The sequence below is a fragment of the Nicotiana tomentosiformis genome, chromosome 1 (assembly GCF_000390325.3).
Source record: "Nicotiana tomentosiformis chromosome 1, ASM39032v3, whole genome shotgun sequence".
Lineage (NCBI taxonomy): Eukaryota > Viridiplantae > Streptophyta > Magnoliopsida > Solanales > Solanaceae > Nicotiana > Nicotiana tomentosiformis.
This window is the reverse complement of record NC_090812.1, coordinates 101,192,557-101,264,645: the sequence shown is the minus strand read 5'-3', so window position 1 is coordinate 101,264,645 and position 72,089 is coordinate 101,192,557. Positions and strand designations below refer to the sequence as shown.

Here is a 72,089-nt window from a genome sequence, read left to right as displayed (position 1 = left end):
GAACCTCGCCCTGCTTCTCGATAATAGGATCCTCTACTAGATCCACTGGTGGCATAGCTGGAGAAACTCTGGGACGTCCATGTTCCTTACCACAGGCTGTAGCCCTCTCTCGGCCTCTGCCTCGGCCTCTAGCAATAGGGGGAGCAGCTCCTCCATGGTCTGGAGCATCCGTTACGCGCGTTCTCACCATCTGTGAGAGAATAAGAGAACGATACTTAGTACCACATCAACTGCACGATAGGAGATGAAGAAAGAGTAGTTTCCTAACACCATATAGCCTCTCGAAGATAAGTACGGATGTCTCTGCACCGATCCGCAAGACTCTATTAGGACTGCTCATAACTTGTGAGACCTACGTGAACCTAGTGCTCTGATACCATCTTGTCACGGCCAAATTCCTCCTATAGGCTGTGATGGCGCCCAGCGTTACCGCTAGGCAAGCCAATAGTGAACTAACTACGTGATTGTTTCTTTTAACAATTTGGAAATAGTTGGTTTTTAATTATAGAACAAATAGGAAGTGAAAAATTTCATAAAAGTGAGTAATGGACAATTTAAGAGTAAATTAGAGGAAGTAAATAATCAAAATCAACATGTGTCTACTAGCATAATTTTCAAGACCTGGTGTCACAAGTGTATGAGCTACTAGTAGAATATACGAAACATACTACATTATTGTCTAAAATGAAGTAGACAGAATATAAATACAAAAGACAGACTCTAGAGGCTGCATAACGGCTCGGGAAGTAGCTCACCACTAGGCCTCAGGATATCTGGGACGCGCGCCGGTAGGACCGCCAGATGCACCTGCCTCAGATCCTGCACGGTCAGTATAGAAGTGTAGCGTGAGTACATAAACAACATGTACCCAGTAAGTATCAAGTCTAACCTCGAAGAAGTAATGACGAGGGGTCGACTTCAACACTTACTATGGGCTAGCAATATGAATAAAGAAATTTCTAAATAACATGAGTAATGTAAATAATAATAATAACTTATCAACAAGCAGGAGAAAATAGTTCTCCCACGATTCTTACTAAATCCCGGATAGATCACTTTCTTTACAAATCGTAACCTTTAAAACCACAACATAATATCAGGTATGATTAGACCCCAAGTATTATTAAGCACGATTTATGTCGAGTTCGTACGGCCCGATCCAAAATAATGTGTACACTGCCGAGGGCCAAGCGGCACGAACCATAGATGCATTTATCTACTGCCGAGGCGTTCGGCCCGCTCCACAAGAAGAGAGGATAATTTATAAGCATTTGTCTCAACTGTTATTAAAGGCTACTACACAAGGTACCACAAATTCCATTAATGGCCTTCCACATTTTAATCAACAAGTTCTAAGTAATTTAGACACTTAAAATTAACAAGTAGGGTGCCAACATTTCAAATAACCCATAATTTGGGTCCTAGACTATCCAGATAATAGCATGAATAGTAGCTACGCACGGACTCTCGTCACCTCATGCTACGTAGCCTCCACAATTAGAAGCAAATAATAATAATTTAAATCACCTATGGGGAGAATTCCCTCTTACAAGGTTAGACATGAGACTTACCTTGTCTCAAAGCCTACTTTCCGATCCACAATTGTGCTTTAAACCTTCAACTCGGTGCCAAACGACTCGAAACTAGTCAAACGTTATATAAAATAATCAATACGAGCTCAAAGGTTCATATTCTAGCTATTAAAGTGGTTACTCGATCCCAATTGAAGAATTTCCTAAACTTCATCCCCGCACCAACATACCCGGATTTCAGAAATTTTTGAAGAAAGTTGTTACCCATAACCTCACGAACTCAAATATATAATTTTTACTAAATTTCATAACCATTTCCGTGGTTAAATCCCATTTTTATCACAAATCTAGGTTTTTCATCTAAACCCATGATTTTCCAAATTTTTTTATGTTAAATCTACCCATAATCTATGTATTTAACTCACATTATGTAGAAATTACTTACCTCAAAGTGTTAGGTGAAAAAACCCCTCTCTAAGAGCTCCAAAATCGCCCAAGGATTGAAATAAACGACCTCAAAATGCCTAAGTCCCGTCTTAAATGAGGTTCTGCCTTCTACGATTTTCGCACCTACAGAAGGTTGGCCACTTCTGCAAATCCGCATCTGCGGAAAGGTCCTCGCAGATGCGGCCCTTGCCCAGTGGCCTACTTCCTCTTCTGCGGTCCTCTGTCCCGCTTCTGCGGTTTTGCTCCTGCGATTCACACGCTGCACCTGCGGTTTAGGCCGCTCCTGCGGTTTCGTCCATCGCACCTGCGCGTTCGCAAGTGCGCACGCCCACCCGCATCTGCGGTTCCTGGGCTGCTCTTCTTGGGTCACTTCTGCGTCTTCTTACTCATTTCTGTGAGCTCGCATGTGCGGTTACACCAGAAGTCTGATGCTTCAGCTGCTGCTCCCAAGTCCAAACTTGGTCCGTGCCAAGTCCGATTGACACCCGGGGCACCCGGGGCCCCGCCCAAACATACCAACAAGTTTGAAATCATAAAACGAATTCGCTCGAATCCTCGGAACGCATAAAACAATATCAAAACTAAGAACCACACCTCAAACCAAATTGAATCAACTTAGGAACTTCATGTTCTTCAACTTACTCTAAGCGCGCCGAAATATACTTAAACTACTCGGAATGACACCAAATTTTACGTGCAAGTCTTCTCGGGCTCGGAATTCCAAACGGACCTCAATAACACCAAAACCTACTCCAAACCAAACTTAAAAAACTTTAAAACCTTCAAATAGTCGACTTTCACTATTAAGCACCGAAACGCTCCCGGGTCGTCCAAAACCCGATTCAAACATACGCCCAAGTCCAAAATCATCATACGAACCTATTGGAACTATCAAAATCCGATTCTGAGGTCGTTTACTCAAAATGTTGATCAAAGTCAAACTTAGCCCTTTTTACCAACCTTAAGGAATCAAGTGTTCCAGTTTCAACTCGAACCCTTCCAAATCCCGAACTAACCATCCCTGCAAGTCATAAAACAGTAAAAGTACATACGAGGAGTCTTATTTAGGGAAACGGGATTCTAGAAAGCAAAGCGACCAGTCGGGTCGTTATAATTCACATGTTTATAAATCACGTTACAAATTCAACTGTACCATTTTACGGATAACGACAAACACTAAAAAATATTTTGCATGAGGAGAGATTCCCAACAAGACATTTTAGTATTGGTATAATTAGTGATTGATAGAATGCAAGTTTAAATTTACTAGTGTTAGAACCTGCGCGATGCGCGGATAATTTGACAGAATATTAATCTTATAAGATTATGATTTAATATATCATATTATTTTAATAAATATTAGTTATATTTTATTATTTGATATATTGTACAGAAATATAATAAACTCTATACAAACTCAAAGGATACACATCATATAGTAACAAATAAATTGTTTGTTCCTTATTTATTCGTATTGTCAAATTAGCAAGTAGTTAATACTATATATTTACTAATGTGACTTTTTATTAACGTGTCAATTGCCTTAATATTTTGATAGTACTTCTCTTTTAATATAACATAGATATATATATTTTCTTACTCTTGAGATAAAATTATTTTTTTAACTTATGTTAGAATGTTCAGAATTCTTCAATTATCTAAATTTATTGATAATTCTTTTGAGTGTTATTTGTTTATCTTTTATTTTTTAATCAATTCAAAATATAAATATCATAAAATTATATTTATCCCCATCTTTTCATACATTCTTTTATACTGTAATATTTGATTAGTTTTCTCATTTATTTATTTATTAGTATTCTTCCTTTATAACTATTTGTTTATTATGATTTTAGTTATGTGTATATGTACGACTTTTCTCATCATAATTCTAATTATAAGTGTTATATTTTTATATTTTTTCACAAATTTTTATTTTATTTTATTTTTTGTTCCTTGCTTATCTAATTGCATTATCAATTACTTGTCAATTGGCTTAATATTTTGATACTACTTCTATTTTAATATAACATAGATATATATTTTTTTACTCTTGAAATAAAATTATTTTTTAAAACTTATGTTATACTGTTCAAAATTCTTCAATTAACTAAATTTATTGATATTTTTTTGAATGTTATTTGTTTATATTTTATTTTAATCAATTCAAAATATAAATATCATAAAATTATCTTTATCCCCCTCTTTTCATACATTCTTTTCTACTGTAATATTTGATTAGATTTCTCATTTGTCGTTTACTAAAAATTTAAATAATGTAATATTTTTTTATTAAATTATAATTTTGAATTTATCAAAAGTATAAAGAGATAAGCATTTTATTATTTTTATAAAAAATCTACCAATATTTTAATAATTATTAATTTGTGTTATATATAAGATGCTTATCTTATATATAACATCATGATAGTATATTTATATTTTTCATTATGAGATTATGAGTTTTATTTATTAACTAAATTTCCTAGATGAGAAATTTAATTAGTATATACATTTTACGCTATCGTTTGAATATTATTTTTTTTAGTATTCTTCCTTTATAACTATTTGTTTATTATGATTTTAGTTATGTGTATATGTACGACTTTTCTCATCATAATTCTAATTATAAGTGTTATATTTTTATATTTTTCCACAAATTTTTATTTTATTTCTCTTTTTTTTCCTTGCTTATCTAATTGCATTATCAATTACTTGTCAATTGGCTTAATATTTTGATACTACTTCTGTTTTAATATAACATAGATATATTTTTTTTTACTCTTGAAATAAAATTATTTTTTAAAACTTATGTTATACTGTTCAAAATTCTTCAATTAACTAAATTTATTGATATTATTTTGAATGTTATTTGTTTATATTTTATTTTAATCAATTCAAAATATAAATATCATAAAATTATCTTTATCCCCCTTTTTCCATACATTCTTTTCTACTGTAATATTTGATTAGATTTCTCATTTGTAGTTTACTAAAAATTTAAATAATGTAATATTTTTTTATTAAATTATAATTTTGAATTCATCAAAAATATAAAGAGATAAGCATTTTATTATTTTTATAAAATACCTACTAATATTTTAATAATTATTAAATTATGTTATATATCTAATATGCTTATCTTATATATAATATCATAATAGTATCTTTATATTTTTCATTATGAAATTATGAGTTCTATTTATGAACTATTTGTTTATTACGATTTTAGTTATGTGCATACATTTTACGCTATCGCTAAAATATTTTTTTTAGTATTTTTCCCTTATAACTATTTGTTTATTATGGTTTTAGTTATGTGTATATGTACGACTTTTTTCATCATAATTCTAATAAATAAGTGTTATATTTTTATATTTTCCCACAAATTTATATTTTATTTCTTTTTTTTGTTCCTTGCTTATCTAATTGCATTATCAATTACTTAATATTTTTAAATTGTCATATGAATTATTAATAAATTAGCAGTTTAATAGAATACAATGTATATAATTTTGTATTACCCTTGAAATTGAACTTGACTTTATCCTATATGACTTTCTCATAGTTATTTCGATATTTAAATTTATCAATAATATTTTTGAGTATTATTTATTTACTTCATTTTATCAAGTAATTTTAATGTGAGGATAGAATCACATATATCTATTATCCTCTTTATACATTAATTGTTGCTCTACAATATTTTGATTTTTTTTCGTTATGTTTATCTATAATACGAATATTATTGTATTATATTTTTAAATGGATGGTGTTGAATTAGTTCAAAGGTTAAACAAAGAAGTTCTTTTAATATATGTCATAAATCTTAAACTTTTATTCTATTGGTCAGAATTATTTTATTATTTGAAATTATCAATAATATTCTTGAGTATTATTTTGATAGTTTATTCTATTTCTTAAGTTAATTTACAGTATAATTAGCCTCACACTATCTCTATTTTCCTCTCTTTGTATATTATTGTGCATTTTATGATATTGTAAATTGCTTTTTTCAGATCGTATTTTACTATAACTCAAAGAGTGATATATTTTATTCTAAATTTTAAGGACTGATACTTCAAGAATCTGCATGATTAGTAGATTTAATTCAGCCGCTCCTTCAATTTTCTATCGAACTCTAACTTTTTTCTATCTCATTCACACAACCATCTCCTCGTATTTTCTATCCATTTCTTTGCTACTTCAATATACCAATTCTTTGACCTTTAATTCCCTTTTCTTTCTTAACCGTATATAATTATTTTACCTCTCTCTCTCTCTCTCTCTCTCTCTCTCTCTCTCTCTCTCTCTCTATATATATATATATATATATATATATATATATATATATATATATATATATATATATATATATATTAGGAAGAAACTACTATTCATTCAATTTGAATTTTTATTTTTTATTTTTTTATTTTTTTTATTTTTATTTTAATATAGTTTAAAACTTCAACTGTACTCCATAATTTGAATGGGTAATTTTTTTTATATTTTTGTTTTTTATTATAGATAATTATAAGATATTTATATTTATATTTATTAAATCAAATAGAGTAACTAATTAATTCAAAATTTAAAATTCAAAATATTTTTTAGTTAGAAAAGTAGTTTATTTTGTCTTAATAATGCTATTTGGCTTTTTATAATTATGCCACTTGGCTTAATGAGATTGCTTTTTCTTCTACTTTTAATTATAGATAGATGCTCAGAATTATTTTATTATTTAAAATTATCAATAATATTCTTGAGTATTATTTTGATAGTTTATTCTATTTCTTAAGTTAATTTACAGTATAATTAGCCTCACACTATCTCTATTTTCCTCTCTTTGTATATTATTGTGCATTTTATGATATTGTAAATTGCTTTTTTCAGATCGTATTTTACTATAACTCAAAGAGTGATATATTTTATTCTAAATTTTAAGGACTAATACTTCAAGTATCTGCATGATTAGTAGATCTAATTCAGCCGCTCCTTCAATTTTCTATCAAGCTCTAACTTTTTTCTATCCCATTCGCTACTTCAATGTACCAATTCTTTGACCTTTAATTCCCACTTCTTTCTTAACCGTATATAATTATTTTACTTTTCTATCTCTCTCTCTCTCTCTCTCTCTCTTATATATATATATATTAGGAAGAAACCACTATTCATTCAATTTGAATTTTTAGTTTTTTATTTTAAAATAGTTTTAAAACTTCAGCTTGAAAGTACTCCATAATTTGAATGGGCAATTTTTTTTATATTTTTGTTTTTTATTATAGATAATTATAAGATATTTATATTTATTAAATCAAATAGAGTAACCAATTAATTCAAAATTTAAAATTCAAAATATTTTTTAATTAGAAAGGTAGTTTATTTTGTCTTAACAATGCTATTTAATTTTTTGTAGTTATGCCACTTGACTTAATGAGATTGCCTTTTCTTCTACTTTTAATTATAGATAGAAGATAAGGTGATTGTTGGAAGTATGTGTTCAGAAAGATGCATAGACTGGTTTTAAAGACTTTTATGGTATTATAAGTACTTTTTAGTTTTCATACACGAATATACACAATCAGAACAAACATAGTGGTGCTAAATTCCGCAAGGACAAAAATTACTCTATCAAAGACATCAATGTTTTATCCACAAAAGTCTATTTTTCCTAAAACTTACATCATTCCAACTACAGCCTCAAGGTTTTTATGTATTGTGTGTGTGTGTGTGACGTTATACCTTAGTACGTATACCTATTTCACCTGTTAATCAATTTTTCGTCTCAGTACACAAAAATAAGTAGGCTCAAATAGTTTATTTTCTAGGATTATAGGTTAACAACAGTCTAATCATATTGTATGAGCAATATGAGAAACGAGGGAAGAATTATAATAAAGCTAGCTGTCCCATCAATGGATAAACCATTGTTTGAAAGTAATTACGTGTCTAAGCCACATAATATAATTAAAACAATTTCCACAAGTGAGTTTAGGTGACCAAAATTACTACGATAATAACAAGAATCACAAGTAAGCAGTTAAAAATTTGCTAAAACGCCCCTTCTGCTCCATATTCTACTTTGACACGCAATTGTAATTAAAATTTGCGTAAATTTTTTGACTATGACAATTGATTGAACGACTTTGAAATCTAGTAAGTACTCATTAGAATATATAATTCCTAAGAATTTATCTATCAACAACCGAAATTAATTTAAAAAGGGAAAATAAAAATTCAGCGGCTTTCTTTGGAAGGGTCAAACTCGAAGGGAGACTTTTCGGGTTGAGAACTCTGATCATCAGCATCATCCGGGTCACGAGAAGGGGCAGATTTGTTCAAAGCGGCGCGAGCTTTCTCGAGCCATGGCTTGAATGCGAACTCTATGGCTAGCCAGCCAAAAGCTAGGGCACTGACTACCACTGCTGTTGATTTCAACGAACTTGTCTTCGCCATTGTTGATAGACTATATAGAAAAGGATTTGATTGCTTTTTCTGAGGTTTACAGACGAGGGTTTTGGGTCGTCATTCTCGAGAATACTTATAAGGAGAGCATAAACTTGGTTGCGTGGGCTTTAAGACAAGGGGGGCGGGTGGCTTACGGCCTAAGAAAAGAAAATTGGGCTCCATTAATTAGGGCCTCCAACTCCTATTCTGTCTCGTCCGATGTAAATCTTTAATCTGTACCACCTTACTGTGAGGGGGGGGTTATGGATATTCTCCTTCTAAGAGATATTACCGGATTACATTAATGATTAATTTATGGCTTAATGCTGGCTTAATGCTTAACTTAAAACACTAATTTGTAGTAGAAATCCGCTAGTTGAACCGATCGTATAGTTTCACAATAACAGAACTATGTGAGTTAAAGTTTCATTCTTCCTTTTTTCGTTCCATAATTATGTATTTCTAAGGTTTTAAATTTGCTAAAAAAAATTGTATATTTATGAACAATGCATGGTACCACCCAGTAGCTGCATCCACTGAGAGCAAAATCTCACAAATTGTATCACAATGATAATGACAACAGTATAGATAAAATTATTCTTAGAGTATTTCTGCTTTCACCCAGTAGCTGCGCTTTGATCTTACATCGTATAACCCTTCTATGGACTAGCAGCATTCTTTTCAAGGAATTATCTATGACATTGACATAACATCAATTAACAATCTTTCCCCTTTAATACACACGCTAACAGAGGTTTGACAGCACCACCTGATTAAAATGATAAATGATTCAAAGCTTAAACCTAGTTGAAAAAATGGACGCGAAGCTAAGATGGTTGAGTGACTCGACCAGGGGGGATCAAGACTGAATGCAGTAGAAAGAGCTACAAGTAACTACCACAGTTGCATTAGAATAACGCCTCTAAGTCTCATGTTAAGCGCTCAGAGACTACTACTTGCATGAGATCAATATACTTGCGCTGAAAAACTAATAGTAAATATCTTCATCCGTACAAACATGTTTACATAGACAACATCACAAAAAATTAGAAGAGCTAGAATGCATTTAGCGGCCTCGACCACGCCCACGTCCACGCCCGCGCCCACGCCCACGCCCCAAAGGTTTTCCTGAGGGAGGAGATTGGTAATTAAAAAGTCAGCGAAGGTATGTAACAACAAAGAAGAATGTCATGGAGCCAGAAAAGATGATAAAGGCTTTTAAATGCAGAATAAGATTATAATTATACCGGCAGTTGGCTTCTTAGGCTTGACCCTAGGTGTTTCTTCCACCAGCAGCGTCTCAAGATTCAAGCTGTCAGGGAGGATATAATAGCGGATGTTGTTACCCCTCACACTCAGGTGATCCAATGTCACTGGATTCTTTCCTTTTAGCGTAATTTTGACAGCTTTCAAGTGTGTGTTCATGCTGACATCCACACCTGTAAAATTCAAAAGTACCTTCAGCACCTCACTCTCAGCCATAACAAATCCGAAGATGTACTAATCGAATTGCCCAAGTAGCCACTGCTCTTAGCTAATAAGGCACGATGTGCTTAGAAACAGTTTGTATACGCATATCAGACCTAGCAATATTCATCAACAGTCGTACACGACAAAGAAAGGTAAAGTGATCCACATACTGAGCAAGAGCAGAAAGCACAAAGGTCTTCTAGTACACCTTAAGAAAGCAACACAAACAGTTCGTAGCCTGCAGCAGAGAGTTCTCTACTATAGATATAGCCCTTGTCCCCCAAGTGTTGGTATTACCTCATGGTTCAGGTTCTCCTCTTCCTCCTCTGTAAATTGCATTCTATTCAAAGTAAATCCTGATTGAGAAAAAGAACTGTGTAGCCTATTCACATTGTTCCCATAGAGATTATACAACCAAAGCAATCTGGATGTTACATAAAAAGTGACAGGGTAAATTCTTATAGTAGATGAGAAGCTGACTCAAGAAACTGCAACTTTCCACCTAGGATCTAGAGACGGCCAAGGAACCACATTTGGCTGGAGCTTACTTTCCTAAGTTAGAATAAGTGGAAGAGAACCGAACTCAAAGAACAAGATGACTTAACAAATTTCAACGACTAAATGAATCACACTACGCTACTAGAGTATTATTACAATTAGTTAGTCATTCAGACTTATAAAGACCCTCTTGTTCCTATTTAGTCTCCTTCAAACGATAAAACAGATAATTTCATTGAGGATAAAACTAGAAATGTGGAATTATTGCCTATCTTCCTTCTCCTATCATCCTATCAAAAGTTTAGATGGAAGAGGAAAAGAACCCTATATTCCCACATCCTGCTCCGAGTTACAAACTAACCTTCTGCTCCTTTCTCAATTCTCTGTATATTGTCCAAAAAAGACAGTGGTTTCGTTCCCAAGCTATTTCTTTCCCTCCAAATTCGATCAACTCTCCATCTTGAAACTGCTTCCCCCAACATTAGTGGAAACACCTAAAACAAGATATTACAGACAATCCTTATCCTCCTCGCTCTCTTTGCACATATACACCAATCACCATAAGTCTCCTCCTATTCCGCAAACATCAGCTTTAATAATTGCAGTCTGTGCTGCACATTAGGTGACTAGAGCAACTTTCTCTGGCCCCTTGGTGCTCTATATTGCCTTTCATGCTTCTGAATGTTGCCTACAGTCAGCTTCATACTGTAGGGGTTCATGATAAAACATCCTGATTCCTTCCAAACCACCCTATCCTTGTTTCCTTTATGCTAAATGTAAGAACACAGTCCATTATGCATTTTGAGCCTAGGTTTTGTACAACTTTAAAATTCGTCACTAGGGTCTAAAACTTGATTTTGTAGATACCTAACATCTCTCCCGTGTAGTGCCGATGTGGGATTTGCTTAAAATGTTACAAACTCTTTCCCTAAAGGCTTAGTGTCCTTGCTGAAGTTTGTCTCATCATTGCCATTGCCTAAGGTTGCACGTGGAGCACCTCTAATACAATATGTAGCAGCCCAGTCCACTAGTGCTAATATCCACCTTAGGTCTAGGCTCGTATGACTTGGTACCAAGGTCTAAGACTTGCTTTGGAAAATACTCAATACATGTGTTTTGCCGTTGTGAGATTTACTTAGGGTGTTGCATTGAAACTACATCTCGGTCCTTGGGGTTGCCAAATGCCACTTGCAATAAATCCCATAAAGGCACAACTTTAGCCTAACATAAAAAGTCAATTTAAGATTTAAAAGAAGGCACAATTTCATTTAAAAAATCCTAGACTAGACTAATCAGAGGGAAAAAGAATTTGACAAGCTGCTTTCGGGGTCAAGGAATAGAGCTTAATGCATCCGATAAAATAGTGATTCCTAGTCCAAAATTAATTCCACACTTTTCTTTTCTTCGCAAGGTTTGGTCCGTGAAAATGAGATCAGTTCGCAACTGCTAGTCAAAAAAGTGACAATGCATTTGCATAGCAAATACAACACGCTGACGGCTGACAACAGCATAAATAATACCAAATGCAACAGTGAAGAGTACTCTTTTAATATCACAACCTGCATACACGGAACAACTAGTAAGAAAAACTTTCATATCCGCTTATTAAGCTCACAGACTGACAGACTTCAGCTCATGGTCGTCTTCCAACCAAGCTTGGTAAACATCGGATTCCAGAAGGGGCACCCAGTACATGACATTACCATACTATAGATTACTTAATGCCAATTTGATGTACCTATCTAAACTTCATCTTCCAGGAGCCAAGTTCATGACAGGAGTATTATTGAATGCAATTTCTAAGTGACTGAGCCTAACACTTTAAGCTTGAGATTAGGAAAGAACTCAATGTTTGGAAAAGGTCAAGATTACTATTGGTCGACGCGTAACACATATTATTTATAATAAAATCATTCCACATCCAAGCACTTAGGTACAGAAGATACTGACATATCAAGAAAGGTATAAAAGATATTGCTGATTATCTTGAACGTGCTGTTTTTAATGATCGGATGAACTTGCACCAGTTTAATTCTGGTCCTCAGAAGATTCAGATTCATAGAATATTCTAGGGGAACAAGAAACTTGTGCACATCTAGAGCAATAAGGTGAAGATTACAGTACTCTGTATTCCACATGGAAAATAAGAAGTATTTATAACCCAACGTTTTACCTTCCAATATTGCATGTTGAATCATCTCATACTCATTCATGGGTAAGCACAGAACATCAATTCAACTCAAACCACTTAAGCATCACTTCATTCACATGTGTAGAATAAACATTATTTTCAGTGGTGTGCATATATTAATTCAACTGAAATCACTAGAAATTCCAAGAAGCGTTACTATGTACAGATCGTATAAAAGAAAAAGAAATATTATTACCTAGACACCTATTGGGCACCTCCGTAAATAAATACTACAATTAGCAATTGTATCTGAAAAGCCAATCGTATATGTCAGCTGCTAACATTGTCAAGTAACTAACGTATGGAAAGCATCAAATAAAACCCTAGTAACGAAATGAAAACCGTACAATAACTAAAACTTGAAAAAACGATGTCGTTTAAGCTCAGTGGAGAGACTGAGAGGGATAAAAAAAAGAGATACCTGTAATAGTTCCATGAACAACGGTGCCGTTCTTGAGCTCAATGGAGACCGTCTCATTATTCAACTTCATTAGGAATCTGCACAGACATAAGTAAATTTAAATCCATAACTAAATTTGACGGAAAAATTAACTCCGTAGAACAAAATTCGAAGATTGAAATGTACCTCACTAGCTTCATTGTCGTCGACGAAGATGTACAGACGCTTAGGGTTTTACAGAAGCAGAGAGCAAATTGCTTTCTTTCCAATTGTGGGTTTTAGGGCACGTATATATCTGCAGGGGTTAAGCTTCGACACAATAAATACCGCTCTTCCCTATCTCAACGACGTCGTCCTCATTTTCCATGGGCTGTTATGCACTGCAAGGCCCAAATAGAGTTTTCCAAGGACGATTTCACAAATAGCCATTTAAAAGGAAAAATAACACAATATGGCCACTCTCAAAAATAATAGATGACAAAATATATATATATATATATATATATATATATATATATATATATATATATATATATATATATATATATATATATATGTGTGTGTGTGTGTGTGTGTGTGTGTGTGTGTATACATACACAAAATCAGTGTATATTTTTTTTATACTTGGGTTAAGTATTTTTGGTTGATCGATTAAATGTGTAACTTATAAGCAAATTCCGAAACTAATTGAAAATTAGCCATTTTATAATTAGTTGAACAAAAATATTCTTAAACTAAACCTTCTTCTTCTACGCTATAGCAATGACCGGGATGAGCTCGGAAATCTTTTCTTTTTTCTCCAATTTCAAGTTTTGACCATCTCAAATAAACTCCAAATTTCGTTCTTCAATTCAGTTAATAAAAAGCAATAATAGAATCTAAAACACAAAGAAGATACAAAGTACGTGGAGTAACAATGAATTTCATAAAATTATAGGCAACAAAATATATGTCACGATCATTGAACTTTGAGTTTAGGTGTAATCTACAAGTACCAACTTGACGGAAAGCTAAAGAGAAAGCGATATGTGAAATGAACCCATAAAGCATAGATACTAGTCTGAAAATCAACGTTTAGCGCATAAGAAAAAATATGGGTTAAAATGCTGAAATTTGAACTACATCCAGTTCAAACTCCAGGGAAAAATGTCAGAGTTCACGAAAAAAATGCTAGAGTTCAGAAAAATATTGGAGTTTGAACTAATATAATTTTATGTCAAACTCCGAAAAAATCCTATTGGAATTTAAAAAAAGCGTTTGAGTTTGAACTAATATAATTTTATATCAAACTCTGAAAAAACTGTTGGAATTAAAATAAAATATTGGAGTTTGAACTAATATTAATATTTCAACCTCCAACATAACATTTTCATATTTTGATTGAGTTTTTTTCAAATTTTATTTCCGCATTGAAAATAATATTTTTATCTACTTTATAGATGTTAGCTATTTTTTCAATTACTAGGCCGAAATGTGGCCAAATTGTGCTATTTTTATAGATGCTAGATTTGTCCAGTATGTTGTAGCTTCTACCTGTTTTTTCAGCTCAACCGAGCTCGTAAATCTCAAGGGATCCAATACAAATCTATAGGGATCGTCATAAACCAGAATCAATAAAGAATTTATAACATGAGAGTGGCTCTTCTAATGTGGAAAAAAAAGAGCCTTGAAATAAGAAAACTAGTGTTTGCGGTCCAAGGCAAAAAATAATAATAATCAATATTAACCATATTTACGAAATGCTATCAATATTGTCTCTTATTTTTTTCCTATTACAAAGTGACTGAGCTTCCTTCTTTACTTCTCTTCTCTGTTTCTCGGCTAATTATTATGTAAACTATGACCAAATTGCTATGGCGATGGTCCTTTTCTAGATCAAGGATACCTCAATCAATCCCTCTATCTCTCTAATCTCATTTCTTCATATAATATACCAATTCATTGTGTTGGTTTTAGTACAAAAACTAGCCAAGTTAAGGATGAATCCACAATTGTAATTTAGCAGTTGCTACTATTTACGTTCACTTCCTATAATTCTCAACCTCGCCTTCTTATATGGCCCCTCCTAATTGTTCTAAAATAATGTAAACACTTATAGGCTTATAGCATATGTTCTGAATGCATCTTTAACATTGTATGAGCACATTAGTATAGTTACACGATGTTTTCCTCAAATGTCTTGAAAGAGCGACGTAAGACTAAGCAATCGATATTTGTGCGGTTACTATCCGCCAATTAAAGTCCCCTCTGTACGCTAGATGGGACTGTTAGTGTCGTACGGGAAAACCGATGTCAAGAGTAATTGAGAGAACATAAAAGAGAATAAGAATGAAAGAAAGCTTGATTGCATTAATGAAAGTTATATAGAAAGACAACGTGGGGTCGAGGGGAAGAGACACAAATACAGAGAATTATTTGTTTGCTTGAAAGTTTGACTACTTCAATGTTTAAAAAATAAATCAAAATTATAATACTTGACATAAATAAGCTAGAGAATCATAATGAAAATACAGAAAGTAAAACTATTATATATTAACAATAAAAAGGACTTAGATTCTTACAAGGTAAAAGCATGTCAGTTTGCAACAACCTTGTCTTTAGCATCAGGATCTGTGTGCGCACGCTGGCCGCAGGGCATGGGTCGATTGCGCTGACAATGGGCGCGCGCTAGGGAGCAGCCTCCCGGGGGGCGCTGTTGGCATCTGCCTATGGCTGGGCGCTGGCGAGGGCTATTGATGGGGCGACATAGGCACATGCATGCTTGTCATTTGGCGTAAACCAAGGCCACAGGAACGTCCATGGTGCTAGGCATTGGGAGGCTCGTCAGGATGTCATGGGCACGTCAAAGGGGTCATGGACATGGCTGGAAAGCCGCTTATGACATTCTCCCCTACCTGAGTTGGCGACTCCTCGGTGCCTTACTTGCAACATAATCATCAATCAGGATCTTGTAGGCTTTGGGGTTTGTTCCACTCTCCCAAGTATTCTCCTATGTATCACAACCCTCCCATTTTACAAATAATTGTTAGTGATCTTTCCTTGAAGCATAAATCACTCGATCATCGAGAATAAATTCTGCACGTTTTTTTCCGATGAATTGGGGCCTCGAATATTGGGTATTGTGAGTTGGCTCTACGAAGAATCCTCTATATCTTCCTGAAAAGGTTTTAGAAGGCTGACATGGAAGATTGGATGAATCTTCCACTAGGCTGGGGTATCAACCCAATATGCAACTTTCCTAGTGTGATTCTCAATAGACAAGGGCCCAATGTACTTTTGCAATAAGCGAGGATCATGGACCCCTACAAACAAATATCATTTTGTGATTGTCACCATGACTTTGTCCCCCAATTGGTATTAAATAAGCGGCGATTTTGGTCAGCATACTTTTCATCCGCTTTTGGGCTTTCACAAGATAGCTCCGCGCTATCTCTAAATTTTGCTTTCATTCTTTCGAGAAGATAGAGGCTCGAGGAGATTTTGACATGTTTGGGGCATGCATAGTGTGTGGAGAAACAGTTATTGTCGGATAATAATTTCAAAAGTGCTTATGCTTATACTATAGTTCTTTTGTGAATTGAAACATAATTGAGCAGCATCCAGAAGATTAACCTAATTCTTCTGCAATCCGGTAACAAAATGGCGAAGATATTCCTCCAGCATGCCATCTAACCACTCCTTCTGGATATCAGACTGCGAATGGAAACTTGAATTGTGGCTCAACTTAGACCCTAGGCATTTAAAGAGCAGAGTTCAAAAGTTTCTACTGAAGCGAGAGTCGCTATCACTAACGATGTCTTTAGGCAGGCCCCAATATTTGACAACATGAGCGAAGAAGAGTTGAGTTGTATCTTCTACTGATATATATTTTGGGGATGCTTTAAATGTTTCGTATTTAAAAATCGATCTACCACAACCGAGATAGTTGTAAGATCTCCAACCTTGGTCAATCCGGTGATGAAATCCAATGACACGCTTTCCCAAGGTCTCTTTGGAACATGCAATGGCTCCAAAAGTCTTGTTTGTGTCAAGCGGTGAGACTTGTCTTTCTGGAATACTAGGCAAGTCTTCACATACTAAGGAACATCATCTGACGTTTTAGGCCAATAACAAGCACGACGCAATAACGCCATGGTACGTTCTTCACCTGGGTGGCCGACCCACAAAGTATCATGGCATTCCATCAGAAGAGTCATTTGCAGATCTGCTTCTTTAGGAACATAAAGTCGGTTCCCTTTCACCTTCAAAAACTCATATTCCATGTAGAACTAGCGAGTCTTACCATGTCCTACCAGTTCGACCAAATACTGTGCAGAGGGATCCTTGGTGAAAAGATCCTATACATGGTAGTTTATAGTGGTGGCCACTTCGCTCCCCCTTAAGATGGCGAGTAGGCACATCAATGTTAGGTTAACCCTCCGACTAAGCGCATCAACAACTTAGTTAGTCTTCCCACTCCAGTATTCCAAGTTGAAGTGGAATTTCGCTAGGAATTCCTGACACCTCGCATGTTGGCCATTCGGTTTTGGCTAGGTCATGAAATGACTAACAGGCGTGTTGTATGTATTGACCACGCACGGGGTTCCCATCAGATAGTTCCTTCAAATGTGTAAGTAGTGGACGATAACCAATAATTTTTTTCGTGGGCGACGTAGAATCATTCTATATCCATCAACTTTCGGCTCTCGTACGCAACTGGATGCCCCTCTTGTAGCAAGACTCCGCCCAGAGCATAGTCAGACGCATCCGTTTGTACTTCGATCGGCTTGGCCAAATCAGGAAGAGCCAAGATGAGGCTACTAGACACAGTCGCTTTCAATGTGTTGAAGGCTTCCACCCATTTGGGACCACAATCCTAAGGCGTGAATTTATTTAGGAGTTATGTCAACGACACTGCAATGAGAGAGTAATTTTTCATAAATCACCGATAAAAGTTGCACAGGCCAAGGAACGCTTTCAAGGTATGGATATCCTTAGGCAATGGCCAATATGTGACATCTTGAATCTTCTGTTGGTCCATCTTGATACGCCATTCCTCGATGACATGTCCTAGGAAGTCGATATGCTTTTGGGCGAAGGAGAACTTAGATAGCTTCACATATAATTCGTGCTCCCGCAATCGAGCTAGGACCTTCCGCATGTGCTCCAAGCGTTCCTCCAATATTTTGTGATATACCATAATGTCATCCAAGTAGACCACTACAAATTCATCCATGTACTCTCTGAAGACTTGGTACATCAGGGTGCAAAATGTGGTAGGAGCATTGGTCAAGTCAAATAGCATGACCAGGAAGTCGTACTACCCATATCTTGTCACATATGTCGTCTTGTGTTCATCTCCCTCAGCAATCCGGACTTACTAGTAACTTATCTTCATTTCTATTTTGGTGAACATTGTAGCACCACCCAATCTATTGAACAGGTCTGCCATTAGCGGGATAGGGTACTTGTTCTTTAAGGTGATCTTGTTTAGGGCCTGATAATCCACACAAAGTCGTAGGGCGCCATCATGTTTCTTTTGGAACAACACAAGGAACCTATAATGGGACTTGGAGGGCACAATGATCCTCGTGTCCAGTATTTCCGTCAACTGTCTCCGAAGCTCGGTGAGTTCGAGTTGTGACATTTTGTAAGGCGCTAGAGCGCGTGGCTTCGCACCCGACACCAACACAATCTCATAGTCCATAGTTCGCATAGGCGGGAGCCGCTTTGGCATATCCCATGGTATGATGTCTTCAAACTCCTTTAGTTGCTCCTTCAAGGGTGCATGAATGGGACCCAAAAAACGTTCAATATCTTGAATACATAGGGTAGCCAGAAACGTAAGTTCATGTCTTTTGACTCCCTTCTTCAACTGTAGGGCCGAGATGTTCCCCGCGGCTATCTTTATGGTTGTGCATGGGATAATGCAGGGCTTGGCCCTGTTTGCTCCCATCATCAGTATCATGTTTGCATAAGGTAAAGAAATGGTATTGGTTTGCCTCATGAATTCCAATTCAACTATCAGTTCAAAGTCATATATGATCACCACACTCAAGTTAAATTTTCCTTCATATAGACCCAGTTTCACCGACACTCCTTTTTCTATTCCGCACACTGGCCGAGGCAGTGAGTTGATAGCCTTGACATGACTTCTACCCTTTCCTACGACTAGAACAAGATTCTCTACCCGAGCTAAGGCTAGGTAATTGTGAGTAGCGCTTGTGTCTATTATCGCCCGAATGGGCTTGCCATTAACTTTCATTTCGACGAATATTAGGGTCTTCTCTTGGTTAAGAGGAGGCTCCTCATCCAACTTCATTTTCTTTTTCTTGGTGGTTGGTCATGTGTCCTTCTTCTTACATATGCCAGCACTGGTTCCCGCTAAGGCCTTAGAAATATAACAAACAAGTGCATTGAAGGCACCCATTGATTCTATCTGGTCAACATCGTCATTGTCGTCATCATCGTCATTTGTCCCATCATCAAATATTTGATGGGTATTCATTTGTGCCTCTGGGAATTCATTGTTCCAATACGGTCTGCCACAATAACGACATCCCGAAGAGGGATTCCTCTCCCGATCATTATTATAAGAAGCAATACTATTGCTGCTTGAGGAATGAGTCTTAGATTTGGTTGCACTTCGATATCCTCCACTTATGCTAGGGGCACCATTGCTAGGCCAGCCCCATTTGTATCCCCCTCGGACATATGGTTGGGGCTTATAATTCCGAGTTATCACTTGGTAGTCCCCAAGGCATTTCGCTGCTTAAATCGCCTTGGGTAAAGTATCTACCCTTTGTCTTGCAGCTCTATACGGGCTTAAGGTTTCAAACCTTCCAGGAATGTGAAGAGTTTGTCTTTTGTCTGCCATATCCAGTGTGTTCAACATAAGTGCGGAGAATTCGCGTATGTAAGCTCGGACTGACTTAGACCGGCGGAGCTCCCAGAACTTTCTTCGTGCATTGTACTCAACATTTTCAGGGAAGAACTATAAGTGTATGGCTATCTTCAGGTCTCCCCATGTCTCGAGTGTATCTTCACCATCTATGATGGCTTCGTATTTTACCCGCCACTAGAGTTTAGCGTCACCTTGAAGATACATGGCAATAATTGCTACCTTATTTGCTTCTTCTAGCTGCCCCACGACATCGAAGTACTGTTCGATGTCAAATATGAAGTTCTCCACTTATTTGGCATTCCGAGCCATATTGTAGGGCTTCAATTCAGGGATTTTGAGCTTTTGTGGCATGAGGGCGAGGTTTACAACACCATGATATGGTTTTCGCCTCCTCGGTGTAGGCCTTGTAATGCAACATTGACAATATTGAGATGACCAGCCAAATTGTCTATGGTTTATTGCATGACAGTCAACTTGTCTACCTCTTGCGCCATTTATGCTAAATCCTCGGTCTTCTCATGTTAGAGCCCATCGGATTTACTAAAAATGTTGGCTGCCTCTGTGGCTGTCGTTTGCCAATCTTCTTTAGAGTCGCAACTGATGTTTGCAATGTCTCCTTCGGCCTGTCGCATCCTACGGTCCAAATCGTCCAACTTTTGCACTATGATGGTTCTTAGATCAGGAACCATACGTGCGACGGGTCGTAATACGTTAACCATATATTCAAGGACTGCAATGCGGTCCCCGTGATTCACCATGGTCAGAAATGATGGCAATGGCAATGTGTTCCCTCGTCCGATGTCGAGCCTAGGCTATGATATCAATTGTTATGCGATGCCTTCCTGATATGTCTTGGAAGGGCGACGTAAGGCTAAGAAACCGATATCCGTACGGTTATTATATGCCAACTGGGGTCCCCTCTGTACGCTAAATGAGACTGCTAATGCCATGCGGGAAAACTGATGTCAAGAGCAATCGAGAGAACATAAAAGAGAATGAGAATGAAAGAAATCTTGATTGCATTATGAAAGCTATTACATAAAGACAACACATTGCCGAGGGGGAGAGACACCAATATAGAGAATTGTATGCTTACTGAAAGTTTGACTACTTGTTCACCCTTAATAATGCTTAAAAGAATAATCAAAGTTACAGGACTTGATATAAATAAGCTAGAGAATCATAATGGAAATACAGGAAGTAAAGAAACTCTATATATACAATAAAAGGACTTAGATTCCTACAAGGTAAAAACAGGTCCGTTGGAAGCAACCTTGTATTTAACATCAGGGTCTGCACGCGTGCCGCTGGCCGCAGGGCATGGGTCGATTGCACTAACAACGCGCGCGCTTTAGGGTGCAGCTTGCCGAGGGGAATTGTTGGCATTTGACTACGGCTGGGCATTGACGAGGGCTATAGATGGGGTGACATAGGCACAATCGCTCTTTTCACTTGGCGCAACCAAGACCACATGACCGTCCATGTAGCTAGTCGTTGGGAGGCTCGCTAGGATGCCATGGGGCGCATCCAAGGGGTCATGGGCATGGCTAGAAAGCCGCTCGTGACAGTACATTTATAATGAAGTTTTCCAACATAATAAATAGTTTGTTAATAAAATAATGTTCATAAGCGGAAAATTAGAAAATAAAAGGTTAAAACTAAAAATGCAAAATACTCCGAGACCACAATTTGTCCTTAATGAATTTAATCCCATTACTGTTGCCTAAGGTATATAGATTAGTTCTTTCTAGGATATAATGAAAAACTATTATGTAATAGCGGCAATGCATATTACATAATTTCGACGAACTCAAATGGCGGAGCAAATCACACAATGCATACTCCATTTGATTTTACAAATATGTAGAAACTTATTGAAAATTTGGTAGTAAAAAATCTATAATAATGTCTTTGTATTTATAAGCAATAAATAGATGAGACGAAGAAATGCAGTTTAAAAGGTACATCTTCCATTTTCTATTCACGCCCTTTAAAAAATACTCAATAGAGTTGTTGTAATTTACAATTCCATGATGGCTTCCACTTTCGATACTTGGTGGTGTCTACAAAAAATATCGAAGCATATTGTTGTCACGTTATTTTTATTTTTACTATTGAAAATTATTGAACCTCGCTTAAGCTTGAGTTTGAAAATTCGGGTTTCCGATACTGTAATTTATTTCGAATGAGTATTGTTGACATGCATTAAGTATATTTTAAGGAGTTTGAATCTTAATTTTGGGACGATTTGGTAGAGATTTATGGTAGTTTGAATTGAAGTTTGAGTCAAATTCAAAGTAAATGAGGACCATGGAAGAAGTATGTATCCCCATGTGTATTCCTCGAGTGTCCCTTGTGTTTTTTTATATATCCCATGTATATTTGTGAAAATTCAGGTACACATATGTATGAAATATTTTCAAATATGAATTTTGACTCGCCTATTTGAAAGAAGTACTTTTTTCCTAAGTATTATATATTATTAGTAACTTTTTATTGGAAATTTTTTATTAAATGGCATTTTTTGGCTAAGTGATGGTAAACCTTCCTGATGGAGAGCGGTGAACATAAGAATAGCACTATTTTGGCCAATCAGCAAAAAAGTAACATAAATGATAAAATTGAATAGTAACAGTGTGTTGAGGATAAAACCCAACACAAAAAGTGATATACGAATGATAACAATTCATCATATATATATATATATAATAACACATAACTATAATCTAAAAAGTAAATTTTAATCGGGCGAAAAAAGGTGATACCAACATAATTGATTGTATACAACCGCATAGTATATATGTGACCCAAGTAAAAAATAATATTGTATTAAAAAATATCTCTTTCTCCCTGGATTTAAACTTTAAGGGATCGTTTAGTTGATGAAATAAGGGATAATAATTTTTGAATTTGATGCGAGATTATTTTATTTCGTGTTTAGTTCAATTTTTGAATCTAAAATTAGCAATTTTTAGATTAATTGATACTACAATTATTCTATTATTCTATCTCACATTGAGAGTAGGATAGTAATCATAAAATTACTAATTTTGGATAAAATACTAAAATGGCAAATATGTCATTTTCCAATGCTCTTACCCAAAGTACTTTATAAAATCCAAAGATAAAATTAGAACTAAAAATTTATTTCAACTTATCCTGTATACACTAATTATACATCTTTGTAGGTTCAAACAAGATCCAATTATTTTAACATTGACAAATACGTTATCTTATAACGATCCACATTAATCATTTATATGAACTTGCTTTATTCTTTCATGTTTAATTAGTTACTCAAAGCTTTGTTTTAAAAAATATTAATATTGTTTTACAATTATAAGACTCGACATAAAGGAAAAAAAGGGCAGTAAACCAAGGTCATAAGTTACTCCCAATACAAATTCAACGCCTTTTCTCCTGCAGACAATTTTATATCCCTTTCCCTCCCTTTGCAACAAAAACCAGTAAGGTCTGCAGTTGTCCTTGACGGCGGCGCATAGCCGGAGACTTTGGCATATGCTCCGTGAAAGGCGTTGATGGAAGTAGTAGAAGGAGAACAATTGAAGAAAAGGAAGCAATTTGGCGAATATTCAATGCACGTCTCTTCCTCTTCTACGCATAATAATTGGCGATCTCGCTATTATAAACCTCGCAAGTTTTTCGACCGTTATAGCCTACCTTCAGGTACTTGTTCTTAACTTTACTTGACGGTACTAATTAACATCTTAGATTTACGTTCATCTCACGTTTACCTTCGGAAAATTTTGTCAATTTTGTGTTAGTTACTATTTTAAGCACTCAGTGAACCCTCATTCCGATGACTAATTACCAGGTTTAATTATTACGATTAGGTTACTTAAAAACTACTGGAAATAGTGTGTTAGTGTATATAACTAGAAAAGAAAGTAAATTTACATGTTACAGCTGGTTAAACTAAAGAGACTCGCCATACTGGACGAGCATAATTAGATATTGAAAATTGTCGTTTTATATACTCTGTCCTGTGCAACAAGGTTAACAACTTAAGCTCTATTTTGCTATAACTGATAAATTAAGATGCTCAATTCGGATGAACTCCCGATGCTTATGTTCTCTGCTTTTGATTCAAGTGCTGAAGACATATCCGTTCAGTTTATTTCTGATCACAATTAGTTTGTGTGTTAACCCTCAACTTAAAATTTGCAACTCTAAGTAAACTGTTACTGGTAGTTAGCTATGTACCTCTGAAAGTTTTTGACAGTATAGGTTTTTCTTTTCAATTATTGATGAAAATTTATCATGAAAGGAAGAAAGATCTACACGTGGTATTCATTGATCTAGAGAAAGTATATGATAGAGTAACAAGGTCCTGTGATGGGTGATGGAGAAGAAAGTAATTCATATTAAATACATATGCCATAAAGGACATATATGAAGGAGCTGTCACTAGCATGAGAACAATAGTAGGAGATACAGAGGAGTTTCTTATAACAGTAGATCTAAACCAGGGATTAGCATTGGGCTTCTATTTTGTTTGCCTTGTTATGGATGAATTAACCAACATAACACAAAACGAGGTCGATGATGTATATTTTTTGCTGATGATATTGTGCTAATTGACGAAATTAGCAGTGGTGTCAACCAAAAGCCTGAACTATGGAGAAACACTTTAGAGAATAAAGGTTATAAGTAGAAGTAAGACTGCATACATGCACAACAAGTTTCGTCAGCATGATACAATATTGTCAAAGGCGAAAAGCTCCGGAAAATGCTCCAGCTCTATCGGGCTTTAAGCGCAAAGCTCACTTTAAGTGTGGGCTTTAGTATATAAAGGCGCAATGAAGAAAAAAGATAAAAATACATATGTAGTTTAAGAATAAATAAATTCATTCATGATGTTTTCCTTAACAAGTAATACACGTTTTTGCCGATTATGTTGGTTGTTTAGTACCTCGATTCAAGATAGAAAACATGGGTAATGAGTGCCCACACCTTAGTGCCTTGCCTACAGGTGAAGCGCAACTTAAGTGAGGTGAAGCGCCCTCCTCTAGCTTTTCTGAGCTTCAGTTTTTAAGCGGTCTTAAATGAGCCTTTAATAACAATGCCATGATAAGAATTGAGGTGAGACTAAAGGGATTGCAAAAATACAAACAATTTAGATATCTAGGCTCGTTGTTTCAAGAGAAATGAATAAAAAGTGAGATGTTACTCATAGTATTAAAACCAGATGGTTGAATTGGAAAAGTGCTATCGGGGTGTTATGTGATAGAAGGATGCCTAGCAAAGTGAAAGACAAGTTCTAAAGAATACTCTAAGACCGACAATGTTATATGGTAGTGAATGTTGGGTCACGGAAGTCCAATATCTCCATAAGACAAGTGTGCAGAGATACAAATGCTAAGATGGATGTGCAGTTATACAAGATTAGATAGGATTAAAAATGACCACATCCACCAGAAGATGCAAGTAGCACGCATTGAAGATAAAATGAGAGTTCGCTAGAGAATGTTTGGTCATTTCCCGTATCAACCTGCAAATGCACCGATTAGTAGGTGTGAAACTGTGATGAATGAAGGTGTTAAAATGAGGGCAGATAGACCTAAAATCACATGGAAGGAAATTGTCTTGAAAGACTACAAATACTTGGAATCAATATAGACTTAGCTAAAGATATGACACAATGAAAGAATATGATTCATGTAAGTGATATCTACTAGTTGGCAATAGGTTTTAGTCGTGTTAAAGAACTTCTATTATTATTGTTATTATTACTAATATTTTTATATATATATATATCTATCTACCTATCTATCTTATTTTCACTTTTATTTTATTTGGTATGGTGATGATATGAGTTGATCTTAAATAGAGAAGGGAGAATTTATGTAGCCGATCCCAATTTGTTTGGGACTAAGGCTTAGTTGTTGTTATTATTATTGTAACATGTATTTTTTTTATAGTATTATTTAACTGATTATAGTAGGTTATTTACCTTAGAATGGAGTGGGTATTTTAATGGATAAGGAACTTAGAGAGTCTGTGGTTGAGGTTAGGCGGGTGAATGATAGATTAATGACTATTAAGTTAGTGGTTGGAGAGTGCACCCTAAATGTCGTTAGCGCTTACGCGCCGCAAACAAGCTTGGATGAGGAGGTTAAAAGGCACTTGTGGGAGGGGTTGGATGAGATTGTGCGTAGTATTCCGCCTGCTGAGAGGTTATTTATAGGAGGGGATTTCAATGGTCATATTGGGTCGACTGTTGGTAGCTATGGCGAAGTGCATGGCGGCTTCGACTTTGGGGATAGGAACGGAGGAGGAACTTCGCTGTTGGATTTCGCTAAGGCATTTGAGTTAGTAATTGCGAACTCTAGTTTTCCGAAGATGGATGAGCATTTGGTTACTTTTCAAAGTACGGTGGCGAAGACTCAAATTGATTATCTCTTCCTCAGGAGGTGCGATAGAGGGTTGTGCAAGGATTGGTAAGGTTATCCCGGGTGAGACCCTCACGTCGCAGAATAGGCTCTTGGTGATGGACGTCGGTATCATGATAAAGAGGAAGAATAGGTATGTTCGAGGACGATCGAGGATCAGGTGGGGAGCCTTGACTAAGAATAAAGCTCAGGAGTTGGAGGGGAGGTTATCGGTTATGGGAGCCTGGATGAGTAGTGGGCACGCGAGCGCTACTATGTGGACGACGACGATCAACTGTGTATGGGAGGTGGCGAGAGAGGTGTTAAGGGTCTCGAAGGGTTTCTCTGGCGGACACAAAGGCCACTAGTGGTGGAATGAAGTGGTCCAAGGCAAAGTGGAAGTGAAGAAGGCGGCGGACCTGAAGTTAGTAGAGAGCACAGGCGAGGAGGAGAGGAGAGCGAACTGAGAGATGTATAAGGTAGCGAGGAAGGAGGCAAAGGTGGCGATCATGGAGGCTAAGACTGCAACGTTTCGTCGTCCGTACGAGGATCTGGGGGACAAAGGCGGGGATAAGAAGTTATTTCGGCTGGTTAAGGCGAGAGAGAGGAAGGCTCGTGATCTGGATCAAGTGAGGTGGATCAAAGACGAGGACGGTAGAGTATTGATGGGGGAGGTTCAGATTAAGCGGAGATGACATACTTACTTTCATAGACTTCTGAATGAAGAGGTGGATCGGGATATTGTGCTAGGTGATTTGGGGCACTCGGAGAGTCACCGAGACTTTAGGTATTGTGGACGCATTAAGGTTGAAGAGGTTGTGGGGGCTATGCGTAAGATGAGTAGGGGCAGAACAACCGGGCCTGACGAAATTCCGGTAGAATTTTGGAGGTGCGTGGGTAGAGCAGGCTTGGAGTGGCTGATTGGGATGTTTAATGTTATTTTCCGGACGAAGAGGTTGCCAGATGAGTGGAGGTGGAGTACGGTGGTACCGTTGTACAAGAACAAAGGTGATATCCAGAGTTGTAACAATTATAGGGGTATCAATGTACTAAGTCATACCATGAAAGTTTGGGAGAGGGTGGTGGAAGTGAGGGTGAGTAGGACTGGAGGACGGTGTCTATATCCGACAACTAACTCGGGTTCATGCCGGGTCGTTCAACCACGGAAACTATCCACCTTATTAGGAGGTTGATGGAACAATACAGGGATAGGGAGAAGGATCTGCACATGATGTTTATTGACCCGGAGAAAGCGTATGACAAGGTCCCTAGGAGGTTCTCTTAAGATGCCTGGAGGCAAAAGCTGTGCCAATAGCTTACATTATAGCGATCAAGGAAATGTATGAGGGAGCTAAGACTCGGGTTAGGACAGTGGGAGACGACTCAGAGCATTTTCCGGTTGTTATGGGGTTACATCAAGGATCGACGCTCAACCCGTTCTTATTTGCCCTGGTGATGGACGCACTGACACGACAACAGGGGCGAAACCAGGAATTTCTCCAAGGGTGTTCAAACTTGAAATAAGTAAAAAAAAATTCTCAGCAAAGGGTGTTCAATATATGTTATATACCTCTAAAATTTAATATTTTACCTATATATATAATATAATTTTCCGACGAAGGGTGGTCAATTGACCACTCTTACAAGACTGTAGCTTCGCCCATGCACGACATATTCAAGGGGAGGTGCCATGGTGTATTTTATTCGCTGATGACATAGTTCTGATTGATGAGACGCGAGACGGTGTTAACGAGAGTTTGGAGGTTTGGAGACAGGCCCTTGAGTCTAAGTGTTTCAAGCTGAGCAGGACTAAGATAGAAAACCTGGAGCGCAAGTTCATCCCCGAGTCGAGGGAAGCGGGCATGTACGTGAGACTTGGATCACAGGTCATTCCCAAGAGAGAGGCAGTTTCAAGTACCTTGGGTCGGTTATCCAGGAGGACGGGGAGATCGATGACGTCACACACCGTATAAGGGTGGGATGGATGAAATGAAGGTTAGTATCTGGAGTCCTGTGTGACAAGAAAGTGCCACCGATACTCAAAGGTAAGTTTTATAGAGCGCTGGTTAGACCGGCCATGTTGTATGGGGTAGAGTGTTGGCCGGTTAAGAATTCACATATATAGAAGATGAAAGTAGCAGAAATGAGGATGTTGAGGTGGATGTGCGGGCACACTAGTATGGATTAGATTAGGAATGAAGATATTCGGGAGAAGGTGGACGTGAATCCTATTGATGACAAGATGCGGAAAGCGAGACTAAGATGATTCGGGTATGTGCGGAGGAGAAGCCCTGATGCCCCGGTAAGAAGGTGTGAGCGGTTGGTTTTGGCGGTACGAGAAGAGGTAGAGGGCGACCTAAGAAGTATTGGGGAGAGGTGATCAGGCAGGACATGGCATGACTTCAGATTTCCGAGGACATGGCCCCTTGATAGGAAGGTGTGGAGGTCGAGCATTAGGACTGTAGGTTAGGAGGTAGTTGAGCATTTTTCTATTTCGTACTTGGTGTGAGGCTAGTCTGATAGGGTGTCTTAGACGGCTAGTGGTTAATGTTGTGTTCACATTATTCTTCCGTTTTTCATAGCACCGGGCCTTATTTACTAGTTATTGTTATTGCGTTTCATCTATTTTCTGGTTCTTATGATGCTGTTATTATTTCTATGATTTCTGTTGATGGTACTGATATATTGTCTCTTTTCGTCTTTTTTGTTTTCTTGAGCTGAGAGTCTATCGGAAACAACCGCTCTACTCCATCGGGGTAGGGGTAGGATTTGCGTATACACTACCCTCCTCAAACCCCTCACCACCCCTCATCTGTGGGATTTTACTGGGTTGTTGTTGTTGTAGTAGGTTATTTACCTTCTTTCTAGGTTTTACGGTATTCATAGTTGTAACTAACATGATAATTCAAGAGATAGTTCCGTTAGCGTGTAAAAATTAAACACCTATCTGATAATTTTGTCCCTTTTTCCTTCCATTGTCATTTTATTTTTGGTCTTAAGCCCTGAAGGGGTGTACTAGGTTCTTCAATTTCATCTTCAGTCATCTGATTGTTTCCACAAGCATGCATGTCCAAGATGTTGTTATTGTGTAATAAGCTGGATGTCCTGATGTTCATAAGCTCTCATCTTGTTTTGTTCCATGAATTGTTGCATTTACTAAGTTTTTACTTTTAAAAGAGAAACATATTTTCCATTCACATAAGCCTCTCTTTAACGTTAAGAGTGTCTTTTTACAGGTTGGTTATATTGCCCTCCATATGGTGATAACATAGGTTTTATTATCCCATCAAAAGTGCCTTTAAGTGAATCATTCGACAAGAACATCCCTCCTGGAGAAAGATACACCCCAAAAGAATTAATCGACAAGCAAAGATGTTTAGGAAGAGAAGTAAGTGGTGCTGTGACCAATATTTTCTTCTGGTTATCACATTTACTATTTGCTTAATCTCTTCCTCCCCACCCCTGCCACTTAAAATTAAGGTTAACTTGGTGATTATTATCTTGATACTATCCGTGCTGATTTAATTGATATATAATTGATATCTTTCTGCACCAATTTCTCTCCTTAATTGCCATCTGAAGAACCATTGCATTGTAGCTCTCTTTTCCGTCACTCCTATCTTGTACATTCTCCCAACATTGTTGTTTCTTGTTTTAGTCATGCTTTATTTAGTGGGCTTTTGTGTCTTGGTTAATTCCTGAGAAATTCCACCTGATTTTATTTTGATCTGCTTTGAGAAGTAAGTAAGTGTATGTCTGTATGTTTAATGTGTATACCTTCTCTTTATTTGTTTTTTGTTTTTTGGGGGCAGGAGTAGAGGGAGCTTACTATTTCCTATACGGATTGGCTGTAGTCTCATTTGACTTATCTATTGAAGTTAAGTAATTATCCAAATTCTTTATTAAACAGAATTATACGAAGAAAACAAGAAAAATCTTTTCATCATTAAACATCCTTTTTATCAAAAAGTAAAACCTTTGGCTGGATCCAGTAATTTTTAAGGTCAAGTCTTGTGAGTTTTAAGTCCTGTGAGTTTTTATACTAGTATCATAAAAGGAGTTGGTTGTCGTATAAGAAAAGAGTAAAAGAAAGAAATTGAAAGAAAGTTATCTGCACGTATGAGGACCTGTGCTCTCATATACAACCAAAAGATTTGGTATCTAATGTCTCTGAGTATATAGGACAAGTAGATATGTGTTCAGTGTCGTCATTTAGAGAGAGATGTGGCTCAAAGATGGTGGCTGCTGAGACTCCTGCTTATTTAATAGTAGTTCTGGCAGTGAAGTACTGAAGCTAGAATATTAAGTGTTTGTGTGTGAGTTGATACCTTGTAGAAGTCTTACCTAAGATATGCATCTACATCAGATTTTATTTGTGTCATTGTCTGTTAATCTTGCTTACAGCTAATCTTCCTACTAGTTGGATTTTTAGCGTCTGTTCAATATATATATATATATATATATATAAAACATATTATCCATGTCTTGCATTATATTTCATCTTATCTTTAGCCCAATAGCCATCATCCATGTCTTGCATTACTAACAATCAATTGCAGATAGGACTGGTGGTTGATTTAACAAACACTGACCGTTACTATCCAGAATCAGATTGGACCAGTCATGATATTAGACATGTTAAGGTAAATATGGGCAGTTTTATATATCTTTGATCTCATGGCTAACTGGCCAGTGATATGCTATGTTCGGTTTATCCAGATTCGATGCCCGGGACAGGACTCTGTACCTGATGCTGAATCTGTAGATAGATTTGTTTCTGAGGTAATTCTTCTTCTGCTGTCGCGTGCATGTCAGCTATCTTTTCATCATACTCTGCATATCTGGGAAGGGCGCCTATGGCAGTGTGATAATTACTTTTCACTTTGCTGAGTGTCTCATCTTCAGAACTTATATTTGATTGCAGATCGTGCAATTTACATGTCAAGAATCTCAAGCAAGCAAGTATGCTGTTGTCCACTGCACTCACGGTCACAACCGAACAGGATATATGATTGTACATTTTCTCGTACGTAATCAGTCAGTTAGTGTTAGTGAGGTTAGTGATCTATTCTTTTTTTTTTTTTATTGTTTTATTCTTCTTAGTATTCCAACATAATTTAGAATATATGTCTGTCTTATCTTCAGGCAATAGCAATATTTTCCCGAGCACGCCCTCCTGGAATTTACAGACAGAAGTATGTTGAAGCATTATATGACTTTTATTTGCAATCGAAGCCTGAACCTCTCGTTTGTCCCCAAACTCCAGAATGGAAGAGAGATGCTGATCAAGATAATGATGCTGTTGCTTCTTCTTCTGTAAGTAGCTCTTTTGAGATTATTTGGCGAACAATTGCCACTTTGATATATCAGAAAATTCTCACAGGTTCAACCCTGGAGCAATTAGTGCACTATTATTGAATTGGTGAAAGATCATGCATGAAGCAATTATTAGTTACTATGAGGAGCACTCTGATTATAGATGTGAATATTGTACTTAGATGCGTACCCCATCACAATCACACTGTATGAAGTTAATCACTGTGTGAAGTTACAAAGTCACATTGTTGGCCAGTGTGGCATATCAAACTCCACGAACCAATGAAGTTGGTTGTTTGAGTTTTTACTTGAGCCGTCTTTTCTAGTGCTGCAGGTTAACTAGGGAAGTGCCACATTTATTTTGCATTCACTTGCAGAGATTTGATTCACTTTTCATATTATACTACCGTTCTATAAGTTTGCTGATTACCAAAAGAACTGATTCCTTCGAATATTGCGGATTTTCTTTAAAGACAACAAGAAGTTGTTGACAGCAAGCTAGCATCACTATTTATCTTCACTCTATTTCTGCCAAGTCTAAAAGGAGCATGAACTGTATGCTTCCCAACATTTAGGATAGGGCTGTGAGAAATATAACACAAAAGGAAGAACTGAAGATTGTAGTTCTTGTTTATTCTCCCAAGCTATTGGGTGTTTAAATAGTAAATACACCTATTCTAAACTGGGAAAGAAATTAAGACAACTTACTTACAAGTAAATATCTTCCTAATTGGTTCTAACTAATATACACTATATTCTCAACAAAGGCTGTGTCATAATGGCACAAGTATCTCCACTGCTTAATTTGCTTAGGCAGATTATGGAGTAAAACTTTAATTTTGGATTTGGTGGAAACCTAAAAGTTGCGATAAATTGTTGTAAAGCTGATGCTTCTTGAAAACAATCATGTCTTTGGTTTTGTGGCAACTTTTGTTGCTTCCTTGAAGAAAAATTGCTCTAGTAAGGATAATATCATTGACCTTGTAATGATGATTGTATGACTTGGATTGGTTTTCTCATTGTTCTGCTGATAGTACTCTTCAAGTCTGATCTGGTTTGCTATATATAAGCTGCCTATTGAACAGCACGCTATTTGCTCATCAATCAGGATTCATGTATGTACCTATTGTCTTCTTCCCTTTTTGTTCCTCATCTTTATTCAACATGCCAGAACCTCGTTATTGCAGGGGAATCTTACAAAAGCAGGAGCTATGTCAGATGCAGATTTTGGGGGCGAACCTATCCCATTTGCAGAGGTTCAGAGGATGAAGAACTTCTGCTATCAAGTGCTTAATTTGCATGTACAGGCTCCAGTTATGCAAAAGTTTTATCATTTTTCACATCACAACATGTGTATTTTACTTTCTTTTACTGTATCTTATATGAATTGGAGATCTCTTGTTTACTCATACTCATGGAAGATTTGCTTGCAAGTAGCATTGTTTTTAATTTTGAATATTCTTCCAGATACTTACCCAAGTCCCAGATGAAACAAATTACGTATAGTTCCTGAATGATAGTCATGTTCTTTCTTTGCACGTACAAGTATTTTTCTGTTTGCTTTAGGTGCTTGCTATGTGCTTGATATAATATTTATTATTATTTCTTTTGATTTCTTTTGGTACATAACTAAATCTTTTGGTCCTTAGGCAAGGAGTAATACCCGAAGTCCAGGATCACACTCGGTCTCTCTCAACAGGTTGAACTATAAATTCTTCTTTTTGGATATATCTTTACACAGGCACTAATTTGGCAAAAAACTCTCTTATACCCGACTTCTACAATATTTAGGCAATATTTTACACCAGCTTGAATGACCAAACATTGTATTCCAAAAAGATGCACGTGGTGCCAAAGATCTGAGTCTTCCATTGGCCGGAAGAGTGATCTTTAGCTGTTCTGTGTACGCTTAGGATTGGCAAGTAATTTCAGTTGCATGCGATTTCTCAAAAAATGTGCATGCTTTATATAATATTGAAGCATAGATCAGGGATTTTACTAATTGCACTTGGAAAGGGATATTTTGAGCATGGTTATGATGCTAATTAAGAATTATTTTTCATGTTTGGTTCTTTGTTCTCATAATTTATTTAAGATTTTAAGTGGCAAATGGTGGGTGTTGTAGTATTATAGTTTTGTCCTTTGGACATGATTAACATTTATTTCTTGTTAAGAAATTAATTTTCTTTTATGTATGAAGTATATTATTAGATTTCCAGGTTACTGGAAGCATACTTTTAGATATGTGTCAATGTATCTTGATTTCATTTTCTGGAACTTTGATGCTTTGCGTCAAATTGTAGGGACAAATTGCATCTTTTGAGCCAGCAACTCTACCATGTCACCTGGAGTGCTGAGGGGCCACGATACATGATGCTAATAGATAGAGAGGGTTGTTATTTGATTGATACACAGTTCTATTTCAGGAAGGTTCAGTTGCGGTTTCCTTGCAAATATATCTATCAGGTACTTCATCCATTAACGACCTCTTGTGCTTCATTGTGAGGGATACTGGTTCTGCAGCTTTACGATTTCGAGTCTTTTTCTGCTGTAGAAGATTCACGAATTTCCTGTCTGTTAGGGTAGAGCTGACGTTACTCATCGCTACACGTTACTTGATGGTGAAATGGTTACTGAGACTGAGCCAGAGACACAAGTGAAGAGGACTATTTACCTCATTTATGATATGATAGCAATTGATGAATCCTCTGTTTCAGAGGTATGTCTTCGTGTACATATTTATCGGCCAAAATGACTTGAACGAATCTTTTGCGATCTATGTTCTGCATATCTCTTATCGTACAAGTATGAGAGATGCAAATATGCATAGTACTGTGGCGACAATCAACTTCTCCAAAAGAGTGTAGAATATACTCCCTTTGCTTCAATATATGTGACGTAGTTTGACTCATCACGGAGTTTAAGAAAAAAAGAAAACTTTTGAAACTTGTGGTCTTAAACATGCCATAATATTTGTGTGGCTATAAGACATTTGAAACTTGTGGTCATAAACATTCCATAACATTTGTGTGATTATAAAAGTTTCTCATTAAGGGTAAGTGGGTTAAATAGAAAGTTTAAAGTTAAATTGTTTCCAAATACAGAAATGTGTCTTTCTTTTTGGAACATACTAATAAGAAAAGTCACATAAATTGGAACGAGGGAGTAGTTGCTTCTTAGGTTGTAATTTATCTGTTTTGAGAATGTCATAAGGACGATTAATCCTCAGACTTCTGCAGTCAATCATGTGTTCGAGAATACCGGTTCACTGGAGTAGTTTTTTGGTATTAGACATGTGGACTATTCTTTCACGGGCATTTTCATCTTTCTCTTCCATTATGTGACAGATTTGCTTTCTGTGGCAAGCACTGTATCGTTTTCTTTCAACAGTCAGCATTTTGGCATATAGTAAATTTTTAATTTGGTTGGGGTTTCATGAAAAGTTACTTATTTTATGACTTGTGCATCCAAATACTTTTGCAGCTACCTTTCCACCATAGGTTAATGCTAATTGAAGACGAGGTGATCCGACCCCGAAACTTCGAACGTGAATTCTTATTCACATGTGTAAATCCATACTACCAATATGACATGGAACCATTTGAAGTATGTATGATCTCAATAAAGGCTCTACATGTTAGTTTATGATCCCTTCTGTCCTGATGATTGTTTTGCACATGCCAGGTGAGGAGGAAGGATTTCTATTTGATGTCTGCAGCTTCTAAGCTGATCAAAGATATAACGCCAAGTCTTCCACATTCAACTGATGGTCTTATCTTTCAGGTGCTATGGGAGCTACTTGTATCTGCTTTAACATTAACAAGCAATTTTTCATATCAAGATCATTTAGATACAATTTAAATTATGATGTTCAGTACACCCTACAAGAGCTTAAGGAAATTCTCGCCCAACCTTTACTAGTAGTGTCCTTAGTTTATCAAGCTTCTTTGTATCTCATTTAGATACCAATACATTTAAAATTGTGCTAGAGAAGTCTGCAATTTCATTCATCCTGGAATGAGGACTAGGGACATTAGGCTGGAGTTGGATAGATCAAGCTCGTCATTTGGCCTGGGAAGATCTGCTTACCTGCAGCATTTTGTTCCTTCAGCTAATTTGATCAAATTTAATGAATTGAATAGAGTTAATAACATTGTAGATCAAGCAATTTCATTAACAGAGATATAGCTCATTAGAACTGCTCTCTCTCTCTCTCTCTATATATATATATATACAAACGTGTGTGTGTCAATTCAGATAGGGATGCTATTTAAAATAAATTTTCAAGGACAGAAGCTGGAATACTTTTATGCAAAGAAGTTGAATTTGGATTACATGAAAATACTAAGGTAGCAAAGAAAAGAAGAGGAAAAAGAGAGACCCGGTTGTGGTCTTTAATGAAATAATGAATGGAGAAATTGAAAGAGAATCAACATCTAAAGAAAGAATAGGAACATGATAGGATCCAGAGCTAAAGAAAAAGGACCAGAAGTAAAAGCAACACGAACATTCACACTATAATAGAGAAAATAAACAGAATATATGATAAAAGAAAAGAAAGAAGAATAAACCTGAAGATGGAAAGCAAAATAAGCTTGGAACTTAGATTCAGTATCTTAATCCTAAAGTAAATATACTCTGAAATTTTTAAAACAATTTATTCAGACCTAGCTTTTCCATTTAGACTAAAAAGAACATTTCTGGTAACAAAGTTCTGAATTGGTATCTGCTTCCTAATACCAAAAAGACACCTAAAAGTACCAGACTTTGCACTACTGAACCTTTCGATACTCTATCATTGCATGTTTACAATTTTCAGTTCATCTTACTGAAAAAGTGAAAGAAAATGAAATTTTGAAGAGAAATTGGATGAAATGATTTCATCTGCAAATGCACCTAAGTGATGCACTCTCGTAGATCTGACTTGAGAGAACTTGTCCACCCCAATTGAGTGTAATTACCTTCACTTACATGCTTGTTGTGCACTCTTGATGTGTCTGCATGCGTGTTTTGTCTTTTAACGTATAGCTGCCGGGACCAGCAAGTCACTTTGTTATGGTTGGTACATTCTGAAGCTAATTTCTGCTTTAGATAGCAAATTGCTTGTATCTGGCTCCTGATAATTTATAATACAGGCCTGGAATGCAACTTATGTGCCTTGTGAACATGATGGGCGCCTGAAATGGAAATATCCCGGAAAGAATACTGTTGATTTTCTCTTTGAGGTGGTTATAATTTCTTTCATCGTTAGCTCTCAAACTGCAGTTTAATTTGTAGTGTTTATATGCTGAGCTTTTTCTTGTCTATACATTAACAGTAGGAGATAACATCACATAGTAGTGGCTCTGATCACTTTACTACCAGGATAATCTGATTAACAAGTTGGCATTGGTAGGTGGGAGTCGACGGTAGCAATTTGCTTTATCTGCAAGAACACGGAAACAAGAAACTAATTGAAGGTTGCAGAGTCATGTTTAAAGGTTTGATGATCACTTCTTTTTCTCCTTTCTTTGAGCTCATATTCCCTTCTAGGAGTTTCCAGTGGCAAAAAGATCTCTCCTTTCCTTCCCTTTGTTTGCAAGGCTCGTCTGTGCCAGCTGGCACTGAGAATTTGAAGATCTATCCCTTGAATTCTATTAGGAAATGTTAGCAATTTCCTTTGCTTTTGTTCTGCAAAAAATAAGGTGTTGATAATATGACTTCCTCCTCAAGTTTTCTTAACCAAGTTTGGTCTGGTGGGTACTTTCTCCTGCAGATGGGTCTGACTTGTCTCTGTACTCGGGTAGGATAATAGAGTGTTCCTGGAACGCTCATGAAAATGCTTGGATCTTTGTGCGGATCCAAACAGACAAATCAAACCCAGATCATATTAGTGTCTACGAGGAGGTTTGTCTTATAGCAACATCATCCTTCGTTTTAACATCATTTACAACTATTTTTGACCGATGAAACATCTAATGGACAGGCAAAGCACAGCATAGAGGGCAATCTTACAGAGGGTATCTTGTTAGATGAGATTGATAAAGTAGCAGGTTTACCTATATACACTGACTGGGTAAAACGACACAGTGGATCTTCTTTTAGAAATGTATGGAGAAGGCATTGAGGGATTTTCTGCTGTTCTTTTCTTTTTCACCATTGAGGGATTGAGGTGAGAGGTGAGAGGCGGCGGAGGTTTTAGTCACAATTAAAAATGGCTGCAGGTTTTTTGCAATTACCATTCATCATTCAGGTGGATTCTTTTTCTCATTTACTGATTTTCCAAGTTCAAAGAGTGATCATTTAGGGCGTATCTGGGTTATGGTGGAGGCAAGAGCTGGGCATACAAATTTTCATTTGCTCAGTCCATCAGAGCATCAGAGCGCTGGGGAATGTAAAGACAATATCAAATTAGAGGTCTAGGTGATGTTTGGAAAATTTCCTCGGAAAGTTAGTGTAAAATGTCAGGAATAGAATTAACACCTGGAAGTAAGATATTTACAGCTAGATGTAAAAACTTATACGTTTTAACAACAAAACATAAAATAGCAGCAAAAAATAAAATTAATAAAATAAAAATAGAAAATCCATTTGAAAGAATAGTTACAGTTATTGATAATAATGAATATAGTTATAAAGAAATTGACATGGAAGAAGACTTAGAAATAGTAAAAGAAAGATTAAGTACATCAAGTATACCAAACCAATTAACTTATGAAACACCAACATCATCAAGGATAAGTACATCAAGAAGGGAATATATAATCCCAAAAAACTTAATAAGAAACACAAAAGAAAAAATAAATCCATACCATTACTATATAACTGGAATCATGGAACAAAGAAAATATCAAATATTAATAAATACAGGTCAAGAAGAAAATTATATCACAAGAGAATTAGTAACAGAAACTGAAATAATAACTACTGAACAACTATGCCCTGAATTACCCAAGGAATTAATAATAAATGAAGAAATAACAGAAAAAGAAATAATTATTGGAGGAATACCTTTGATAATACAATTTAAAATATATCAAGAAAACGAAAACGAAAATATTACATTAGGAACACCCCTTTCCATCCTTTTATCTTAGTCCGCACTCTATCCTTAATAAAAGCAAACATTAATTTTTTTCTTAGATCTTTCTATTACTGCAGGTAATCCGAGTTCCATATCATTTCCTTGGCTTTGTCCCAATATTAAAAAACTATCATCTTTCTCACTCTCTACGGTATTCTTACTAAAATAAATGGCAGATTTTTCTACATTAATTACTTGACCAGAATATTATGCATATAACCTCAATATATCTACACTAGTACTAGCATTTTGAGTATCAGCTGAACATAAGATTAAAGAATTATCCGCAAAAAGTAAATGGAATACACTAGGTCTATTTTTAAGAGAGTGATAAATCTTAAGCACAAATCAAAAATAAATATGGTGATAACAGGTCACCCTGCCTTAATCTCCTTGTTGCCCATCTAGTTGCTTCACCATTAATGTTAAATCTGTAACTTGTTGAAGTAATACACTTCATTATCCAACCCACAAATATGTTAGCAAATCTCATTCTTAAAATCATTTCCTTAACAAAAATCTTAAAATTTTTATAACAATGGTTTGTACAATTATGTGAAAAATATAAAGAAGAAACAAAAATGGAAAAAATATTAATAAAAAACTTAAGATGTTGTAAAAATAAAACAACACCACAATTTGGATGTACAGATAAATATTATAATAAAAAATGGAAAATAAAGAAATATAATAAATACAAGTCAAAATATAAAAATAAAAAACCAAGAAAAAGATATTATGTAAAAAATTATCAGAATAAAAGACCATTTAGACCAAAAAAGAAATTAACAGAATGTACTTGTTATAACTGTGGAAAATTAGGACATATAGCTAAAGACTGTAAAGCACCTAGAAACTTAAAGAAAAAACAAATAACTGAAATCATAATTGATGATGAAGAATATATGCAAATGGAATATATAGACTATGAACTAGATAGTGAAGATAGTGTATATGAAATATCAGATATAGAAGATGAAATAGGAGATGAAATAACTAAAGAAGATGATGAAACCTAATGACTGAAAAAGAAATAAAAATAATAACACGAGAAGAATATAAAGATGAAGAATCCTCAGAACAAAAGATTATATTTGATAATAGTATATTTGAACAAATAAAAGGAAAAGAATTAGACCTCAGTGTCGAAAAAATATTTGAAGTACCTACAATAAAAAATTGGTTCAAAAGACAAAAAGAAGAATACTACGTAGTTAGCCAAAAAGAACATATAATTGACTGTAAATATACAAAAGGAAAAGCCAAAATACCAATAATAAACAAAAGAATAATAAACAAAGAAATACAAGATATAAAGGCAAAAAACCCAATTAAATATGTACACCTAGGAGGAACTGAAATATTAATAAAAGCATGTTTTAGAGAAGGAATAGATACCCCTATAGAAATATATTTAGCAGATGATAGAATAATCCAACCTATAGAAAAAAGCATAATAAGTGCAATAAAAGGAAATCTTATATACCAAAAATTTAAATTCATAATAAGTGCCAATTATTCAATAGCAATAAACGATAGGAATATAGATAAATCATTAGTATTATACTGAAAAATGTCAGGAATAGAATTAACACCTGGAAGTAAGATATTTACAGCTAGATGTAAAAACTTATACGTTTTAACAACAAAACATAAAATAGCAGCAAAAAATAAAATTAATAAAATAAAAATAGAAAATCCATTTGAAAGAATAGTTACAGTTATTGATAATAATGAATATAGTTATAAAGAAATTGACATGGAAGAAGACTTAGAAATAGTAAAAGAAAGATTAAGTACATCAAGTATACCAAACCAATTAACTTATGAAACACCAACATCATCAAGGATAAGTACATCAAGAAGGGAATATATAATCCCAAAAAACTTAATAAGAAACACAAAAGAAAAAATAAATCCATACCATTACTATATAACTGGAATCATGGAACAAAGAAAATATCAAATATTAATAAATACAGGTCAAGAAGAAAATTATATCACAAGAGAATTAGTAACAGAAACTGAAATAATAACTACTGAACAACTATGCCCTGAATTACCCAAGGAATTAATAATAAATGAAGAAATAACAGAAAAAGAAATAATTATTGGAGGAATACCTTTGATAATACAATTTAAAATATATCAAGAAAACGAAAACGAAAATATTACATTAGGAATAAAATGGTTAGAAAAAGTAAAACCATACAATCTAGGAGATAAACAATTAACCATAACATACAAAGATAAGAAAATAATAATAAAAAGAACAGAAGAATGAAAATATATATACTCGCAAAAATCATAGTAGAAGGATATTATAATAGATACTATACACCAATGATAGATACAGGAGCAGAAGCTAACATATGTAAATATAATTGTTTACCAACAGATAAATGGGAAAAATTAAAAACACCTATGGTAGTAACAGGATTTAATAATGAAGGTAGTATGATTAACTACAGAGCCAAGAATATAAAAATACAAATATGGGATAAAATATTAACTATAGAAGAAATATATAACTTTGAATTCACTACAAAAGATATATTACTAGGAATGCCATTTTTAGATAAACTATACCCACATATAATAACAAGGACACACTGGTGGTTTACCACACCATGTAAAAACAAAGTAGGAGCAAAAAGAGTAAATAATAAACAAAGAAAAAATACAGAATGGATAAAAGGAAGTGAAAAAATCACACAAAAACTAGAAAATATAAGTAAAAATACAACTACTCAATTAGAAATTATTATATTTACAATAGACAAAGTAAAAATAATCCAGAATGAATTAAAAAAATTATATAATGATAACCCTCTAAAAGGTTGGAATAAACATAAAACAAAAATAAAAATAGAATTAATAGAAGAAAACAGCATAATAACACAAAAACCTTTAAAATATAACTTTGATGACTTAGCAGAATTCAAAATGCATATAAAAGAATTATTAGATAACAATTACATACAAGAAAGTAATAGTAAACATACAAGTCCAGCATTTATAGTAAATAAACATAGTGAACAAAAAAGAGGAAAAAGTAGAATGGTTATAGATTACCGAAACTTAAATGCAAAAACTAAAACATATAATTACCCAATACCTAATAAGATATTAAAAATAAGACAAATCCAAGGATATAATTACTTCAGTAAATTTGATTGTAAATCAGGATTTTACCATCTAAAACTAGAAGATGAATCTAAAAAACTAACAGCATTTACAGTACCACAAGGATTTTATGAATGGAATGTTTTACCATTTGGATATAAAAATGCACCAGGAAGATACCAACATTTTATGGACAATTATTTTAACCAACTAGAAAATTGTATAGTATATATAGATGATATACTACTATATTCAAGAACACAAGATGAACATATAAGATTATTAGAAAAATTCATACATATTGTAGAAAACTCTGGCATAAGCTTAAGCAAAACCAAAGCAGAAATTATGAAGAATCAGATAGAATTTTTAGGTATACAAATAGATAAAAATGGAATAAAAATGCAAACATATATAGTACAAAAAATAATCAATCTTGATGAAAACATAGATACAAAAAACAAATTACAATCATTTTTAGGACTAGTAAACCAAGTAAGAGAATATATACCTAAATTAGCAGAAAACCTAAAACCTCTACAGAAAAAACTAAAAAAGGATGTAGAATATGGATTTGATGAAAAAGATAAGGAACAAATAAGAAAGATCAAAATATTGTGTAAAAAACTACCAAAACTATACTTCCCAGATGAAAATAAGAAATTTACTTATATTGTAGAAACAGATTCGAGTAATCATAGTTATGGAGGAGTTCTTAAATATAAATATGATAAAGAAAAAATAGAACATCATTGCAGATATTATTCAGGATCTTATACTGAACCACAAGAAAGATGGGAAATAAATAGAAAAGAATTATTTGCATTATATAAATGTTTATTAGCATTTGAACCATATATAGTCTATAACAGATTTATTGTAAGAACAGATAACACCCAAGTTAAATGGTGGATAACCAGAAAAGTACAAGATTCAGTTACAACAAAAGAAATACGCAGACTGGTATTAAATATATTAAATTTTACATTTACAATTGAAATAATCACTACTAACAAGAATGTTGTTGCAGATTACTTATCAAGACAAAGCTACCCAAACTGAACCAGATAATATAATGAAAAATATACTCTTAGCTATGACTACACTTTGTAAAAAAGTGGAAAGCATAGAAGAAGAGATACATATATTAAAGAAAACAGCTAGTGGTCAGCAGCATGACTTGAAAAATGCGGAGATAAGACGATCGGAAGTCTCTAAAATTTCAGAGCTAGAAGGTGACGTTGAGAAACACCTAAAAACTCATAACAGTTTGTTAAATGCAGTTGCAGGAAGTAGCACAGCTAGCAGTTTATCTGCAAAGAAGAAGGAAGAAATTAAACCTAGATATACAAATACAAATATGAACAATCTATTTTCAAAACCATTCATACAGAAAAATATCCAAAATACCCAGAAAGAAATATTCCTACCACCACAGATAAACACCTACAAAGAAAGCCTAAACCAAGCCAAAAAGACATACAACCATATAACCCGTACATATATAGACAACATATATAAAATACAAAACTTCCTAAACAAAAATCCAAGATCCCAAACTACCCAAAATCCAGATGAAGATTATATTACTCATTATCTAACAGGATATAATAAACTAATAGCATTACCAAATACAAATGCAAAACTAGTAGCCACTTGCTACAATTACGGATTACTAGATACAGTATATACACAGACAGGACAAGAAATAGCTACCATACCAGAAGTATACAGAGCATTTATGCAGTACAAAAGAATAACCAAAGGAACACTATTCTATATACGATTCTATTCAGCTACAGCAGAGATACTATATGAAGAAATAAAACCCATCATACAAGTTATCAAGATCGAACTTACAAGGGAAATGCTAGTACCGGAAAAAATAGAAGAACAAGAAGAGATAGAAAAAATAAATATTCCAGACTTTTATGCAAATAAAAGGATTATCGGAATATCCACTATACTAAATGAACTAGCAAACAACTACCTAAACCAGAATGCTATTTGGAGTTATTATTCAAGAGAACAGACAATGATATATTCAAACTGCAGAGAAATACGAGAACCAGATATGGAAGAATTAAGACAATGGGTCTTAAGTCTTTTGAAGCCAGAACAATCTACAACCACAAGAGCTATAAGGACAAATTTTATTTCTCCAGAATTATTAACAAGATATTGCAAGTTAATCAGTCACAAATATCCAGATCACATATGCTCAAAATGCAAAGGAGAAGATAATATTGTTCCAGACGTACAACTGGAATAAACAAGAAGAAGATTACTGAAGAAGAAGACGACAAGCTAGACAAAGAAATATGGCAGACAAAATAATATGAAAGAGATATTAGATTCCTTTCTTTTCTTTATGTTATTTTATTTTTTGTAAAAGTCGTAAAGTAAATAGTAATAGTAAGAGTCAGTTTTCATGAACAGTAAATGTCGTTCATGAATAGTAAGAGGCAATAGTCAGTTTTCATGAACAGTAAAGGTCGTTCATGAATAGTAAGAGTCAAGAGTCAGATTCATGAACAGTAAAGGACGTTCATGAATAGTAAAAGTCATTTTGTAATATTATAAATAAGTCTTTCGATTATGAAATAAAATAGGCTACATCTTCAGGCCAAGGGCTTCTCTCTCCTCTCTCTTCTCTTCTCACAAGAAATACTTACAGATAAAATACTTAAAGATAAAATACAGGAAAGCTATGGAAGATAAGCAAGCTATGAATCAGCAAGAAAATATGAAAGATCAACAAGAAGACACCAAGAATCTACAAAAACAGGTATGTAACACTATAAACATGACTAGCTAAACTAGTATATTCCTGATAATCTCATACATGTAGATTATAATTATCCATCATATAATAGTACTGTTATAAAAATCATCTTGAGAAAGTTTGCCATGAAAATATGCTAAGAGTAGGTAAGCCTAGACTATGCATCCTAAAGTTGAAACCGGTAGGCAGAAGGCCGTTTAGGGGAGTAAACATGAGTTGAAGCGCTGTTAGGGTAACTGATTGAAGCAGAAAATCATGGTAGTGACCGGAAAAGATGATTAAAATAACTTATTATAATATGATGAATAAGGATAATAGACATAGAGATTAAAAGGAATATGTTTTAGCAAATCATATGATAAGATGAACACTTATCTAATAGACGACGATATTACCTATAAAACACTTATACTTTATATACTAAAAGACATTAATAATGATGTAAGAAGAATAATCTATGAAAAAATATTAGCCTTTGAAATAACAGAAATAATAGACCAAAATTGGACAGAACTAATCATACCAGAAACAGATTTATATGAACTAGACCTATATTTTGATAGCATATAATGAATCATACATATCTACAATACTGGCAACAAACTACAGAAAATATAAATTTACTAAAAAATCTAATAGAAAATAATATAGAAGACTATCAAAGAACCCAAGATATAGAATATATAGAATATGTATTAGAATGCATATCAGAAATAATTAGACTAATTCCACTACAAAGAAAATTTTATGAAAAAGATTTTAGATCAGACTAACTAACAAATGAAATCAATTAACAACGAAAGGGACCCAAAAATGGTATCAGAGCTATAGATTAAAAAATGAACAAAGAAGAATTTACAATAGATGAAAAAACCTATGAAAACCAAGACGGATTAAAAATAAAAATAATATTTTCAAACTTAGGTAGAAGATATAAAAAAATAGGAGACCAATTATACTTAATGATAGAAAAAGAAACAGCAAGATTAGAAGATAGCTTAACAGCTATGACAAGAATAAGTAGAGAAAATGAGGAAATTGATAAGAAAAAAGAAATTGAAATTATTAAAAAACAAGCAAGCAAAGAAATACAACAATTGGAAGAAACCAAAAATACAAAGATTATAGCATTAGAAAAAGAATTAAATATGTTAAAAGCACTATATGAAAACAAGCAAAGAGAAAAGAATAAAGAGATAGAATTAACAGATGAAATAAATAAATTTAAACAAATATTACAAACAGAAGAAACTCTCAGAATTGAAGAAATAGATAATAATATAGATGACCAAGAGTCAGAATCAAGCGAAATAAGTGAAACATATACAGAACTTTTAGAAAGTATAGAAAAAACAAAAAATGTAGAAGTAAATACAGGAGATGTAAATATGGATGAAAAACCTAGTACATCAGGTGTAAAAAATCCAAAAGGATTATACCCAAATTATTATACAGCTAATTATGAACAACATGATAGATATAATACACTATGGGATAGTAGATTAAATAAAAAATGGACACCAAAACCAATATCAGAACAATATAACTTTTTAGATTTAGATTGCGTAGCAGACATAAATAAAACAATCCAACTATGGATAGGATATGTATCTAAACAATTGATAGATAATAAAATAGGAATGACAGAAACACCAGGATATATAGAAAGAACACTCATAGGAACGGTAAAATTATGGTTACAAAATTTAACTAGAGAAAGTGTAGATACCTTAAGAAGCAATAAAAAATTTAATGGTGAAATAGCAACAACAAATATAGAAATATTATACAAATATGAAATAGCTATAAGAAACGAATTTAGTAGCATGACTACAGAAATTGAAGAACAAAATAAGGAAAAACAAATAAATAGAAATCTAATAACAAAATTAGCAATATGTAATATGTGTTATATAGACGAATATACTTGTGCATTCAGAGAATATTATTATAAAGGAACATATAATGCAGAAGAAAGTAAAGAAATAAGAAAATTATATTTCACAAAACTACCAGAACCTTTTAATTCTAAAATAATAAAAGAATGGAATGAAGTAGGATTAGCAGATACTTTAGGAGCGAAAATGAGGAAATTGATAAGAAAAAAGAAATTGAAATTATTAAAAAACAAGCAAGCAAAGAAATACAACAATTGGAAGAAACCAAAAATGGTATGGATTTGATGAAAAAGATAAGGAACAAATAAGAAAGATCAAAATATTGTGTAAAAAACTACCAAAACTATACTTCCCAGATGAAAATAAGAAATTTACTTATATTGTAGAAACAGATTCGAGTAATCATAGTTATGGAGGAGTTCTTAAATATAAATATGATAAAGAAAAAATAGAACATCATTGCAGATATTATTCAGGATCTTATACTGAACCACAAGAAAGATGGAAAATAAATAGAAAAGAATTATTTGCATTATATAAATGTTTATTAGCATTTGAACCATATATAGTCTATAACAGATTTATTGTAAGAACAGATAACACCCAAGTTAAATGGTGGATAACCAGAAAAGTACAAGATTCAGTTACAACAAAAGAAATACGCAGACTGGTATTAAATATATTAAATTTTACATTTACAATTGAAATAATCACTACTAACAAGAATGTTGTTGCAGATTACTTATCAAGACAAAGCTACCCAAACTGAACCAGATAATATAATGAAAAATATACTCTTAGCTATGACTACACTTTGTAAAAAAGTGGAAAGCATAGAAGAAGAGATACATATATTAAAGAAAACAGCTAGTGGTCAGCAGCATGACTTGAAAAATGCGGAGATAAGACGATCGGAAGTCTCTAAAATTCCAGAGCTAGAAGGTGACGTTGAGAAACACCTAAAAACTCATAACAGTTTGTTAAATGCAGTTGCAGGAAGTAGCACAGCTAGCAGTTTATCTGCAAAGAAGAAGGAAGAAATTAAACCTAGATATACAAATACAAATATGAACAATCTATTTTCAAAACCATTCATACAGAAAAATATCCAAAATACCCAGAAAGAAATATTCCTACCACCACAGATAAACACCTACAAAGAAAGCCTAAACCAAGCCAAAAAGACATACAACCATATAACCCGTACATATATAGACAACATATATAAAATACAAAACTTCCTAAACAAAAATCCAAGATCCCAAACTACCCAAAATCCAGATGAAGATTATATTACTCATTATCTAACAGGATATAATAAACTAATAGCATTACCAAATACAAATGCAAAACTAGTAGCCACTTGCTACAATTACGGATTACTAGATACAGTATATACACAGACAGGACAAGAAATAGCTACCATACCAGAAGTATACAGAGCATTTATGCAGTACAAAAGAATAACCAAAGGAACACTATTCTATATACGATTCTATTCAGCTACAGCAGAGATACTATATGAAGAAATAAAACCCATCATACAAGTTATCAAGATCGGACTTACAAGGAAAATGCTAGTACCGGAAAAAATAGAAGAACAAGAAGAGATAGAAAAAATAAATATTCCAGACTTTTATGCAAATAAAAGGATTATCGGAATATCCACTATACTAAATGAACTAGCAAACAACTACCTAAACCAGAATGCTATTTGGAGTTATTATTCAAGAGAACAGACAATGATATATTCAAACTGCAGAGAAATACGAGAACCAGATATGGAAGAATTAAGACAATGGGTCTTAAGTCTTTTGAAGCCAGAACAATCTACAACCACAAGAGCTATAAGGACAAATTTTATTTCTCCAGAATTATTAACAAGATATTGCAAGTTAATCAGTCACAAATATCCAGATCACATATGCTCAAAATGCAAAGGAGAAGATAATATTGTTCCAGACGTACAACTGGAATAAACAAGAAGAAGATTACTGAAGAAGAAGACGACAAGCTAGACAAAGAAATATGGCAGACAAAATAATATGAAAGAGATATTAGATTCCTTTCTTTTCTTTATGTTATTTTGTTTTTTGTAAAAGTCGTAAAGTAAATAGTAATAGTAAGAGTCAGTTTTCATGAACAGTAAAGGTCGTTCATGAATAGTAAGAGGCAATAGTCAGTTTTCATGAACAGTAAAGGTCGTTCATGAATAGTAAGAGTCAAGAGTCAGATTCATGAACAGTAAAGGACGTTCATGAATAGTAAAAGTCATTTTGTAATATTATAAATAAGTCTTTCGATTATGAAATAAAATAGGCTACATCTTCAGGCCAAGGGCTTCTCTCTCCTCTCTCTTCTCTTCTCTTCTCACAAGAAATACTTACAGATAAAATACTTAAAGATAAAATACAGGAAAGCTATGGAAGATAAGCAAGCTATGAATCAGCAAGAAAATATGAAAGATCAACAAGAAGACACCAAGAATCTACAAAAACAGGTATGTAACACTATAAACATGACTAGCTAAACTAGTATATTCCTGATAATCTCATACATGTAGATTATAATTATCCATCATATAATAGTACTGTTATAAAAATCATCTTGAGAAAGTTTGCCATGAAAATATGCTAAGAGTAGGTAAGCCCAGACTATGCATCCTAAAGTTGAAACCGGTAGGCAGAAGGCCGTTTAGGGGAGTAAACATGAGTTGAAGCGCTGTTAGGGTAACTGATTGAAGCAGAAAATCATGGTAGTGACCGGAAAAGATAATTAAAATAACTTATTATAATATGATGAATAAGGATAATAGGCATAGAGATTAAAAGGAATATGTTTTAGCAAATCATATGATAAGATGAACACTTATCTAATAGACGACAATATTACCTATAAAACACTTATACTTTATATACTAAAAGACATTAATAATGATGTAAGAAGAATAATCTATGAAAAAATATTAGCCTTTGAAATAACAGAAATAATAGACCAAAATTGGACAGAACTAATCATACCAGAAATAGATTTATATGAACTAGACCTATATTTTGATAGCATATAATGAATCATACATATCTACAATACTGGCAACAAACTACAGAAAATATAAATTTACTAAAAAATCTAATAGAAAATAATATAGAAGACTATCAAAGAACCCAAGATATAGAATATATAGAATATGTATTAGAATGCATATCAGAAATAATTAGACTAATTCCACTACAAAGAAAATTTTATGAAAAAGATTTTAGATCAGACTAACTAACAAATGAAATCAATTAACAACGAAAGGGACCCAAAAATGGTATCAGAGCTATAGATTAAAAAATGAACAAAGAAGAATTTGCAATAGATGAAAAAACCTATGAAAACCAAGACGGATTAAAAATAAAAATAATATTTTCAAACTTAGGTAGAAGATATAAAAAAATAGGAGACCAATTATACTTAATGATAGAAAAAGAAACAGCAAGATTAGAAGATAGCTTAACAGCTATGACAAGAATAAGTAGAGAAAATGAGGAAATTGATAAGAAAAAAGAAATTGAAATTATTAAAAAACAAGCAAGCAAAGAAATACAACAATTGGAAGAAACCAAAAATACAAAGATTATAGCATTAGAAAAAGAATTAAATATGTTAAAAGCACTATATGAAAACAAGCAAAGAGAAAAGAATAAAGAGATAGAATTAACAGATGAAATAAATAAATTTAAACAAATATTACAAACAGAAGAAACTCTCAGAATTGAAGAAATAGATAATAATATAGATGACCAAGAGTCAGAATCAAGCGAAATAAGTGAAACATATACAGAACTTTTAGAAAGTATAGAAAAAACAAAAAATATAGAAGTAAATACAGGAGATGTAAATATGGATGAAAAACCTAGTACATCAGGTGTAAAAAATCCAAAAGGATTATACCCAAATTATTATACAGCTAATTATGAACAACATGATAGATATAATACACTATGGGATAGTAGATTAAATAAAAAATGGACACCAAAACCAATATCAGAACAATATAACTTTTTAGATTTAGATTGCGTAGCAGACATAAATAAAACAATCCAACTATGGATAGGATATGTATCTAAACAATTGATAGATAATAAAATAGGAATGACAGAAACACCAGGATATATAGAAAGAACACTCATAGGAACGGTAAAATTATGGTTACAAAATTTAACTAGAGAAAGTGTAGATACCTTAAGAAGCAATAAAAAATTTAATGGTGAAATAGCAACAACAAATATAGAAATATTATACAAATATGAAATAGCTATAAGAAACGAATTTAGTAGCATGACTACAGAAATTGAAGAACAAAATAAGGAAAAACAAATAAATAGAAATCTAATAACAAAATTAGCAATATGTAATATGTGTTATATAGACGAATATACTTGTGCATTCAGAGAATATTATTATAAAGGAACATATAATGCAGAAGAAAGTAAAGAAATAAGAAAATTATATTTCACAAAACTACCAGAACCTTTTAATTCTAAAATAATAAAAGAATGGAATGAATCAGGATTAGCAGATACTTTAGGAGCGAAAATGAGGAAATTGATAAGAAAAAAGAAATTAAAATTATTAAAAAACAAGCAAGCAAAGAAATACAACAATTGGAAGAAACCAAAAATGGTATGGATTTGATGAAAAAGATAAGGAACAAATAAGAAAGATCAAAATATTGTGTAAAAAACTACCAAAACTATACTTCCCAGATGAAAATAAGAAATTTACTTATATTGTAGAAACAGATTCGAGTAATCATAGTTATGGAGGAGTTCTTAAATATAAATATGATAAAGAAAAAATAGAACATCATTGCAGATATTATTCAGGATCTTATACTGAACCACAAGAAAGATGGAAAATAAATAGAAAAGAATTATTTGCATTATATAAATGTTTATTAGCATTTGAACCATATATAGTCTATAACAGATTTATTGTAAGAACAGATAACACCCAAGTTAAATGGTGGATAACCAGAAAAGTACAAGATTCAGTTACAACAAAAGAAATACGCAGACTGGTATTAAATATATTAAATTTTACATTTACAATTGAAATAATCACTACTAACAAGAATGTTGTTGCAGATTACTTATCAAGACAAAGCTACCCAAACTGAACCAGATAATACAATGGAAAATCTACTCTTAGCTATGACTACACTTTGTAAAAAAGTGGAAAGCATAGAAGAAGAGATACAGATAATAAAGAAAACAGCTAGTGATCAGCAGCATGACTTGAAAAATGCGGAGATAAGACGATCGGAAGTCTCTAAAATTTCAGAGCTAGAAGGTGACGTTGAGAAACACCTAAAAACTCATAACAGTTTGTTAAATGCAGTTGCAGGAAGTAGCACAGCTAGCAGTTTATCTGCAAAGAAGAAGGAAGAAATTAAACCTAGATATACAAATACAAATATGAACAATCTATTTTCAAAACCATTCATACAGAAAAATATCCAAAATACCCAGAAAGAAATATTCCTACCACCACAGATAAACACCTACAAAGAAAGCCTAAACCAAGCCAAAAAGACATACAACCATATAACCCGTACATATATAGACAACATATATAAAATACAAAACTTCCTAAACAAAAATCCAAGATCCCAAACTACCCAAAATCCAGATGAAGATTATATTACTCATTATCTAACAGGATATAATAAACTAATAGCATTACCAAATACAAATGCAAAACTAGTAGCCACTTGCTACAATTACGGATTACTAGATACAGTATATACACAGACAGGACAAGAAATAGCTACCATACCAGAAGTATACAGAGCATTTATGCAGTACAAAAGAATAACCAAAGGAACACTATTCTATATACGATTCTATTCAGCTACAGCAGAGATACTATATGAAGAAATAAAACCCATCATACAAGTTATCAAGATCGGACTTACAAGGGAAATGCTAGTACCGGAAAAAATAGAAGAACAAGAAGAGATAGAAAAAATAAATATTCCAGACTTTTATGCAAATAAAAGGATTATCGGAATATCCACTATACTAAATGAACTAGCAAACAACTACCTAAACCAGAATGCTATTTGGAGTTATTATTCAAGAGAACAGACAATGATATATTCAAACTGCAGAGAAATACGAGAACCAGATATGGAAGAATTAAGACAATGGGTCTTAAGTCTTTTGAAGCCAGAACAATCTACAACCACAAGAGCTATAAGGACAAATTTTATTTCTCTAGAATTATTAACAAGATATTGCAAGTTAATCAGTCACAAATATCCAGATCACATATGCTCAAAATGCAAAGGAGAAGATAATATTGTTCCAGACGTACAACTGGAATAAACAAGAAGAAGATTACTGAAGAAGAAGACGACAAGCTAGGCAAAGAAATATGGCAGACAAAATAATATGAAAGAGATATTAGATTCCTTTCTTTTCTTTATGTTATTTTGTTTTTTGTAAAAGTCGTAAAGTAAATAGTAATAGTAAGAGTCAGTTTTCATGAACAGTAAAGGTCGTTCATGAATAGTAAGAGTCAATAGTCAGTTTTCATGAACAGTAAAGGTCGTTCATGAATAGTAAGAGTCAAGAGTCAGATTCATGAACAGTAAAGGACGTTCATGAATAGTAAAAGTCATTTTGTAATATTATAAATAAGTCTTTCGATTATGAAATAAAATAGGCTACATCTTCAGGCCAAGGGCTTCTCTCTCCTCTCTCTTCTCTTCTCACAAGAAATAATGAAATACTTAAACAAATATTACAAACAGAAGAAACTCTCAGAATTGAAGAAATAGATAATAATATAGATGACCAAGAGTCAGAATCAAGCGAAATAAGTGAAACATATACAGAACTTTTAGAAAGTATAGAAAAAACAAAAAATGTAGAAGTAAATACAGGAGATGTAAATATGGATGAAAAACCTAGTACATCAGGTGTAAAAAATCCAAAAGGATTATACCCAAATTATTATACAGCTAATTATGAACAACATGATAGATATAATACACTATGGGATAGTAGATTAAATAAAAAATGGACACCAAAACCAATATCAGAACAATATAACTTTTTAGATTTAGATTGCGTAGCAGACATAAATAAAACAATCCAACTATGGATAGGATATGTATCTAAACAATTGATAGATAATAAAATAGGAATGACAGAAACACCAGGATATATAGAAAGAACACTCATAGGAACGGTAAAATTATGGTTACAAAATTTAACTAGAGAAAGTGTAGATACCTTAAGAAGCAATAAAAAATTTAATGGTGAAATAGCAATAACAAATATAGAAATATTATACAAATATGAAATAGCTATAAGAAACGAATTTAGTAGCATGACTACAGAAATTGAAGGTGACGTGTACCCTTTCTGATAATGATGGCATCCTTCACAAAATCGTTCATGTCCTCGCCTTACCTTACCTACCTAATTTCACTTTGATTTGAATATGGCTTGGTGTTAGGACAACTATGCCTTCCGCATTCATGTAAGGTCCGAAGAAGGACATTACTCAAAGACTTGAGATGCTGTTTGATAATATGGTCATCACCATTTCACGTCTTTCTCTTAATCGCACAAAAATAAGTATACGGTGTAAATTTTTTAATGCTAACTAGTTTAATTTCCTCAATCATATTCACACAGGATCTGTTTGGAAGTGTAAACCCGACACATAATATTAACTCCCATATTGTGCCAACTCTCAACAGCATTCTTAGTAGACAAGCAACTTAAATGCTCCAAGTGATCCAGGGTTTTGTTCGTAAATATTGTCAATTTTGTTGATGTCAAACACCTAATTTGTCCAGAGATACAGCTATAAATGGTATTCTGATAAACATAAAAAACATCTGTCCTTATCCAATTTTATACAAACAACAAAAAGTAAATGTCTGTATATATCTGCTGTCTGCATCACTGCCACAGAAGATTTAGCGTCGTTAGTTTAGCTCATCATTGTCCAGTTGCTAAAACTCAGCCTATGTTCTCCAACAAAAGTCATTACTTGTACAGTTGTACTCCAACACTCTCATCAAATGCCGGGCTGGATAGAGCTGATTTTTGCTCAACTTAGCATTTTTGAGGCGAAACATAATAAGTAAGTCTGCTGTCTCTCACTCTGCTCTATTTTATGTGATAGTTGTTTAACTTACTACATAGTTTAAGAAGAAAAGAAAGATATTTAAAAATTATAATTCAAACAAGATATAAATATTTGTATGACTATAATTTTTTTTATTAAAGATAAATAAAAATTTAAAATTAATTATTTTTAAACATTATTTTTTTTGGAATGACAGAAAGAAAACGTACATCACATAAACTGACACAAAAGGTGTATATGTATTCGAAAAATTACTAAAATTTTAATAAATTTTAAAATTATAGTAGACAGTTAACGTTAAAAACCTCAAATGTTAGAACTTTAAATACTGAATTTTCCTTTGATCTGGTGCTCACTTTGCCCTCCCCCCCCCCAAAAAATGTTAGAATGCCAACTTCTTCACAGAAAAATGCTTCCCAATAAACTCATCAGCGTCACCCTTTTCTTCTTTGCTTCTTCTCTCCTCATTTCTACTTCCTTTTCAGCCGTTTTAGCACCCATTACCAAAGACCATGCAACTCGTCTCTACTCACTCTCAGTTTACCTCAAAACCCCTCCAAACCTCACAAATCTCCTTCTTGATTTGGGCGCTTCTTTCAGTTGGGTTGATTGTTCCAGTAATAACTACATTTCCTCTACTTACCGAGCCCTCTACTGTGATTCCCCTTTGTGCTCTGCTCTTGGCTCACGCGCTTGTGCCAAGTGTTTTCACTCTCCTAGCCCTGATTGTTCGAATAATCCCTGTACGCTTTCTCCTTTAAATTCTGTAACACACAAATCGTCGACCGGAAAGGCTATTGTTGACTCGCTTGCGTTGCCGGTCACTGACGGTCGGAATCCGGGTCAGCTCAGGAGTTTTTCTGAGTTCCTGTTATCTTGCTCTAAGTCGTCTTTGTTGAAAGGCCTTACGAAAGGTGTAACCGGTTTGGCCGGTTTAGGCCGGTCCAGATTCTCACTCACCGCACAGGTTAGACTGTATCCAATGTCTCCTGTTTTTTAACTTTAATATTTCATTTTATTCTTAAAGATTCTTCTTATAATGAATACTACAATAAATATCAGGTATGTACGTACTAAAAGTTTTTTTCTTAACCTCTATGTATTTATTTTAGGTTATTTTGTAAGGAATATTTCAGTCTTATAATAGATTACTATGTCAATAAAAAATATACGTGACAGAAAAACTAATTTTCTTATAAAATAGGACTAGACGGGTTTAATTGGAGCAACTTGGACAATGATAATTCATATAATATGTTTAGGATTGAGATATAGTTGTTGTTATGTAAAAAAATTCAGATAATATCTAAATATATTTAACTATAATAAGTTGTAATTCTATATTAATTTGTGCAACTTATTAACTATAATAAGTTGTAAAAAGTTTTTTTTTAGGAAATTAACGTGAATATGCACAGGAGATATAGATGAATTAATCTTCATATTCCATATGGATTGATTTAAAATCTTGAAATCATCTTTACAGGTTAGCACTGCCTTTTCATCTTCACGCACTTTTGCGCTATGTCTATCCGGTTCGCCTTCGGCTCCTGGAGTGGCTTTCTTCGGTACACCTGGACCGTATTACTTTCTGCCTGAAATTGACCTCTCAAAAACCCTCCGGTTCACCCCACTTCTTTTGAACCCGGTTCAGAGTGACTATTTCATTAATTTGACTTCCATAAAAGTCAACGGTGTTACTGTACAACTGAACCGGAAGATCCTAGCCGTTGATGAACATGGTTTCGGTGGGACCAAGCTGAGCACCGTAACTCCATACACCTTACTACATAGTAGCATCTACAAAGCGTTAACCGAGACATTTGTAAATCAATCAACTAAGCTCAACCTCACAGTAACAAATCCTGTGGAACCATTTAAGGTTTGTTATAATGCAGATGAGGTAATGGAGACTAGGGTGGGACCAGCCGTGCCGACCGTTGATCTCGTGATGCACGGTGATGATGTGTTTTGGAGGATATTCGGATCAAATTCAATGGTAAGGATTTTTCGAGATGGTGTTAATGTTTGGTGTTTAGGATTTTTAGATGGTGGGGTTAAGACTAAGACATCTATTATAATCGGGGGACATCAAATGGAGGACAATCTATTGCAATTTGATTTGAGACAACAGAGATTAGGGTTTAGTTCATCAGTTTTGGTATACAACACCACATGTTCCAATTTCAACTTTACAACTGCTAGTAACTTGAGTTGAAATTAACCTAAAGCAAGACAATATACCCTGGTTTTGTTTTTAATTACATAGTTTGAATTTACTTATGAAATGTTGTAAGATATGCAGTCTTTGCTACTATTAATTTCAAGCATTTTATTCTGATATCTGAAATTGTTGGTTTTCAACACACTGGAACTTACAAAAAGAGAAGAATACTCTAAAATTCAGAGTGAAATACATAGGAAAAACCAATATAGAATACACGTACTTGCACCACTTTATTAAATTTATGATAGTATCCGTCCGATGAATAAAAATCATGGATTTCCACTCGTACATTAAACTAGAAGAGAACCTTCCATGACAGCAACAACTTTCCCTCTCAGAAATACCCTCTGATTCTCCTCGTCTAGATGCACGTTAATAACGCCACCTCTAGGTGAGGCCTGAACCACAAAACAATAGTCAAATAGGGGAAAGAGAACAACTGTGGTTAGTATAAGTACCAGATTGCACAAACACATGAATAAGAATTTCAGCTTGTGCTTTTTCGTGCCCACTAGAGTAGAGGCGGATCTAGGATTTAAACTTATTTAGCTGGATTTTTAACACATATACAGAGCCTAAGCCAAAGTTACTGGGTTCAGATAAACCCGTAACTTCTTTATTGGCTCCGCCCCTGCACCGGAGGGGATGGGGGAAGTTGGTAGAAAAGAGGAAATACCGATAAAGCAACAAAGTCACATTTGCCAAGCTTTTTATGCCAATAAGGAGTCAAAGCACAATGAGCACTTCCACAAACAGGATCCTGAAAAGTTTTGTTTGAAAAAACAAAAATATGAACAGGTGAGATATCTAAGAAGCATGAGCTATACCAACATACAGATCTGTAGTTGTCGAGGGTATGATAAATAATATCAACAGTATATATTGGCTTAATTCTATAGGTTGTGCAAATTCAGCACTACCCTTTTCATTGACTATGATCTGATCTGATTGTACACAATACTATTACTGTATACCAAGTTCTGGCAGTTACCTCATTGATTCCGAACTTTGGCCAGAAGCAGCGACTATAGAAATCAAAGTCAGAACCCTTTGGAGCAGGTCCAGTTATTACTATTCCTCTGCCAGGGAAATTCATTATTTGAGCAAACTGAGGTTGGCATTCCGCCACTGCCTCTCCTGACGGGAGCAATATCTGCAAAAACTAAATTTTCTTCATATCCCTAGGAAGGGATAATTTTAATTAAACTTTGCCTACGATGCCTTGTCCTAGGATTGAAAGCAATTTCCTTCATGTTTGTACCTTTGTAAAGGAGACTTGCATGAATTTTTATCTTTATGCACTAGTGGAAATATAAAAGGTAAATAATACGTACAACATAATAGCCCTGAGATGTCTCATTGATCTCAACCACAGATGCACCATTCAAGCTTTTAGAAATTGCAGCAATATCAGCAGAATTCGTCTCGGCTACTTGGACAACAGGAAAATCCAATTCAATTGAGTAACCTGTTGGCCAATCGTCCTGAGAATTTGAAGCTTTGGCTTCTGCTACTCTTTTGGCAGCTAAAATTCCTGACTTTGTTGAAAACTCAATCGTATCAGTTTTAACAAAGCCATAGGCAAATAGAAAGTGTGCAGCTGCTAGCGTTGCATGTCCACATATATCTACCTGCAAAGCACAAATGAAATTCCCTGCTAAAAAGTGAATTACTTGCACTCGATCAGAAGGAAATATAAGCAGGGAACAGATACTGAGTTTAGCTTTTTCAAAACAGATACTACTGCTCTTTTATTCATTTCAATAAACACTTTCAAACTTATGGATTTCCATTTTTCCAATAACAAATTATCAGAAAGATGAGCTCCAAACATCAATAAGTAAAAGGGCTTTGCATATTGTATTGCCTCAAATTTTCAGGAAGAAGTCCAAATTTGTTTGCTAATTAATAACTTTAGACAAATTGATCAAGTAGAAAGGATCGGAGGGTAATTCATACTGCCTTCCTAGTGTTAAATAAGACAGCGGAATAAATTTAAAGCTAAGGAGAATTGAGTAACAGTTGTTTTGAAATTGAAAGAGAGCAAGATAGGCTGACCTCAGTAACTGGAGTGAACCAACGAAGGCCAAATGTGGGGTTAGCTACATTAGATAGGGTAAGTGGAGTGAGATAACAAGTTTCAGAGATATTGAACTCAGCAGCAACAGACTGTAACCATTTGTCATCTTTTTCTTCTTCTAATAAGCAAACGGCTGCTGGGTTCCCTTTGAATGCTGCGTCAGTGAAGGCATCCACCTGTGAGTTCAACAACCATTTCAAACAATTAATGAAAATACCATTCAACAAACATAAATGAACTTACTTACCACACAGTATTTCACGGGTTTCATGGCCATTGTACTAAACAAACAAGGAAGAAATTGGTGGCCTGGTATAAGCACGAGATATTGAGGTTTTTATAGGGAGTAGTTAATAAAGCAGTCGCAGTGTCACTTAAGTCAATGGATGGCTCTTGGCGATCAAACTGTATTTGCCAACCTTTCTTCAATGACTATACATAGTGAATCTTAGCTGGCGACTGCGACTATCTTTGGTTCTATATCAATAACTTGGATTATTTGATCTCATTTTGACACTACTTTTTCAAGTTTTATTTTTAGTCATTAGTAGTAGTTGTTGCGGAGTCCTACTCACTTGCCAAAATAAAAATAGCTTAAAACAAGACAAACAAATAACTACTTATATTTTTCAACTACGAATGACGTTATTCGGGACAACGTGAGAGTGGCCCCAAAAGAAGATAAAATGCGGGAAGACTTAGATGGCTCGAGCATAAAAAGTGGTGAAAAGCAGATGTCCCAGTGAGGAGGTGTGAGAAGTTGGCCTTGGTGAGATCGAGGAGAAGTAGAGGCAGACCTAAGAAGTATTTGAACGAGGTGATTAGGTAGGACATGATGCTGATTCAGCTTACCGAGAACATAACCCTTGATATATATAGAGGGTGTGAAGATCGAACATTAGGGTGGAAGGTTAATAAGTAGTCGGAGTGTTTTTTCTTTTCTTATGTTAATAGCAAATATAGAGAACTTGTAGTGATAGAAAAGTTTATGTTTTTAATAATATTTAGACGAATTTCATTGGAGCGAACGACCTGAACAACAATAATTCATATATATAACTTGTTTAGAATGGACACACTTGATTGTTATTATAGTAGAATCAGATAATATCAAAATATATCTTACTATAATAAGATATGTTTTTATATTACTATTATCTAGTCACGTACATTGCACGTGTATTCCATGTGAATTAATACTAATTTTTATTAATTTCATATATTACTAAAACGTGTGTCTGTCAGCCGTATAAAAAAAAATTTAACGGGAAAAAAGTGGAAGCTCAAAATTATGAAGTGACCTTATTTTTGTGACCTCGTAGTTAAACTCGAAATGATTGAATATCATCTGAATATGCGATAAAGAATTATATTTAGTTAAGTAGGTATAATTTATAGTTATATTAATTTTGATGTTACGAGTACAAATAAGATAAACTTCAAAATAAGATTGATATTGATGGTTTTCATGCCTTGAGCAATAAAACGGAAAAAGAATCATTCTTAAAGCGCAATACAAAAGGCTTCGTGATGTCGTGCTATAATTCCATATATTTTGACGTTATTTATCCTGTTTGCTTGTTGTTTGGATGCTAATTTGTGGGACAATTGAGCTTAATAGAGTATTTTACATGTAGGAATGCTTGGACATGACGTGGAGAAAAGTTGCACGAAATGGTAGTTCAAAGCTACAAAATGGAGAAATAAAAGAAGACGTGCAAGACAATGAAAAGTCATGGCCATAGACAGTGCAAGGCTTTGTCCAGGGCACTGTCATTGGCGCCTCTGACAGTGCCTTGCGGGAAAATGTTGGCTCCTCTGACAATGCCTCACAGAGTAATGTTGGTGCCTTTGAAAATGCCCTGCGCCGACGATGTTTATCCGAGCACTTTTATTTCTTCATTATGTTTGGACGTGTAGACCTCAGCCCTACCTTATAAATACCTCCTAAACTTAGTTTTTAGGGGAGAGATTGATTGGAGAGGCAAGAAAGCTATAGGAACACTTGGAAGTAATGAATCACAAAGAGTTTTCTCTTCCGTTTTCCCTTAATCTGTATTTTAATGCTTTCAATTATTATCATGATTGTTAGTATATTTATGAGTAGCTAAACTTTCTCATCTAGGGTTTGATGGAACCTATTGAACGATGAATTCTTGTTACGTTTTAATATAATTTTGCCTTGTGAATATCCCTACTTGTTCAATTACGTGTTTATTGCTGTTGATTGAATGCCCATCAATTGATTGTACCTATTTATTATGTATTGCTTGAGAAAGAGTGCATATTTAGGTTTTTGTCGAACAACGTCACTCCCAAGGTATATGAGAGATCAATACAGCGGGTTTAAAAGTAGGATTAGAGATAATAAAGTTTTGACGTGATCATAGTAAGCGGTGAAAAAGTGTGAGCTAGCGTAATTCGAGAGAATATGACAAGTAAATTATTGTAGTTTCTCGAGAGAGAATTACGATAAGTCGAGTGCTCATGATCAGTAGAGAATACTTAGGCGAAATTGTAGGAGACGTGGCGGGAAGGATTCCGACAGTTGGGAAAACCATAACTCTAGGCTTTTCCAATCTTGTCTCCAACCCTTAGTATCCCTAGTCGTTAATCTACAACTTTAATTTGTTAGTTAATTAGTTAGACATAAAAATCTTAATATTTATAACTTAAGTAATTGTTCGAGCTTGTTTTCTTAGTGATATCGAACAATTATAGTGAAACCTTAGTTCGACTCCGAACTTTTAGACCGGATTATATTTTCAGCAATCGCTTATCCTTGTTAGGACTAGAGTTGGACGTTATCACTTCGTTTTGGCTTAGATGGATTTTAGTTCATATGTAATACAAGTACACATAGGGTAAACCAAATAAAAATTTAAAAAAATTGAGTAGCTGTTACTAAACCTATCTAATCTGCAAACTTCACGGGAGATTTGGCACTCTAGAAGAATATTTGGGGTTTCTTGATGGCCTTTTTGCCTACAGTCTTATTTGCAACAAATTGGTTGATGTTTTGAAGAAGAATACTATGTGCGATCGTCACATCGACAAGGAGCCTCCGAAGCATTGCCTTATTCCTCACAACCAATTAGATGCCTTGGTAAGATTCAATTCTTGGTATTATGAGTAGGGAAGAGGTATAAAATTTAAAAAATTGAATTCCGAACCGAACCGAATCAAATTAATTCGGTATTTCTGTCGTACCCACGATTCTCCTAAAATACTCCTAGAAAGAAATATATAAGTAATCATCTTCTAAAAATATATCTTAACTAAGAAAATCAAAGTGCTCATTAACATATTTTATATACAATCCTGTGTTATATATTGGGTGAAAAGGAGAAAGAATAATATATCAAAAAAATTAAGCCCAATATTAAACAAAAGTTATTTATAAAGTACGTAAAACAATTTACCTTTACGTAGATCAATTTACTCAAACAAAAATCTTAACTCTCGAATCCAATAATCTCAATTAATATGTGCATGTGGCAAGAATGAAGAGAAATAGGGTACTCTTACTTTGGTGGCCTACTATTCAAGACCTGCGGCCCTATGAGTTGAAACATTAGCCATATTAATTGGACATTTAAACTTTTCTTAAATATTGTAGACCTATGGTGCTTCGTAATTAGTGCTCATTAAACTACATAAATGATATATTGACCCCAATGTCTCTTCATTTGCTCTCGGGCTTAGTGTTTGACTCAAAATTTAGATCTAAGTTTAAACAATTAGATTTTCTAATAAAATAGAGTTAATCTTAGCCAATATTAATATCCTAAAAATAGATTAACCGATTTTGTAGTGGGATGTCACGGATATTATTTGAGTAGCAATAAATAGCGACAATAATGCTATATTCAATGATCCAAGAACAAAGAAGGTAGCATTAAATGGCAGTAAATAATAATAAATGGTATTTATGTAAATAAATGCATATGAATCACCCGAAAAGGGTGAGATTCTTTGATATTCCTTCTGACAAGGATATATGATGATAAGCCTTTGAATATTCGGATCCTCCTTGGATCGTGGGAGAAAAGATAGATAAAGATCTGAAGAAAAGGTGTATTTTGTATGTTAATGATAAAGTAAGAATCTTTAGAGAATGTCAATGTATTGTCTTTTACAATGAGTGTCCAATCTCCTCTTTACCTATATATCATTCTATTTATAAGGGTACATGGGCCACAAACCCTAAATAGTACAACAGAGGAAGTATATTCGCTGGAATATTCTCTAGAGGGCCTTATTTCTAAAAATAGCCGTTACTGCTTCTCTGATGAGAATGCTCGTCCTTCTCTTCGTCCTCTGTTGAGTCATCTCGACCTCATGACATCGATCTAGATTAACTGAATCGATAGCACATAGAGACCTGTGAAGGCTTTCTTAATATCGACTAGGCCCATGTATAATTGTGATAATTTTTAGCTCATACAGTTAGACCCTCCGCTTGTTGAGGTCGTCCTCGTGGGTGAGTTCAATGAGCGGATATCAACGGTCGTGGTCCTCGCAGCAAACATGCGACGTGGCTTTCCGTGGACTGCATATTTCAAACTCCCAATTTTCCTGGGTGACTTGCTGGAACCGTCTGATCCAAGAAAAGAAGTGACGTCATGACGTCACTCGTCATGATGATGCATGTTCCCAAAGTGTCACCTCGATTCACGTACGACTTTTGATTGGCTCTGCCACTTCGATTCTTGTGTCAATCATGATGAACCGTTTCGGGTTCGGTGCCTTTATCTCTATAAATATGGCTTATTTTACTAGAACCCAAACTTTACAAACTTTGGATTCTCTTTCGAATTTCCCTCCCTTGCTTCGTACCATTTTTTCATATATCTAGTTTCACTTTCTTCACTTTCTTCATACGCCGTAACCATGTCTAACACTCCTTCTGCTATGAATGAGGATAACAACCCCATCCTTTTGGCTGTCGTATTTCCTGTTCACGAGGAAGATGTCGTCGCCACCGCTGAGGATGAAGCTCTTCCTTCAGTGGAGGAGATCAACCTCGTAACCCCGATGCTAGATCCGATTTTTAATGGCCGCCGGATGTGATGACCGGAAAATTTCAATCATCGATGACGTCTAGGCGCTTGGCTGAATTCAAAGCCAAGTTTGGCCTTCCCAACCTGTAGAATTAATCCCCGTTGGTGAGGACGAAGTGCACGTTCACCGTCCTAGTTTTGAAGGTTGCGGGTGCCAGCATATTATGCATACAGTATACATGTCAGTAGCTCCAAAGACAGATTAGGAATAATGGGTCGGTTCGGTTAGTTTTTGGTTAATTTGAATAGGCCTTTCATTCACAAAGCAAATAAGTTCGATTTTAGTTCAAATTTTTAACGCTTAATTTAAACATATTCTAAATAAAAATGCAAAAGAAAAATAATATTTCATGAAAGAGCGCCTCAAATATAAATATTTGCTTAAATAGTAGCTTAACTATACTATATATTCTTTGTTTGACTAGATTAATTTACTTGTATTGTTCTTTATTTATTTTTCCATCTTAATTATTGAGTTATATGATAATTATTTTCAAAGAAAAATCTTCAACATTCAACCTATGATATTCGACTCAAAACGACTATTAATCAAGCCATTTAATTTCTTTTTTCAAAACCCAATAGAAGATATTGCTCAAATTATATTCCAATATATAAATTAATATTGTTTCATTAAAAATAAAGAAATTGTATGCTAATTAAAATCAATTCATATTACCTATAGAAAATAATTGTTCATAAAGTAAGGTATAATGATAGAAACAAAATGAGGATTGAAAGTTAAAAAAATGAAGAAGAGAGACTTAGCAAGTAATAACAGGAAGAAAATGAGGGAAAGAATCGAAAAAGAAGAAAAAGAGGTGAGGCCCTAGGGCTCAACTGAAAATAAAGAAAATCTTAATAAGTAGAAAAAAGGAAAAATCAAAGGAGCTGCTCCAACAGGGAATCAAACTTGCATCCATGAGGCCAAGGAAAGCCTTCAAAGGGAAGGCTGAACCAATGGTACCCGCTCCCACTTTATGACTTCTGGGTGCCACTCTATCCATATATGCGTTTCTTCACAGAGATATTATGTACATAGTAAGAATTTTAGCGAAGCGAGCAGGTGGCATTGCACCCCTACCTCATAAGGTAGATCCGCCCCTGCTGGTTATTGTGCTCTCTATGCCTACCCGTTCTCCATCTGCTACTCGTTTTCCCTCCTCCCACTGGTGGAGAAGTTTTTCCGCCATTACAATGTTTGCTTTGCTCAGCTCGCTCCCTATGTTTACAAGGTCATCAATATGCTATCAAAGTTTGCCGAACTTGCCAGGGTCGAGGTCATGATGCGATATTTGGTGCATCTGTTCGCGCCTAGCTTCTATAGAGGGATGATGTTGAACCTTTGACATCGTCGGGGAAAATGTTTGGCGGTGAAGATGGATGATAAAGGTAGTTAGAAGTTCTGGCTTGGCTACTTCTTTGTCAAGACTAAGGTCGTTGTGGCTAATGTTAATGGTTTCCCTGAGTCCTGGAACCATACACGTAAGTGTTCGTGTTTTTTGCTTTTACTCTTTTAAGTACTTTGTTCATTCCAAGTTGGTCGAGTAATCCTTCTTCTCCTACAACCACTAGTCCTCCTCCTCCTTTGGTAGCACGTCTTTCTTACTGGGTTAAGCAGGTTCTCCCCTACACCGTGAGGATTCGTGACTGGTCGAGCTTCTTTCAGAAGTTCAAGCCGGCCCTCCCCTCGATAGGTAATCTCATTCTTCTGGTCGTTATCATATTCATACTGGCTTGTGCCGTTGCACTCAGTTCTTACACTTTTTTCTAGGTTCAGTCAGGGGAACTGCAAGAAGGAACAGGGCTTCCGTGCCCTCGTTCAGGAGGAGAAGGGTCGCTATGCCTTCCGCCTCCGCCCCCGTCTCAGTTGCTGCACCCGTTCCTCCCTCGTTTTCACTCACCGATGAAGATAACGAGGTTTCTCCACATGATAGGACCTAAGGCCCCGCAAAAGAAAGGTTGTGGATGTAGAAGGGGGAGTTCCCTTGGCCGTCGATTCAGCAGAGGACGAGTTCACGATTCAGGAGACGACAATGATACACAACGGGGATGATGTTGGAGCGACCTCTGAGGCCCCACAACTAGAAGAGGCTAATGAGGGCGTGCTTTCGCATCCCAAGGAGGAGAAGGTTGTGGAGGGGACGCCTGGTGACAACTCCGTGCTTGTAGGGCACGAGGATGCCTCTTATTCCAGGTCATCAGTGAATGCTTCTCCGGCCGACGAGGATAAAGGCAAGAACATTGTTGATGAGGATGATGAGTCGGGTTCCGACATGGACCATGATGATCTTAGGATAATTGATGAGGAGCTCACTTAGATCGAGGTGAGGATGGAGGGGGGCTTAAGGACCATCACGATTCCAATGGATCAAGATTTGCTGAGAAATACCGAGGAGGTGGTTCCCACTCTCGGTCCTCTTTGTTCCAACGCCGAGCGCGTGACTCTCAAGAATTTTACCGATAGTACTTTGTCGAAGAACATTGCCGGCCTCACTATCAAGGTAAGTGTGGTTGTCCTTTGTATTTTTTTCCTTTGCCTTAACTTGTTTATAAGTTTTAACTTTCACCTTTCTTTGATTTGCAAACTGCCATTCTGGAAATTAAGAGTGCTCTGAGGGAGAAGAGACGGAAAGAAATTTATGTGAAGTTGAAGGGTAAGTACGAGGAGTAGCGTGGGAAGTACCAGGACGTTCGGAGGTGGCTTCGCGAGGAGGGAGACGTGCCAGCCTTGAGATAAGAGCTGAAAAAGAAAGATGAGGAGCTGATGGCGGCCGTGGAGAGATTTAGCGTTCTCGAGGGAGCGTTGAGGAGAAAGAAAGAGGAGCTCGAACTGAATAAGGGCATGGAGGCCTAATGCAGCGACTTTCAAAATCAGCTGGTTTAACTACGAAGCCAGTTGGACGGATGCCAGCTCGAGATTGACACTCTCATAGGGGAAGTCACCGAGAAGCAGCAGATGGTCGAGGAGGTAGAGTCCTCTCGATAGGAGGCTCGAAAGGAGACAGCGGTTTTGGAGTTGGCGAACAGGGCTCTTTGTTCCGAGTTGGACAATATTTTATCTGCGACCGAAGCTAAGGAGGCCAGGCTCGAGGAGAGAATTGGGGAGTTGGGTAAGGAGAACTTCGAGTTGCATGATCGAGTTGCAGTTCTTGAGGCCGAGAATGCCCAACTGCTTGTACAACCCTCTACGTTTAGTGCCTCTGAGTATCCTAATATTCCTCGAGAGCAGCACGGGGAGTGGATCCACGCTGAAGCTCAGCTAGACGTGAGGCCCGACTCGCCTGTGACTATGATCCCACCACGCATCAGCCTGATTTTGAGGAGGGTAAGGAAGAGGGTGTGGACCGGCTTGCGGATAATGCTTGGTATGACTCTGCTTACAGTCGAGACGATGATGCAGAGGACGTCGGAGGCCGGGGTGGTGATGGCCACTAGTTTTTGTTTAACTTCTTATATATTTTTGTTGGCGTCTTCAAGCGCCTTTGTAAAGACTCTGTATCTAAATATCAAAGTTGGTTCTTGTTTTATACGTACCTTTCTTATATTTGTTTTTGTTCTTGTTTTTTTTACTTCTGTACTCGTGTGTTTTGCTTCTGTACTTCCTTTCTTCGTTGTTATCTTCTAAGTTGCGATAGCCATGGTGTTGAGTGGCCATGGGCCGTATCGGCCTTTGATCGAGTCAGTTGAATATACTTTTAAGTTAAATCGTGGCCGAGGGCCGATAGGTATTGTTTGAGATGGTTGAATCATACCTTTAAGTGAGTCGTGATCGAGGGCCGATAAGTGTTGTTTGAGCTGGTCAAACGTACCTTTAAGTTCGTCTTGGCCAAGAGCTGGTCGAACGTACTTTTAAGTTTGTCGTGGCCTAGGGCTGATAGGTGTTGTTCGAGCTGGTCGAACATACCTTTAAGTTAGAGTTGTAGCCGTGGTTTAAATAAGAGTCATTCAAGCCGTTTGAACGTAGCTTTGATTAGGTAGTGGCCGTGGGCCAATAAGAGTTGTTTGAGCTGGTCGAACTTTCCTTTTACTAGTTCATGGCCGAGGGTCGATAGATGTTGTTCGAGCTTGGTCGAACATACCTTTTATTAAGTTTGGGCCGAGGGCCACTATGTGTTGTTCGAGCTAGTCGAACGTACCCTTTGGAGATCAGTTTCGATTAGACGTACGTATTTATTATTTCAACATCTCTATTTCAATTACATCATTTCGCCCTTGGGCAACTATTGGAGAAAATTTACAATTTTGGGTGTTGGCTGGTGTCCCAGTCCCAGTATATCTAGTCCCTTCATTATTCACTTGGAGATTCTTGAGGAGTCGGGCAATGAAAAAGATTAGTCCTCTCGTGCACTCCAACTTGAAATATCCCACTCGTCGCCTCGTTAAAAACCTCCTTGAGAAAATCCTATTGGGACAAAACTCAAGTGAGGGAAAAAAGAGTACGACTTACGGGATATTTCCTGTTTTTTAGAAGTTGAAGTATTTGAGATGGATGATATTCCAATTGTTTGGTAAGAGCTTCCCTTCCATAGTTTCCAATTGGAACGAACCCTTGTTTGCTTTGCCTATGATTTTGTATGGTCTGTCCCAGTTAGTTCCCAACTTGCCCTCTCATGGGTCCCTATTTGCTTGGGTCTTGGCTTTGAGCACATAGTCCCCGACCTTGAGCAGTCGGATATTTGACTTTTTGTTGTAGTAGCGCTCTGCTTGCTATTTTTGTGCGACCATCCTTATGTAAGCCATGTCTCGTCGCTCCTCGACCTCGTCGAGGTCTTGTCTCCTGTTCTCATCATTATCGGTGCCGCTTTCATGGGAGTACCTCAGGCTGGGTTCTTCGACTGGTATTATTGCCTCCATTCCATAGACCAGAGAATAAAATGTCTCTCCTGTGCTCGTCTTCGGAGTTGTCCTGTGCGCCCATAATACTTCTGAGAGTATTTCTGGCCACAGTCACTTGGCATCTTCAAATATTTTCTTCATGATGTTTAAGATAGATTTGTTGGAGGATTCTGCTTGCCCGTTGCCGGCTGGGTGATAAGGAGTTGAAAGTTTCCTTTAATATGTCCTTTTTCGAAGAACTCAGCGGTTTTTCTCCCGTGAACTGGGCCCCGTTATCATAGCTTACCTATTTAGGCAGGCCGAATCAGAAGATAATGTTTTTCCATTTGAAGGCGATTACCTATTGCTCACAAACTTGGGCGAATGCTCCTGCTTCCATCTACTTAGATAAATAGTCAGTTAAAACTAAAAGGAATTTTACATTACCTCGTCCTAATGGAAGCGGTCCCACGATGTCCATTCCATTTAATGAAAGGCCGCGGAGAAGTGATACGGTGGAGGTTCTCGTGTGCTTGGTAAATTATCGGGGCGTATTTTTGACATTACTTGCATTTTTTCACAAATTCTAGAGCATCATTTTTCATGGTGGGACAATAATACTCGGGCCGTATGAGGCACCTGATAAGTGCTCGGTCACCGGAGTGATTGCCACAATGACCTTCGTGGACTTCCTCGAGGATGCGTTGGGTTTGGTTCAGGCCTAAGCATTTCACCAAGGGGCGTACGTTCTCTTATGCAAGTCATTGTGAAGGAGACTGTACTTGGCAACCTACATCCTCAGCTTTTTGGCTTTCTTTTTGTCGTTTGGGAGGGTGCCGTCCTGTAAATAGTTTATAATACAATTGCTCCAGTCCCACATTAAATCTATAGATTTTACCTCGATGTCGTCCAATGCTGAGTTGAAGAGATGAACTACAACACTCTTATCCCTAGGAGTTATACTTTTGGTGGCGGCGACTAAGTTGGCGAGCCATCTACTTCGACGTTCTGATTTCGTGGAATTTGGTCAAGTTGGCATTCGTCGAAATTGGGTAGTAATATGAAGATTTTGGTTTGATACTTCTGTAACCTATGCTCTTTGATTTGAAAGGGCCCAGTAACTTGGTTGACTACGAGTTGAGAATCATAACGAAGCTTCAATCGCTTCGCCCCGTACTTGAGTGCTAGTTTTAATCCTGCAATTACGGCCTCATACTCGGCCTCGTTGTTAGTCATATTTGGGCATCTTATGGAATGGTGAATTATCTCGTCGGTGGGAACCTCGAGCATAAGTCCCAGTCTGGACCCGCATGCATTGGACGCGTCATTGGCGCGTAGGACCCAAAGATCATGTTTCTGAAAAGAAGATTGAGTGGCTTCCTTTTTTAGCTTCAGGCATTACTTTTGCATTAAAGTTTGCGACGAAGTCGGCGAGTACTTGCGACTTTATCAGGGCTGATACGTGATACCGTGCTCACTTAACTCAATGGACCATCTGGCTAGCCTCTCCGACAGCCCAGGTTTATGTAATATGCTTCTTAAAGGAAAAATGGTGATGACCGATATAGGGTGGCATTGAAAATAGAGTCTAAGCTTTCGTGAAGCTACGACCAGGGTCAAGGCTAGTTTCTAGAGGTGGGGGTACCTTACCTCGGTGTTGACAAGTGTTTTACTGATATAATAAATTGGAGATTACGTACCTTTGTCTTCTCGAACCAAGACTGCACTTACTGCTACTTCCGAGATAGAAAGGTAAATGAGAAGGCGCTCCCCGGTATCGGGGTTTGAGAGCAAGGGTGGTGATGACAAGTACGCCTTCAGTTCTCGTACTGCTTTTACACACTCGGGCATCCACTTGAGGCCTTGAGTACGTTGAAAAACCTGTGACACCTGTCGGACGACCACGAGATGAATCTGGATAGGGCGGCAATTCAATCGATAAGTTCTAGACTTGTTTCTTAGTTGTAAATTTTTCTGGTATCCCGTCGATAGCCTTAATTTGATCTGGGTTGACCTCAATCCCTCGTTGTGATACCAAAAAGCCTAAAAATATTCCTAAGGCTACACCAAACGTGCATTTCTCGGGGTTTAGTTTCATTCCTTACTTTCTTAGTATATCGAAAGCTTCCTTGAGGTGGTCGATATGATCCTCTGCCTTCACGGACTTGACCAACATGTCGTCGATATACACCTCCATAGTTTTGATGAGTTGGTCTTTGAATATTTTTGTGACCAACCTTTTATAGGTAGACCCTGCATTCTTCAATCCAAATGGAATGACTCTATAACAATACGTTCCCCTGTGGGTGATGAACATAGTTTTCTCTTGGTCTTATTCCTCCATGAGTATTTGGTGTTAACCTGAGTAAGCGTCCAAAAAACTTAACAGCTCGTGTCCTGCCGTTGCGTCAATGAGTTGGTTGATGTGTGGTAGAGGGAATGAATCTTTTGGGTATGCTTTGTTTAGGTCTGTGAAGTCTACACACATCCCCCCTTTCCCATTTTTCTTTTGACCATCACTATATTGGCAATCCATTTGGGGTACTTCGCCTCCCTAATGGAGCTGTTTGCCAATAACTTCTCTATTTCCTCGTGGATAGGCTCATTGATGGTGGGGTTGAACTTTCGTCGGATCTGCCTTATCGGGGGGTAGAAGGGGTCAACATTTAGTTTATGTGTGGTGATTTCTTTGGGGATGCCTAGCATATCTGCATGACTGAAGGCAAACAAATTTGCGTTTGTAATTAAGAATTGACTAAATTTACCTGGTTCTCGGAGTTTGCAGCCGATATAGGCCTTTTTGTTGCGGTCATTATGATCTAGCTGGACGGGGTCAAAGTCTTCTATGGTTGATTATGTGGCTTCGATCATCTCTAGGTCCATAATAACTTCTTTGGTTTCGACTTGTGGTAACCTCGACCCTGCTGATTGCTATGCCTCTTTTTCCTTATCTTTCTTTTGTTGAGTTGTCGTGCTGTCCATGGCGATTCGGTAACATTCCCTAGACGTACGTTGTTCCCCTTGTATGCTGAATATTCCCCAAGGTGTTGGTAATTTTATAACTTGGTATAAGCTGGAGGGGACGACTCTCATAGGGTGTATCCATGGTCGTCCCACGATGGCGTTGTATGTTGTGTCCTGGTCCATGATATGAAATGTCATCTCTAGAGTCACTCCGTTGGCAAGAACGGGGAGTGTGATTTCTCCCGAAGTCCATTCAACTGCATTTTTAAAACTGGTTAGTGTAATGCAACACGACACTATCTTATCCTCGAGTTTCATCTGTGCGAGAACTCGGG

The 72,089-nt window shown here is 35.4% G+C and overlaps 5 protein-coding genes across 6 annotated transcripts; 3 read left to right on the top strand and 2 right to left on the bottom strand.

Moving 5' to 3' along the window:
• Positions 1 to 9,311: 9,311 nt before the first annotated feature.
• LOC104084814 (small nuclear ribonucleoprotein SmD1b) lies at positions 9,312 to 13,310 on the bottom strand. The gene is made up of 4 exons (XM_009588765.4): positions 13,172 to 13,310; positions 13,007 to 13,083; positions 9,674 to 9,865; positions 9,312 to 9,554 (listed from the first exon to the last, which is right to left on the bottom strand). The coding sequence occupies exons 1-4, from the start codon at positions 13,183 to 13,185 to the stop codon at positions 9,493 to 9,495; spliced, it is 345 nt and encodes a 114-aa protein (XP_009587060.1). The 5' UTR covers positions 13,186 to 13,310; the 3' UTR covers positions 9,312 to 9,492.
• Positions 13,311 to 23,258: 9,948 nt separating this feature from the next.
• Positions 23,259 to 37,971, top strand: LOC104084815 (uncharacterized). Of its 2 annotated transcripts, none has more exons than XM_009588766.4 (16): positions 23,259 to 23,555; positions 29,497 to 29,648; positions 30,820 to 30,903; positions 30,980 to 31,042; positions 31,185 to 31,316; positions 31,406 to 31,576; positions 32,764 to 32,889; positions 33,226 to 33,275; positions 33,880 to 34,042; positions 34,158 to 34,295; positions 35,060 to 35,182; positions 35,261 to 35,359; positions 36,712 to 36,801; positions 36,972 to 37,056; positions 37,332 to 37,462; positions 37,542 to 37,971. In XM_009588766.4, exons 1-16 carry the CDS (start codon positions 23,408 to 23,410, stop codon positions 37,680 to 37,682), a joined length of 1,896 nt encoding a protein of 631 aa, XP_009587061.1. In that variant the 5' UTR covers positions 23,259 to 23,407; the 3' UTR covers positions 37,683 to 37,971. The 2 variants fall into 2 exon arrangements, with proteins under 2 accessions (XP_009587061.1, XP_009587064.1); XM_009588769.4 differs by having other exon boundaries at positions 23,260 to 23,555; positions 32,764 to 32,877.
• Positions 37,972 to 46,836: 8,865 nt separating this feature from the next.
• Positions 46,837 to 48,493, top strand: LOC138891572 (uncharacterized). Its single transcript, XM_070175108.1, has one exon. The coding sequence runs from the start codon at positions 47,174 to 47,176 to the stop codon at positions 48,425 to 48,427; it is 1,254 nt and encodes a 417-aa protein (XP_070031209.1). The 5' UTR covers positions 46,837 to 47,173; the 3' UTR covers positions 48,428 to 48,493.
• A 6,421-nt stretch (positions 48,494 to 54,914) lies between these two features.
• LOC104116599 (probable aspartic proteinase GIP1) lies at positions 54,915 to 56,945 on the top strand. The gene is made up of 2 exons (XM_009627483.4): positions 54,915 to 55,569; positions 56,089 to 56,945. The coding sequence occupies exons 1-2, from the start codon at positions 54,982 to 54,984 to the stop codon at positions 56,818 to 56,820; spliced, it is 1,320 nt and encodes a 439-aa protein (XP_009625778.1). The 5' UTR covers positions 54,915 to 54,981; the 3' UTR covers positions 56,821 to 56,945.
• On the bottom strand, positions 56,910 to 59,304 carry LOC104116598 (uncharacterized). The gene is made up of 6 exons (XM_009627481.4): positions 59,157 to 59,304; positions 58,888 to 59,085; positions 58,164 to 58,460; positions 57,821 to 57,982; positions 57,506 to 57,589; positions 56,910 to 57,227 (listed from the first exon to the last, which is right to left on the bottom strand). The coding sequence occupies exons 1-6, from the start codon at positions 59,184 to 59,186 to the stop codon at positions 57,120 to 57,122; spliced, it is 879 nt and encodes a 292-aa protein (XP_009625776.1). The 5' UTR covers positions 59,187 to 59,304; the 3' UTR covers positions 56,910 to 57,119.
• Between the last annotated feature and the right edge of the window lie 12,785 nt (positions 59,305 to 72,089).

Excerpts from the sequence above, each read along its gene's own strand:
- LOC104084814 (XM_009588765.4), bottom strand. Across the intron at positions 9,866-13,006 it reads TGTTCATGGAACTATTACAG|GTGTGGATGTCAGCATGAAC; the intron begins GTATCTCTTTTT and ends TGAATTTTACAG. Across the intron at positions 9,555-9,673 it reads GCCTAAGAAGCCAACTGCCG|GAAAACCTTTGGGGCGTGGG; the intron begins GTATAATTATAA and ends CTCCTCCCTCAG.
- LOC104084815 (XM_009588766.4), top strand. The coding sequence starts at position 23,408 with ATGGAAGTAGTAGAAGGAGAACAATTGAAGAAAAGGAAGCAATTTGGC. Across the intron at positions 30,904-30,979 it reads ATGATATTAGACATGTTAAG|ATTCGATGCCCGGGACAGGA; the intron begins GTAAATATGGGC and ends CGGTTTATCCAG. Across the intron at positions 34,043-34,157 it reads CTTGCAAATATATCTATCAG|GGTAGAGCTGACGTTACTCA; the intron begins GTACTTCATCCA and ends CCTGTCTGTTAG.
- LOC138891572 (XM_070175108.1), top strand. The coding sequence starts at position 47,174 with ATGTTGTTGCAGATTACTTATCAAGACAAAGCTACCCAAACTGAACCA.
- LOC104116599 (XM_009627483.4), top strand. The coding sequence starts at position 54,982 with ATGTTAGAATGCCAACTTCTTCACAGAAAAATGCTTCCCAATAAACTC. Across the intron at positions 55,570-56,088 it reads GATTCTCACTCACCGCACAG|GTTAGCACTGCCTTTTCATC; the intron begins GTTAGACTGTAT and ends TCATCTTTACAG.
- LOC104116598 (XM_009627481.4), bottom strand. The coding sequence starts at position 59,186 with ATGGCCATGAAACCCGTGAAATACTGTGTG. Across the intron at positions 59,086-59,156 it reads AACCCGTGAAATACTGTGTG|GTGGATGCCTTCACTGACGC; the intron begins GTAAGTAAGTTC and ends TTGAACTCACAG. Across the intron at positions 58,461-58,887 it reads GGTTCACTCCAGTTACTGAG|GTAGATATATGTGGACATGC; the intron begins GTCAGCCTATCT and ends TGTGCTTTGCAG.